This window comes from Sesamum indicum, linkage group LG2 (assembly GCF_000512975.1).
Source record: "Sesamum indicum cultivar Zhongzhi No. 13 linkage group LG2, S_indicum_v1.0, whole genome shotgun sequence".
Lineage (NCBI taxonomy): Eukaryota > Viridiplantae > Streptophyta > Magnoliopsida > Lamiales > Pedaliaceae > Sesamum > Sesamum indicum.
This window is the reverse complement of record NC_026146.1, coordinates 12,186,751-12,258,839: the sequence shown is the minus strand read 5'-3', so window position 1 is coordinate 12,258,839 and position 72,089 is coordinate 12,186,751. Positions and strand designations below refer to the sequence as shown.

The window sequence follows — 72,089 nt, the reverse complement described above, 5'->3', positions numbered from 1 at the left end:
TGCACGGATCAACCAACCCCTCCACCAGTTGAATTTCGCAAGATGCACTAAGCAGCCCCAAATATAATAGAAACAGGCAGTTTTTTATATGTGAAAGAACTCAGATGTTCATCGCCAACAGACAGTTTTTTGTTGATTCGATTTTTTATTTTCACATTTTACATCATGAAAATTCAGATAATTCCAAAGCTGATGGCAGTTGGGCCCCACGCGAGATGGCTGACCTTAGCGCTGACTGAAGTGTCTGGGCCTCAATTGATGAAAAATAAATAGAGCGTTAAGATTATGTAAGAGAGAGAGAGAGAGAGCCGCGTGAGATTGTGACACGTGAGCGTCCAGAAATTCAACACACAAACAAAAGGTTGTACGGAGAATACTTTTGCACTGGGAAAACTTAATAATAATCTCAAGTATATTATGTTTATGTTCTCCATATTAGATTAAAATATATAAATACTTTTTATTTTAGAATTAGTTATACTTTTATTCTTCTAGATTTGATATAATTACATTAAATTTTCTATAATTTGAAAAATTACATCTGACACTTCTAAAGTTTGCTTTTGTCTAACAAATAAATTTTTATGTTAGTCCAAATTCAATAAATTTGCTGATATTAACAAAAAATTAGAAAAAAAAAATCTATTTTTATTCTTATTGACTTACTACCGTTACACCAGCTTTTTGTGAAATCCATTTTTATTCTTAATTGACTTACTACCTTTGCACTAGCTTTTTGTGATATCAAAAATACCATTCATGATAAAATAACTAATTTACTCAACTTTTTCAAATTTAAATTAATTGATAATTTTTCCTTTTCTTTCTTTTTATCAATGTAATGTATTGCTATATATATATATATATATTATATTCTTATTTTTAATATGTTTTAAAACATGAAATATTATTTATTATATGTACGTAGGAACAACATGCCATAAAAGCTAGTAATATAAAAAGAAAAACCCCACACTCATAGAAAAGTTAATGACACCAATGCACCAATTTTTGTGAAATAAAAAATGCCCGTTATATAAATAACTAACTTATTCAACTTTTTAAAATTTACGTTAATTGATAAATCATTTTTTCTTGTTATTAATATAATGTACTGGTTTATATATTTTACTTTTATTTATAATATATTTTAAAGCGTAAGAGATTATTTAATATATGCAAGCAGGAATAGTCTGCCACAACGACTTGTATATAAAATAATAAGTTAATATTAAATTTACAAAAAATAGTGACCAAAAAAATAAATGAAAATCAGAGAAAAAGGAATAACTATTGAAAGATAATGGGGAGTGGGAAGTTAGATGCGCGGGTGGATTAATAAATAAATTAAATATTAAAATTGACATACCAAAGACATCGATTCACCCTTTTTCAATTATATACAGTATAAATTTCTACTTGCATATAATTAGAGAATACCAAATTTTGTGTCTCTGGTACAGCAAAACTACCTCCAAGTAGTACTAATAAAAAAAGAAAGGTGGTTTATACTTGCGAATGATAATTAATAACACTGCCCTACTAAATTTTCTGATCTAGGAAAAATTAAGATAACTAACTTAATCAACTTCTTAAGTTTTAATAAGTTAATTTCTTTTCTCTTTTTCTCTTTTTTTTTAAATATAATATATATTTATAATATAAAAATTTATTATTATATACGTACAAAAATAACGTACTACAATAACGAATAAAATAAATTAAATGGGCGTAAAAGCTGAGTCCCGAAACGTTTAACTTAAATCCTAGGAATTGACCAAGAAAATATGGTGTGAATTGGTCGTCTCGTCTGTGTTGTACGTCTTGGCAGTTAGGCATCTTTATCTTTGAATTAAGTCTTCACTTCTTTCCTTTTCATACGCAATTTTTTAGTGTTAGTACGCTCTTCATTAATTCCACACCCTCATCCCTCTCACATGGTCTATGCACCAACTTAGCCTCCCTGCGCTTCGTAAATTAATTAGGGATTTAATACAATTTATATATTTATAATATTGTAAATGAATAAATTATTTTTTTATAAAAAAATTAAATTTTATCCTTCTTATATTTTTGTTAAAATGAAGCAATTTACGTCCTTGTTTAGAGAGGTAAATTGCTTCATTTTTAAAAAATACAAAGGGTAAATTGCTGCATTTTAGAAAATACAGGGGGCAAATTGCTATTTTTTTTAGAGTAGGATGATTTGCTTATTTGCAATATCACCGGGAATTGTTTGTATTTTTTTTTCAATTAATTAGGTTAATTATATTTTGATGTTCAAACTATGATTATTCTATACTTTGACATCTAAATCCTTTTTTTTTTTTTTTTTTTTTTTTTTTGTGTTTCCTTTTTTTTTTTTTTTTTTTTTTGTATGTGTGTCTACTTACCATCTCAACTTTACGAATTTTTGCACTTAGCCATTTATAAATATTTTTCAATCAAGATTTTTATCGAAAAAACATCATATGCAGTGTCATGTGATAATTTGGTTTTGTAATGTGATATTTTTCACATATGTGCAACATGCAATGTTCTTCCGGTAGAAAGACCAACAAAAAAAGGGTCATATATGGTGAAGTGCAAAGTTGTTTTTTTGCAAAGTTGAGATAGTGAGTTGATACAAAAAAAAAAAGTTTTGATGACAAAGTGTAAAAATAGACATAGTTCAGATTACAAAATATAATTTACGCAATTACTTATAAAGGTAAATTAAGACAGGCTCCCCTAAATTTTTTATAATTATAAATACTTTCTTATTGCTTAAAAAATTATAAATACACCCTTAAAGTTACAAAAATCCTAACAAATACCCAATTGTGACAGCTCATTCCGGGGTGTTTGTTAGGATGTTTATAATTTCAGGGGGATATTTATAATTTTTTAAATAATAAAGAGGTATTTGTAATAAAGGTAAAATTCAAGGAAATCCCTTGTAATTTACCTTAATTTAAATTATAACTAATATTCAGAATCCTCACATCTACACCTCTTGATATATGATTTATCTACACAGATCATTAATGTTTTTCAGAAAATTACACGTACAACCACAAAAAGCGTTGACATTACTTACACAAACATTATATTAAATTAATAATATGAAATTATATTTTTTTCCCAACATTTATGAAGAAATGTACGTTAAATAAAAATATTTTATTTCATGTAAATTAAAGCTCAACCATTGTTATTATCTGAAAAAAGTTGCCTGAACAATTGAATTATGAGTTCGGTAACAAATTAATATATTATATCGTACATTTGTCCCAGATTTATTCTCCTCGATTTTTATTGAACTTCCAACATTAAATTTCATTTTTGAAATATTGTTTTTTCACAAACACCTAATTATTTGAGAATATAAGGCGGTGATGTAGAAATATGAAAAAATACAAGAAATTTTTTTGTAATATTGCAAATGAGCAAATTAATTCCATATGATAAAAAGATAACAATTTAACTCCCTGTGCTTTTTAGAATAAAGCAACCTACCTTCCTGTTATAAGAGTTAAATTGCTTCATTTTGAAAAATATAGGGTAGAGAAGGGTAGGAGTTAAATTTCAAGGGGATTAATTTGCTCATTTATAATATTATAAGGGATAATTTGCATTAAGCCCTGTAAAAATATCATGTGGATTTGGAGCCAAATAATATAATAAAAATAAAATACATTGAGTTTAGTATACTTCATGATATATTTATGTATAATTGAGATATATATATATGTATTATTTTGAAATTATAATTTAATTTAATTATACATTTTTTTTATGTTTAAGATAAACATATATAAAAATGGTGTGATAACAAAAATGTGGCGACGGGATATGTCCATCGTTCTGTCTCCTGTGTGCGTACTCGTCTGCCCAATTTCCATATCTCAGACGTAAACACACAGTCCCACACGCATTCTAATTTTCCTTGGCTTTCACGTCTGTTTCTTTTGTGATTTTCCATGCCAGCTTGATTCTTGATTGCTTTCCTCCATTCCCACTTGAGTTTTGCTCTGCCTGCAGTCAATCCCAGCACCCCATCTCGTCTGCCCTGCCATCATTCTATCTATATAATATACCCTTCTTTCCCTCGAGATTTTGCCTTTATTTGGACATAGTTTTTGCTTTTTGTGGGGTTTTCAGCCCTTCTTGAGTTGGCTTTTTTTCCTGCCTAATGCAACACCGCTGATCTGTGAGAAAAACGACAAAAGAAATGATGCAGTTTCCTTGCCAATGATCAAGTGTTTGAACACAAGTCATAGACGTGAATCTTGAATTTGCTGTTCCGGAAGTCTTTGTTGGCGTTTCATCACTGCTTCTGCGTCATCCCTGTTTGATTTTTTGTTTTCTGGGACTCTTTTGTTGATTGGGTTTTCGCTGCTGGTTGTGTTGTAAAGGTGAAAAAGTTCTAGCCTGGAGAAATTATTCTTGAAAATGATGAAGTGTTTTTACATATTCAAAGACAAGGACAAGGACAAGTCCAAGTCCAAGTCCAAGTGCGGGGCTGCGAAATCAGCGCCTGAATTGAGTGAGAGAAGTAAAGCAGATGATTCACAGCGCAATCGTGCAGCTAAATCCACTGGTTCTATGTCATCCCCTCGAAGCATACCGGAAATGTACAAGGAAAAAGAGCAAAATTTGAAGGTGTTTTCTCTGTCGGAGCTCCAAGAAGCAACCAACAATTTCAACAGGTTGCTCAAGATCGGGGAAGGTGGTTTTGGGAGTGTTTATAAAGGCTCAATTAAACCTGCAGATGGGAAGGGTCATCCCACCATTGTTGCCATTAAGAAACTCAACGCACATGGATTGCAGGTATGTGTTAGATACTAGCTTCAAGCCCTTTTATTTATTCTTTTAGATCAATAATTCCCGGATGCTTGTTACATTATTTGTGTGTGTGTGTGTTTGGATGGATCTATTTTCTCCTCAGTGTGCTGCTGAATGTAACACTAGCTTGAAATGCTGTAGAAGTTTGAATGATAAGAGCAAAAGGGTATCTGGATATTGGCTTAGATAATCTCTGAGTTATATATTACAATGAAAATGGGATATCAATGATATATAGTGCATATTCTTGAGATAGCCATAATCAGCAGAGCAATTAGAAAGAAGTGATGATTCAGAAAATAACTGTTGCAGAATCATCATCTTTTTGCTTATTGCTTGCCGAATTCGTGATCTTGTAAGAGTTTGTTAACTGCCTAACCTACAATGTGATTGTGGTGGAAGCAGTCAATTCTCTGAAGAGAAGTAGATACTTAAGCCAAATCTATAGTGGCGGCTGAAAGAATGTTTACTAGAAATTGCTCATCCTAAAAGGATCATGCACAAAGATGGAGCTGTTTTTTTCTGATATCAGAGATACAGCATTTTCTTTTCTGAACTAGTGAACCGTCAGGAACTACTGAATATTGTATTCATACTTGAAGGGTTACTACACTATTTACATAATGTAAAAGCATTAAAGGGCTTATCCTCATACTGCTCATCTCCAACTGGCCTGTCTAATTACAAGTAGACTATATGGGTGTAGGGGAACAAGATCCAACTAGAACTGCTTGATTGACCCCTTTATAGCTCATTCATTAGGCTTGGGATGAATGAGATCAATACCTATTGCTTGAAACAAGACTCGTGTTGGAGGAGTTTTGAGCATGAGCTACCGCTGTGGAGGTGGCTGAGACCTGGATCCCTCAAACCACCCATATCACTGCTGCAAATAGTAATACATAACACATTGCCTAGTTCTGATTTCAAGAATTTAGCATTTAATAGTCTGTATATCAGTTCATAAACCGCTATGGTTTCTCCCTTCTTATAATTCACCTTTAACTGTTCGTTAATCATGTAGGGCCACAAGCAATGGGTTGCTGAAGTCCAGTTTCTTGGAGTGCTAGATCACCCCAATCTTGTAAAGCTTTTAGGATACTGTTCTGTGGATGGAGAAAGAGGCATCCAACGGCTGTTGGTTTATGAGTACATGCCTAATAAAAGTTTGGAGGATCATCTTTTCAACAGGGCTAAGCCAACAGTACCTTGGATTACCAGATTAAACATTATCCTTGGGGCCGCTCAAGGAATGGCTTATCTGCACGAAGGTTTGGAAGTCCAGGTACAATTTTCTCTTTTTTTTTTGTTCTCTAGTGAAGTTAGTTGATCAGTCAGAACTGCTGCCTACAACTGAGTTTCAGAGTTCAACGAACTCTGCATGTTTGAGGTTTTCATTGGCTAGACAGGATCTGCGTCCGTGAAAAACCAATATAGCCAAACTAGTATATGACCTATAAAACCTAAATTTATCATCTTTAAATCCTACTGAAGTGATGGATCATCAACTGAGATTTATTTGGGAGTTCCCTGTCGAGCAAAGTCAACCATATACACTGTTCTCTCAATCTCTCTCGGTATAACAATTTTCCAGTGTTTATACAAGATGCTAGCGCAGTACATGAATCATAAATCACATATCTGTAGATTTTCTTTCATAGTCTCCCTGTGGGAGTCAGATATCCCAAAACAAGATGATCTAAAAGTCCTAGACAAAATTCCTTCCTGGGGCAGTAATAAGGAGCCAGGCGGCAGAAACCTTGCCTCTGATTCTCATTGTAGATGCAGCAGAACTATTTGATACTCATAAACAAGCTAAAAATTCCGTATATACTATTTCCGGAAAGAATCCATTATCAGATTCTCTCATATTTTCTTATTTTATATTGAAAGGTGATATATCGAGATTTCAAATCCTCAAATGTGCTACTAGACAAGGATTTCAATCCCAAGCTTTCTGACTTTGGGCTTGCAAGGGAAGGTCCTACTGGTGAACGAACTCATGTCTCTACAGCGGTAAGCTGGAATTCTTTATTATGTTGAATGATAAATTGAGACTAAAAAAATACTTCACTTACTCAAGGTTGGTCCAATTTTAATTTCATTCTGAAGCACTTGTGCCGTAGTCTGTTGGACATGCAAAAGTACTATCTTAGCAAGAATCTGGAGAATGCCAAATTACAATAGGATATAAAGTTTGATGTCATTTTACCTTGTATAAAGTCTTAATCTGATTGCTTCTTATATGCAGTATGAGTAACACTGTTGGAGCGTTAATTGCAGAATCACGTCCTAGACCTTAACTGGTGTCTTTACCAGAACACACTTTTTTCTGATATTTTGAACTTCTTTTCTCATATTAGCCTGTAGGGACACGTGGATATGCTGCCCCGGAATATGTCGAGACCGGCCATTTGACAGTGAAGAGTGATATCTGGAGCTTTGGAGTTGTCGTTTATGAGATTCTTACAGGAAGGCGGACATTGGAGAGAAACCTCCCAGCGGCAGAGCGAAAGCTACTAGAATGGGTGAGACAGTTCCCAGCTGATAGCAAGAAATTTACCATGATCATCGATCCACGTCTCCAAAACCAATACTCACTAGACGCTGCTCGAAGAATTGCAAAACTGGCAGATAGCTGCTTGAACAAAAATGCAAAAGATAGGCCAAGCATGAGTCAAGTTGTGGAGATCTTGAAGCTAGCAATCGACGAATCAAAAGGAACTTCTTTTGATCCAAGAAGTGCTCCTTCATTGAGAACTATCCCCCCAACTAAACCTTTCAGAAGTTTGGAAGCTGCCAGCACTTCCAGACACACACCCCACATGGCTCAGGCAAGTATTTCTCAACTTCATTCACTTCTGCAACCCATAGTAACTTTACTTGACAGCTGCAATTCATGTCTACCTTTCCTTTCCCGATTCTTACAGGCTTGAAACTGAAGGAAATGTAGTCTGCTTGTTAAAACTTACGCACCAACAAAATTCAAAATGCAAATACTCCGAACCTTTTGTTCTGCAATTCACATGGAGTTGGACTTCAGCGGCTTCACTTGTAGATAAATGAGAATCTGTCAGATATGTTCGGCTGCACGGTTGGTCTGGTTCAGAGATATTGTTCTTTGTACTCTTATGATAGCCAGCAATTAGGATTGTAGTTTAGCATGTTTCAGTACACAAAACTTCGAGGCAAGTATTTGTGCATTTAGTAATCGGCCTTTTAATAATCATATTATTTTAAAGGCTCAATCCTGATTTATTTAATCTTATTAAATCCAATTTAATTAATTAATATGTCTAAATTAATCATATTAAATTAATTTGACACGACACGAAATTTAATTACTCTTATTAGTTAATATTTGGACTTTGCATCGCATGGGCTCTTCATTAAATGGTCACATTATTTAACACTCTAGAATTAATTCGAACATTTTAAATTTATTTATTTCCTCCATAATTAATTCATTAAATAGTTCTATTATATTTATAGTAATTTGCGTGTGACTCTATAAGTCCACCTTCAATTGGTCTTGGGTTCGTGTTAGTATATTATTTAATAGACAAATATATTGTACTAGATTAGTTAGGTCACATTTAATTAATCACTCTTGATTAATGTTTAATCCAATAGTACCCGTTACTATGGGTGGCTGTGTAGCAACAGTTCACGACATCAGAGAACATGTGAAGATGGTGTGAACCTGTTGGTTCTCGAGTGTATACGAATACGGTCCTTTCATCAGTCATCTTCCCATCTTAGTCTAGGACATGGAATTATATATTGATTCCCATCCGAAACCAAGTATATGTGTAACAATTTTTATTTGTGTTACTCCTTAAATCAACATAGGAAACACCTTTCTATTTAGTCGATAGCTGTGGTCACAAACTTAACAGAACTAGACACGACTAGGAGAACACAAGAGATTACTATCATCTCATGATAGACAATAGGAGTAGAGTCTAGAAGGGGTGGGAGCAGTCATTGGGATGGCAGATTTTTGTACACTGCGTTCGGCATTCGACAAACAATAAGACTGAAATTTGGGTAATATATAGCGTGGCATCGACTACGACAAGTTTAGATGGTTGACTTAATTTTATTTTAAATACAGTCTTAATTTCACAATAATATTTTTTGATAATGTCGATCTCTCTGGGATCTTCATATAACTACGCCTTATTTAAGTTATTATAGATATTTTAAACAAAAAAAAGATCTCAAATAAAAATTAAAAAACGAAAAATAAAGTAAAAGTGAAAAAATTCTAGTGTACTTTCTCAAGAATAGTTGAACTAAAAAAACACTTATTGCAATTTCGAGTATATTAGTAAGATAATTTCTATTTGGGATTCAATTATTCAAATGCATGATTAGTTATGCCTTTGCTGATAGCATAATCGATTAGATATTTTAAAAGATTAGAACTATATTTCTCAATAATTGCATTAAAATAATTAACTTAGGAATGCGAAAACAAACACTAATACAAAAGAAAGAAATTGAGAAATAGAATCAACAAATCCACATATATTAAAGTTATACTATATATTCATTAAGGATATTTCATTACAAAATCTTAATAAATTGCAATTATTTTACACAATATCATAATTATTAGAATAGATGATCAGAAAGCCAAGCATGAGGCCATACCGATTCTTTCAATAATTACTATACTAACTTGAACAAAAAATTATTACTAATTATATCTTCATTACAATTCAAAGTTTATATTATGTTTATAATTTCTATAGCTATCTTTTAACAATTAATAAAAAGGATAGATGTTAGTTATTTTCGCATGATGCACGTGCACCTTAATAGTTCTCTAAGGCCTCGTTTACTTGTCTGTATTAGTTTGTATAAGCAAAATAGTATATTTTGAGAAATAGGTTTATCCGCGGTTGTTGAAAGTAGGTTTACATGTTTATAGTTTGTTGACCAAAATTTTTAATTTGTTGTTGAAGAATGTGTTTTTTTTGGCTGCCTTATGTTGTTTTATTTTTTAGATTATTGTGTTTGTTATAAATATTTATTTTTTTATTTTCGGGCATTATGCATTTCATTATGCGTATTTATGTAAAATACTACATTCATAACTGGCGGCTTTCTTATTTTTGAAAATACATTGTTTGTGTTAGGATGCGATTCGAAGAGAAATTAGAGGTTTATGTTGCCGTTCAAGATATTTTGGCTGATACATTCCAGAAATTAATGTTGTTTTATCAGTTATATCATTTTCGAAGGTTGAAATTAGAATGTATCCATGCAAGAAGAACCTTAAGATATAGCCTACAAAACGGAGTACCCACCCAAGTCCATCTTATGAGGAGGCTTGCTAAATTTAGTGATGCGGCTTGCATTGATAACTTAAGAATGAGTAGAAATGCATTTCGAAGGTTGTGTCTTATATTGCAAAACCAAGGAGGATTCCGGACTCTAAATACATTTCAGTATGTTCACAAGTAGCTATATTTTTAAATATTTTAGCTCATCATAAGAAAAATCGTACTGTCAAATACAACTTCATACGCTTCGGATGAACTGTAAATATGCACTTTCATCGTGTGTTTAACGTTGTTTTGAGACTCCATCCGTTATTGTTGGAAAGCCTATTCCATTGCAATTGGACAACCCCTGTGCAAGATGGAAATGGTTTGAGGTAATTTATTTTCACTTTTTTGGTTTGTGTACAAACAGTTACTTGGTGCTGAGTTGTAATTCCAATTTCGTTAAAAAGTTGTTAAGGGCTGTTTGGGAGCTTTGGACGGAACGTACATTGATCTACGTGTTCGTGTGGAAGAAAAAGCCAGATACAGAACACGTAAAGGATCAATTTCTGTGAATTTTCTTGGTGTGTGTGAGAGAGAGATGTGCTTCATATATGTGCTAGCTGGACGACAAGAAAATGTCGCTGATGGTAGAGTTCTGTATTTAGAGCTATGCAATTACCCTTCCAACTGGCCTTAATATACCTAGAGCTACTAATCTCTTAACCCATTGTAACAGTTTAAAGTGACACAATCTGAAGAGTACTAACCTTGACAATAATATTAAATGTGTTTTTAGGCAATTACTATTTGGTTGATAGTGGATAAAACAACGATGAAGGGTTATTATCACCATACAGAGGGGTTCATTATCATTTGAAAGAATGAGAGTCAGGAAATAACACGACACAAAATCACGAGTAGTTTTTCAATATGAAGCAGGTATATGCTCGTATGTGATTGAACATACATTTGATTAATTGAAGCTCATTGCCGATCTTGAGATCCCCATCATTCTATTCTGTCGATGACCAGAATTGCATAATTATTGCTTGTTGTCTTTTACACAATTTCATACATCACGGAACGTCTGTTGATCTGATAGAAACAACGTTCAATGAGTCTATGACTGTCGGTGGCGATAAAAACACTGAATGCTTTGGCACTGTGGAGACAAACCTAGTGTGGAACTCGTGGAGGGATGGAATTGCTGAGTCAATGTATAGTTACTGCCTTGGACAGTCATGATGTTTTATTTGTTGCTTTGACATTACATGAGTTAGACTATAAGATGGCTGGTCATTTCTGTGTTTTCTTGTTTGATGGTGTATGCTTTTATTTGACTCTAAAATGTATTGTTCAGTTTTGATTAATGATCGAATTGTACATATGAACCTTAAACTATATGACCATGTACATAATGTATTTATATGTTGCTAGTTCGTTAGTTACTTATGGAGGACGATGAAAGCAAAGGACTTGGTCGACGAGGGGATTAAAGTCTCAATCATTTGGGAATGTTTTCTAATACATAGTTGGAAATGAAACACATTAAATAGACAAAATGATCCATTTAAAATACATCTCACTATGATTCACCAACAAGAATGAAATCTAGAAAGGCTGATCCATTTATATGTCTTGTCAACTCGTAAGAAACATTCCCATGGAAATACAAAGCCAAAACACAAAATGCCAGATACCATTGAAAAAACAATGCATATAGGAAAGGAATGAATTACATCAAAATAATGTCTACGCTACACCCAACACATAACTGCGAGTTGAACCCAGACATTTTCTAGCTACACCTATCTTCAATTTTTTTATTTTTTTTTATTTTTTTTGTGGCCCAAATGACTTGGATTTTCATAAATTTTGGAGTCAACGGAACGAATGGTTCATTGCAAATTCTAGATTGAAATGTGATAGGAGTGTATTTTGATATAATTTCAAATAGTGATTGACTATATTCTGATATTATAAAACTCTTAATTAAGTAATATATTGCAGATTTAGTTTATAAGGTTGATGGAACGAAAAAGAAAGAAGTTATAATTAACCACTTGACAGCTTTGCACATCCAGTTAGGCATGCCCGAGCCTAATCCTATGAGAAATCAACAAAAGAAGGAAACCCAAATGCATTTTTGGAAGATTTGTGGCTGCTATAGAGATTTTAAAGTTCCAAGGATTTGGGAATAAAACTGAGGTGTAGATTTTCAAAATTATGGAGGAAAAGATTACAACACCTAATGCTTGAGTAATTTGCAATAAACAAGTTGTTAATCAGCCAAAGTAAACAATGGATAATGATTTGGCCATAAAAAATATTACACCCAAGTAAATAAATACCTTGTAATTAGTCTCAAATTTTTTTATCATTAATATATATACAGATTTATCTTATCAGCTCATCAATACAATACTCAAAATAAACAACGTCTAAATAAAAAAATAGGATAATTCGTGAGAGATAATATTTAATGATCAATACGATAATCTTATAAAATCTTCGTAACGAAGAGTATAAGTCTAAGAAAAACTCAATATTTTTAGCAAAATGTATCAAAATCAAGAAAAAATCATTAAAAAATCTAAATAAATGTGAAAGTGGCCATTTGGTCGTTATAAAATTCTGCATGAAACCCCTTTTGTAGAAATTAACGGAAAGTGTGTATCAGGCATTTTGAGTATGAATTAACCTTATTCTTTTACTGCACTTAAATGGACAATTATGCCTTTTTTGTAAGTATAATGAGCCCCTTTCGTTTTTCCATTTTTATGGTGTTTTTAGTTTTTTTTTTTCGATTCTCCCCAATTACAATATTAATTTACTAAAATAAATCTTTATTAATTAAAAAATTGAAAAATTTATATCTAATGTAACATATATTGAAAAATTAAATTAAAAAGCATACAATATTAACATACTAAAATTCAATTCTCAAATTTAGATATAAACATATGAATATAAATTTTATTCAATTATAACAATTATATATTATTAACTGATTTAAATTATTATTTAATTTAAATGATTTAAATAAATTGTATTATTTAATATAAATAATATTTAAATTTAAAATTTTCTAAATTTTTTTTATTTTTTATATAAATATTCAATGTTTAATTAAAATCCAGTTTTAATTGTTTTAAAAATATAATCATTTTTTTAATTTATTAAAAACTTTAAATAGAATTAAATAATTTGGGCGACGGCAACACGATGATATCTGTTGCCCAAAGCTTACTCATTGGCGACATCGACTATCGCATTACCATCCCTAGGCGACTACCGTGTATTGCAGTCGCCCGGATCATCCCTAGGCGACTACCGTGTATTGCAGTCGCCAAAATTTCCTCTAAGGGATGGCAGTCATCCACCTAGGTTAGGGGACGACGACCACGTCACCGTAGCCCTCCTTTGGGTTGGGCGGTGCGAAGGGGATTTGGGTTAAATTTTATTATTTGTTTTTGTAATAATAATTTTATATTTACAAATAGAATTTATATCAGAAGTGGTTAAATTTAGATCTTTAATAATTTAATATCGAAGGATGGAGATGAATTGATTAAATTCTATAATTATTATGCAATAAAAAACAACCCAACGATCATAAAAATAAAAAATAGGATAAATTACAAACCTCTCCTGAAGTTTAGCATATTTACGAATACTCTCATTGCTTAAAATACAGGAAGTAATATGCAATTTGGCCTATATAGAACCAACTAGCATCATATAGGTGGGAAAAAAGAGTCAATTTCCCTCTAAATTTGCCTCATGTGAAACCGTAACTTGGACGACAAACTAATCAACGGACCAATTTTATCAAAAAATGAAAACTTTAGAGACCAAAATCAGGGATGTGGAACTTGAGGAGTCAAAATAGAAAATGCAGTTAACCCTTGTGAAAACTAAACATAACTATTGCAAGGATATTCTAGTCAAACAAATAATTGTAAGAAACTTTCAAACTTAAAAGGAGATATTGATGGAGATGGAGATAGAATATAGAAATAATAGATTAGTTATTATCACATGTTGAGTAACTCTAACTTATGGAAACAATCATTTTGAGTAAAACAAAATTTCAAGCTACCGATAGTATTTGTATTTTCCATTCAAGTTTAGTATGATGAAAAGAGTGAACACTTGACTCTTGTGACTTTTGGTATCAATAAATAGAGTTACACTTATGTCACAGGCTGCCAAGGCGGCCTGTGAATAGAGTTGCACCCAGCCAAAAATGCTTGTGTTTTCACAGGCTGCCAGACATTTTAGAATTTCTAGTGTTTTCCGAGAGGAAACCCAATTCTTGGGGACATTTCTACACGAGGGAAAATGGAGAGACACCTAATTCTCAACAGTATTGTGACGTTTGGTTGCAACACTAAAATGTCTCGTATCTCATTGTTTTCTTACTCCCTCAGTAGGCTTCAAGCAGGACGAGCAAGCTCAAGTATGATCACTGGCAAACAAACGTGCAACTATTGATGTAAAAGTACCATTTATGTTGATATTTCACGACCATATGTGAACGGCCTCCTCCAACATCAGGGCTTCATTTAGAATTTATTGTGACCTTTGTTGCCTAGTATACTCCCAGAGGGCAATGGCACCACTGACATGAACATTTAGAGACCTAACTACTCCAAGCTGTGGAATTTCGATGCAAGTATCCAACATGTGGATTATCTCCACTGGTATTCCTTCCTTCTCACGACCAAGAACTAATACCTGCGGGAGAAGGACAAACGGAGATTTCAAAGTTGTGTGGTTATCATGAATGCATTAAGAAGTGGCGTGTTTAGCATAATCTTGAACGAACAAACAGCCTCAGTCATTAACCTATTCTTGCATTACTTTCCTCTGGTCTGTTCCCGATTACCCCAAAACCCAGGGGGGAAAGAAAAAGAACTTCAAATTAAGATAGTTAGGGCGATAATGCTCCCAATCTGTTCCTATTGTACCATTGCACCTATAAGAAAGAAAGTGTAGTTCTTCATTCTCAGTTTGGGAAGGCACCCAAATCACGATCCAGTAACCAAAGCAAGGGAATCTTAAACCAGCTTTTACTTTTGCAGGAATAGGTTTCGTAGCAAGTTGCAATTTTATTTAACAGACAATGACAATACCACACTGTTGAAAGCAGTGTATTTTCCAAATAGAAGTTGTACAAAAGGCGAGCTCAACAGCTTAGCAAGAAAGTGAATCCTAAACCAGCTTTTACTTTTGCATAATTAGGTATTGTAGCAATTTGCAAATTTTGTTTAACAGACAATGACAATACGACGCTATCCAAAGCGGTGGGTTAAGCTAGTCAAGCCTGTCTGACAAGAACTTACTGTCTTTGTAGGGAAGTTGTACTGGTCCAGTGCTACACTGTTTGCAGTTTGCTCCAAACCTAGGATAGCAAAACCCTCCTGTTTCTTTTTGTCCAAGAATGCTTTCATACTTCCCACTGGGACTTCCAGAACAGGAACCCATTTCTCTGCTGTGACACTGATAAACAAAAACAGTTTAGTAGCAAATGTCTACCATATTGCAGATCAAAATTCATCCTAAATGAAATGAAAACTTGTCCATGTAGAATTATAGAAGGTTAATTTCTTCACTTAATTATAAAAATTCAAATTACATACCAATCAATTACACAGTAGATTTTAATATGTGAATGCAATACAATTTTAATTTCGGGCTGCGCTACATATCTCCAGAACAAATCAAACCAACATCATAGACACATATAATTCTTAATCAGTCTGTGATGTACTCAATAATGATTTTTACACATTTAAATCAATTTTCATCTATAGAATCCGTCCACATCCTCTCCTAATAATAAAGGTAAATAATATGAAAATAAAAATAAAATGCTCGGTGTCAATGGGGGGAGAGATTGTGAATAATATGATAATATTGAAAGGTTACCGTGCACTGATGGTTGACACATAGAGGTGAGATAGCCGAGGTGCAAGTGGCAAACATACATGACTAGGACTATAATTTAGCAATCATTCTTTGCAATTTTTTTCTCTTGCTGAAGATCATGTGCCCATTTATGAATATGAATATGTACCTTCCCAGACATCAGTGAAACACCAAGGATGATTAGAAGTCAAAAAGAATTCAGACATTATACAATTGGATGTGAGCAGGCAGTCAAAAGAAAGGCAACAAATGTAATTAAATGGTTCTATGTTCTGGAAGATGCAAACAATCAAATCTTGATGTTAAGGATGGCAAAAGCATGTAATTAGATGGATCTATGTTCTGGAAAATTCATACAATATTTGGACCTAAGGGCATAAAATCTTGATGTTAAGGATGGCAAAAAGCTATTCCTTTCAAAACCTTATGTATCTAAGCTATTCCACAAATGAGGAGTTTTGGCTCCACCATTGTCGTCGTGGTCATCCACCATTTACTTTGCTCAGAACTATGTATCTGTTGTTATTGAAAAATGTTGAAATGAGTAGTGTGCACCTGCTAAAGACAAACATGTTTATTATCCAATGAGATACTAGGCGTACTTCTCTTTTTCAATTCCATTTTGATACATGTGGTCCTTCCTGAACTTTCGAATACAGGGACAAGGTGGTCTGTTACATTTATAGAGAATTGTATAAGGCTAGCCTGGGTCTATTTGATGAAAAACAAGTCTGAAATTGGGGAAAATTTTCCGAGATTTTTCCATATGATCCAAACCCAAATTGGAATGAGAACAAAGAACCTATGGAATGATAATGCAAGAGATTACTTCAAACAAGATGTTTAATCTTTTCAGAAAGAAGGATTTGGTCATTAATCATATTGTGTTAACACACTGCAACGAAACGGGTTTTGTATATTAGTGAGGAATGTGGGTGAATTTATTTGGAGGGGACTGGGGAGGGGTGTGGGGGTGGGTCAGGAGCATGTTTGGCTGCTAACTGAATCTAATATATTGATTTACTAAAAGTTAGTAACTTTAAATCAATATGTAAATTAGTATTTCAGTGTCGCATTCAATATAATTGTATCCAGGTTAGGGTATGGTGTTCTACAAATTGGGTAAGACCTAGTTTTGGCATGAGAATTATTTCTTGGGCAGCCTAACCATTGACAGGCGAGGTGCTAGAGAAGAGAATTGCTAAAACAAAAATGTTGGGAAAGCCATCAGACACATTAATTCAGGATACTGTTTCCAGATGCATGAATAAGACTATCTATGGATAGACATATCATGGAGACATTTTCACTCAGAGTTTGGAAGTCATAGATTGGCGAGCAGGAGCAACTTTACCAAAGAGGAGGCAAAGTTACAAGTATACCGAGTAATAATTGTGTAAAATAAGAACAATCCGAATAACATCAACCTGCATTATAAAGAATGGCCAAAAACACATGGGAATTGGAGCACCAGATTATTAACAGTCTCGTCCTCTCAAATAATATTCATGAGAGGACAGACACAGAACCAACTAGCGAAACTTGAAAAAGTGAAGATCATCATAACCGCAAAAAGATTATACAGGTAGGAAAAAATATGCAGCAAAAACCTCCATTCACATAAAAAAATATGAAAAGGCTGCAAAGGCTCAGTCATGAATTTATATAAGCTAGTTTTTTGTTAATAAACATAAAAACGACAAAAGGATTAGTAATAAATACCTTATAAGTTGAAACTGCTTGTCATTTAATATACTTTTGTCTGCAACTGCTAGTGCAGCGGCCCTAAAAACCTGTAGAAGTCAAGATTGTTATATGAATTGAACCTAAAAAGAAACATGCTGAACAATGCTAAGGAGATTGCAAAAAGAGTCAAAAGCAAATGTGACACTCATATGGATGCAGGCACAAGCATATCAGGAAAATATGCAGAATATCCATATAACACACCTCACATGTCCGTGCCAATCCAGCAAGATTGGGTATCCGATCTATTAGTGATGCCAGAAGGATAATTTGTTGTCTTCTTGCTTTTAACTTCTCTACAATCAGTCCTCTTGAATGTAGCAGCTGATCAAGAAGCTGATCCTCATGGGCCATAGCTGCAATTGGAGAGAGGAAGTCATGTTATACCATTTTTAAGATCAGCTGAGAAGAGAAAACTAAGTAGACCCATATTTTTACTGGCAAAACTTTTGGGTTGAGATTGCTGAGATGAACTGGTTGTGGGGAAGGTTGTACGTCCAAAATTTCCTTAGTAGGTTGCATTGCGGGTCTTCAGAGCCGTCAATCTACGAACATGGTCCAATCTTGCCCAAAACCAAATACTAGTTTTCTTTCTCAAGGCTTGAGTTTTTAAGATATTTTCCTTAAAGCTCAGCTTGGTATGAAAAGTAAACAAAACCATGAAGCCACAGCAACTAGAAAGCAATTTTCATAATTAGTATGTTTTTGTATGAAATCCAAGAATACCAATAGCCAAACAGAGAAACAAGTAATATGAAATATAAGGTTGATTGTTGTTTAGTTTTTCCTTCTTTTTAACATAGTCTCCTACTAATGGCCATGTAATTCAAGCATCAGAATTTATTTTCTGTTTTAGATTAAACTGATTAATAATATAGTCTATCAGATATTATTTTCATTTTATTTAATCCAAACAAGCCTTATCAGCCAACACAACCATGGTCGCGCTTGTGTTAAATTTCATTATGCCCGACACTTAGCACATAATTGGTCCCATTAGAAACTAATATTAAGCTTGGTTTAGAGTTTTTAACTGACCTTTCTAGCTTTGAGCCGCCTTGAGCCCATTGAAAATCCAACTAATATTCCAGATTGCTACAACAATAATCTAGTGCAGATAGGCAAGGCTAGGATTCATTTTTGCTAATAGGAAAAGATTGTGCGGCTCATTCAGCTAGGCTGTGCATGTTCTATATGACTGCTACAATAATCGTGCTGTATATAGGACCGAATACACCAGGTACTGGGCTGACAAACGATGGGAATCCATATATGTACATTGATTTCCTTTTTGTTCCTGTATCTCTAAATTTTGCCAGCTATAGATCTACACTAAATATTATTCTATCACTTGTTCAATGTGTTGTAATTCCCACAATTTCTTCGTGTTCTTGGTTTTTACACATTTCATGTTTGTGTATTTGGCATCCAATTTTTGCATCTAATTGTAGTAGATACAAGAGACAAGGGTTTGCTGCGACTTCAGAGTCCTCCCATGATGGAGGTGGTATTCACAGTAACACAGAACTACAGATGTAAGCAGAATTGGCGTAAAAGAGAATGTCAAACCCCAGGATGAGAACAGAAAGAGTGCTTTCTACACTCCTAGTCCAACCACTATGAAAAAAGACTTTTCCCACTCCAACTCCAAAAACAAATCTTTAATCAATACAAAATTATTTTTACAAGAGATCCATTTTCAGCCATTAGGAGAACGTATGCTAGCCCCAAGATTCAAGCACCGAGTAACTAGCCAAATCTCCAGCAGCTGGTCACCAGAAAGATTCTCTTTAATCTCCATCAGTAAAAGGAAAACCCGAACTTCAATTTTATTAAATGAAAATCCGAATGATTCTTGTAACCCACAATAAATTAAACTCATCCAACAGAAATAATCGTATACGGATAAATACACTCTGAACCTAATACAGTTTGCACCATACAGAACCCCCTGACATCCTGGTAATTACAATAACATCAACAAATATCAATGGTAGGTTACCCATTTTTTTTGCTCCTGTAATAAAATCTTCTGATATTGGAAAAAAAGAAAAGAAAAAAAACATGGAATGCAGTACTTCAACGCATTGACTACATGTACTTTCTTGAGTTTATGGGCCAAATAATCCTTTGCTCATCATGTATAGCATGTAAAAGCATATTGAATATGCTATAGATGTGAGGGGCTTTGTGTCAAGAGAATGTCATCCTATGTGTATATGCATGTGTGTTTGTATGATCACATCGGTGTCAAGAAAATGAATAGGCGTAGGATTTACATAGATCTGCATGTACGAGCATAGAGGACATCAATCATGATGCATATATCTGCATCTAGGGATGATGGCAACCTTCGATTGGGCCTGTTTGGTTTGTACTTCATCCACACACCACATCCCCTGTCACAGAACCTACACCATTCAATGTCAACCATCCCCAAACTAACCTACTAAAACTACCTTCTAGCCCCAGCCACCCACCCCCACACCATGCCAGCACGCTCAACTCCATCTAGTAGCCCACACAATCGCCCAGCATCCTTTCTCTCCCCAGTCTAAAATGTCAATCAATCTGCATCCTAGGCCCCTGCCCAACCCCTATTTCTTCCACTTCAGCCATCAGCATCATTGGTGCTTCCACCAGTTTCAAAGTTGATGCAAGGGGCTAGGGTTGGGTTTGCAGAGACTTGGGGTAGAGTGGGCTTGAAATGCAATCAAGCATCTGGTATCTCAGATAGGTAGTTTGTACTGCAATCAAGTTATTGCCTAACACTTTATACCTCCTAATGAACAACGTAGAGGATGCTATAAATAAATTAACAGTCAAGCACAAGCCAAAAGCAACAAGGTCATCAAACGTCAATTTTTCCTCTATGCTCAATTATCATTGTAAGCCACCCAAAGAGTGCCAGCTTATTTATCCTTCTAAAATTACTCCTTTGTTAATTTTATAACTCATATTCCTTTCCGGGACACCAAAAATAAGACTCCACTTCCGTAAAAGGAATTTGAATTTCCATATCTACCCTCTCATTTGAAGAAGTGATTTGGCATCACTAACTTTCAACCATTATTTTTAAGGGCAATAGTGTTAAGTTTTACAAAAAACTTAATTCTCAACTCTCATTGAAACTGCCGTGCACTGTAAAGTAGGATCTTTCATTTGAAACAGAGGAATATTTAAAACTGGCATCGGTCTGGAAGATTAATTTAACTTGAACCATAAAATTTAGCACAAATGTCATTCACATACTGAGTAGTTCTAAATGGGTCTAGACATGCAAGAGCAGGACATAAAGAGCACTAAAATTCACATACCCAAAAGTGATCCATATGATGTTGTTTTGTCCAAGAAAGCTGTGGGGGCTGAGTCTGGCACGTCATTATTGGAGAAAGTAATTTTTCTTTGGAAGTCATATAATAGTTCTTCCTGTGGTTGGATCACTGATTGTCTTCCATTTGACTTTAATATTTCACTACATTTGGGACCTTCGTCAATTAGGATGCTCTCGATCTTGATAGAAGCTGCATCTTTAGCCATTGAGGATCTAAGGTCTTCCCTTGTATCCTGCAAGAATTAATTATGAGCAAAAACTACAATAAAAAAAAGGTAAAACAAGTAGCTAAGTGCTTACGTTCAGAAAATCAATCACTCGATCCATGAGTGTTGGTGGGACGCATTCAAATTCAAGATCCTGCTTAGAAATAAGAAACCAAAAGCAGGGATTATTCTTCTGCATGACAACAACAATCAATCATATAACACCAGGAAGGAACAACTCAACTGCAGAAGCATCTCTAATTTTGAATATGAAGTTAGAATACATGCAAAAAGTAGCTATTGACATAATATATGAAAAAATAATAATAATAATGATTCTAGCTAACGCCTCTCAAATAGATGACACCGCCCTAAGAGAAGTGGGACTCACCTTTAAACATAATTTATCTTTACATTCTCTTCTATATTCCTGCGTAGTTAAACTTTTCATTGGTAAAGGACAAATCACTCAACCCAAAGATAGAGAACATACCCAGAACTCTAGTTTACTACCAGTCATGTCGCTGGCATCTGATATACTAATTGAAACATGAAATAGAAGAGTATGCCTATTGGTCTCATTGATTGTAGAACAGTTTACATCCAAAACTCATACCTAATCTACAAAAGCAAACGAGCTCAAGATCAAAAAGAAATTCCTATACTTTCTCCTAAGTAATAACTCATATATGGTTTCCTACTAAATCCCTATAAAAAATTTACCAACTAATGAAAGATATTTTGTTTCCTAATAAATCTGATTAAGATTACCAACTAAAATAAATTATCTACAAAGAACTCCAATACCCGCCTCAAGCTCATCACTCCCAGAGCTTGCTGAGGATGATTTCTAATCCAAGTCCCAGCACAATCTTCATGTGGCTGAATGGGTTTAGTACAAATTAGTAGTGAAGCTTTCATCGGCCCTAATTTGATTCGTGTAATCATGTTGGACTTGGACAGTTGGACAGGCCTGTTGACAATGCTGATAGCAGGCTTGTAATCTTTGTATAACTTCATCCATAAGGAGATAGCAATCTGCTGCCTTCCCAGCCAGATACCTACTCTTCCTTCTGCCATAGCTGATCTTGTCTTCAAGACATGTAGCCCAATATTTGGACAGGTAAGAGACAAATTAATAAGTCTCCCAATTAACTATTTGTGTCTACACATGGCCAAAGGAGGATCATCCTTCCCTTTCCAACTTCTTCTCTAATGGTATTTCCATGCGTTTGCAACTTAATATTCCAGTGGCTTCAACAAATCGAGAGTCTAGGCTCACTGCAAGAGGAAAATATCTTCATAACTGAAATCTCCAGTCCAAGAGAATACTTGACTGCAGACGATCTTTTACTTAAACTTCTTCTTTCAACCTCTTCTTGAGTTGAGAAATCTATCCATTATCATCTCTTATATTCTGATGTCATTCACATTTACAATTAAAATAGGCTTCATTCTTTCTCCATATATTATGAAGAGAGTGTGATAGGCCTGTTCCTACCTATCCAGTCTTTCGAGGATGTTGCTAATCCCTATGAACCAGACTCAATAACTGGGGCCATAATCCAAATTTTTACCAACTATTCATTAACTCTGAATATCACCATTTGCCTTATGTTCCACGGTTTGCTTCCAACTCCCTTTTGTTGAATATACAAGGAACAATTTCCATCTCATAGGCACTATTATCTCCGAAGGACTGTGACATGTTTAGCTTAGAAATTTACATTCAGAATAGCACTACAAGAAATTAGACAAGATGGAAAATTATCAATGAGAAACAACAGTGTTGGAAGATATATATTAGTAGGTATGATATTATTTGTATATATCTAGTAGAATAGTTATCTTTGATAGGGTGTTTGTTCCATCTCTATATATTAATATTAAGATGGTTTCTTTCTATTTCACATATATACACCTCTTTTTCCCTTCTCTACTTTTCACATGGTATCAGAGCGGGTGAATGAACAAATATATATTAATATATATTTGCTTATTATTTATTTAAATAGACAAATGAAGTGAGAGGAAAGAAAAGAATTGAGAGCAGCCAAACCCTAATCTAGTCGAGCTCTTGATGACCGCCCGCCCACCCTGGCCGCTCTGTCCGCCGGTACCGTCCTACCCCCCGCCATCAGCAACTCTCTAGCGCGCAGACCTCCTCTCCAAAGTGCGGTGAGCCTCTGCTCTCGCCGAGCGCGGCAGTCGCGCTGCCGCATGCAGCCCTCTCCTGGCCGGTCGCAACCCATTGTGCTTGTTCTTGGGCTCTTGTTCCATGGACTAAGTTCTTCTCACTTTAATATGTTGTGCCATGGTTGCCCATACTCATGATTGCGGTTCTTCTAGAAATCACTAAAGTCCTCATGCTCGGGGCGCTCGCACTCCTATCGGGCCTCATTACTGCACTTATTGTGGTTGAACCAACCACGTATCAGAAAGTGTTGGATTAAGTTTGGTAAGCTGGAGTTACTACACTTAATGCAAACGGAAAACCTTCTTCATTAAGTTCCGATGCAGTCACCCTTAGTCGTGCAAAATATGAAATGCTCCTCTATCGTCACATAGCTAACTCTGTTGATCATGTTGTCTCTTCTTCTCCTCGTGCTTTTATTGCGTCTCAAAATGTTTTGCATGTTAGATTCAGGGGCCACTACCCATATTATTGGTATCAAATCCAACTTCTCTTCTTTGTCTATGTCTTACACCTCGTCATGTGTGCGTGTAGTTGATGGTTCTTCCTTTCCAATTTTGGCGTGGTATAGTTAATCCTAAACATCTTAGCCTTGCTATTGTTCTTTCGCCCATAATTTTCCTATTAGTGTGCTCTCTATTGGTCAACTCACTAAAGAACACAACTGTTGGGTAACATTCTTTCCATCCTAGAGTATCTTTCCGGATGTCACATGAGTGTGCCGGTTTCTACTATCTTGACATATACACATGTTGGGGTTCTCGCCCTCTCTGCGACTGCCTCATCCTTTCAGTGGCATTGTCCGCTTGGTCACCCATCCCTACCTAATTCAAAAAATGTTTTACCCTTTAACTCACCTATATATGTGAGTCGTGTGAGTTAGGGTGCTTCCTTTCCTCCTTGTGTCGAAAAACGTAGTTTATCTCCTTTTCTCTAGTCCATTCTGATATTTGGGGCCCTCATTGGGTCGAGTCTGTTGTTGGTTTTAGGTATTTTCTTACCTTTGTTTATGATTACTCTCGAATGATTTCGGTGTACTTACTCAAGGATAGATCTCAAGTTCCTAATATCATAAATTCTTTCTACGATGAAATAAAAACCCAATTCCCCACTAATATAAATGTTCTTGGCACTGGCAATGCAAATGCAGTAGAATTCATCCACAAAGAGGTCTCCCTATTTTGTATTTCACAGCATTATCCATCGAACTTCTTGCCCTTATACATCTTAATAGAATGTTGTGGCCTAACGTAAAAATTGCCACCTCCTTGATGTTGCTCACATCATGATGACCCAAATGAATGTTCTAAAGATTTCTTGGAGGATGCTGTTCTTACTGCTTGCTATCTCATTAATCGTATGTGTCAGGGGTTCTTAATGGGGATATTCCTTGTTCTTGCCTTTACCCTGATAGGCTGCTCTTTAGTGTCACTCCACGGGTCTTTGGTTATGTATGTTGTCCATATACTTCACATGGGCTTGATAAGCTGTGTCCTCGTTATATCAAGTGCATATTTCTTGGATATTCTCATGTACAAAAAGGGTACGTTGATATGATCCTACTCTCGTCGATCCTTCACGTCTGTTGATGTTATCTTTTTTTCAGTCCACCACATATTACTCAAAGGGCGGTCTACTCATTTGGGACTCCTCTTATACCCCTTCCCTTACCCGTACCATCCCCTTGCCCTCCTTGTCCCGTCAAATATACGTACACAGGTGTACCCGCGCTCACCAACGCCCTGCTTGGCCTCCTCGTGCAGCTCCTAAGCCTTCCACATCTCCTACATGTGATGATAATCTTCCTATCGCCCTTCCAAAGGTAAACGATCTTGAACCGCACATCCATTAGCTCCCTCGCTTTCCTTTACGTCACTTAGCCCGGTTGATGGCACTTTTGTTGTCTCTTTCCTCTGTGATAATTCCTAGATCCTATCATGAGGCGCTTCAACATCCTCAATGGCAGATGGCAATGGATGAAGAGATATCAACACTCATTTCTCGAGGGACTTGGGACCTTGTTGTGCTTCCACCTAATGCCCTGCTTGTCCTCCTCATGCAGCTCCTAAGCCTTCCACATCTCCTACATGTGATGATAATATTCCTATCGCCCTTCGCAAAGGTAAACGATCTTGAACCGCACATCCATTAGCTCACTCGCTTTCCTTTACGTCACTTAGCCCGATTGATGGCACTTTTGTTGTCTCTCTTTCCTATGTGATAATTCCTAGATCCTATCATGAGGCGCTTCAACACTCAATGGCAGATGGCAATGGATGAAGAGATATCAGCACTCGTTTCTCGAGGGACTTCGGACCTTGTTGTGCCTCCACCTAATGCTGATATGGTGACTTGTCAATGGGTATTTACTTTAAAATACTGGGCTCATGGCACAGTTGAGCTCGTTTGGTTGATAAAGGTTTCACCCAAACTTTTGGTGTCAACTATTTCAAATCATTCTCTCCTGTTGCTTGACTAAATATTCGTGTGCTTTTCTCCTTCGTAGTTAACCGGATGTAAAAAATGGCTTCCTATACGGTGACCTACATGAAACCATGCTTATGGAGCAACCTCCAGGGTATGTTGCTCAAGGGGAGAATACTAGCATGTGTGCAAATTGAAGAAAACAATTTACGGGCTTAAACAAAGCCCTAGAGCATGGTTTGATAAATTTAATTGAGTCGTTAGCGACTTTGGTTTTTCTCGTGCCAAGCAGATCACTCCGGTAGTGATGATCTATGTTATAAACAATCCAGAACAATCATTGTAATGGTCTATGTTGATGATATTTTGATTTCTGGTAGTGATGTTGGAGGTGTAGAAGATACTAAGTCACACTTATAAAAGCACTTTGTCATCAAGGACTTGGGACGACCATGGTATTTCTTGGGTATTGAAGTTGCTCATAGCAAATAGGGAATTTCCTTACCCCAAAGGAAATATGCTTGTGATCTCCTCGAAGAGACCACTTGGTACAAAACCACTGGATACTCGTGTGAACTTGGATCTTCATTTTTGGATGATGATGGTAATTATTTGGAGGACAAGACGAATTATAGACGGTTGTGGGGAAGTTGATTTATTTAACTGTGATTAGGCTTGATATCTCCTTTGCAGTTCGCCTAGTTAGTCATAATTAGTCAGTCAGTTCATGGGCAAACCACGACCTATTCATTTGGAGGCTGCTCTCCTGATTCTGAAATATATTAAGAGAGCTCCTGGTAAAGGATTGTTATTGAACAACATGGACATATTAAAGCCTATTAGTAGATATGACATGCTCTATATATAACAAGTAGAATAGTAATCTTTTGGTAGGGTGTTTGTTTCATCTCTATATCTTGAGGTGGTTTCTTTCTATTTCACATATACACACCTAATTTTCCCTTCTCCACTTTTAACAATAGCAGGAAAGAACTAGGGAAAATTGCAGTTTTGGTCTCACTGGATAGACGTTTCACTTTTAGTCCCACATGTTACTAGCTCAACACTATTGGTCCCACACGAAGAAAAAGTGTTGCACTTTTGACCTTAAATCCATTTTAATTTTTAAACGAGAGATGGAAAACCATTTTTCAAAGGTCAAATATTGCTGGAGTTTGTCGATGTTTGAGATATATATATTTTTTTATCTATCCCAAGTACCAGCTTTTTTCTTTGCAAAAATTTAGTATTGCTCTTTGCCATTTTACTGAGTAAAATTGCATAAATGCCAATGCCCGATTTTAATTCCCTTCAACGGCATGGTACCAAAAACCACCTTTGAAAAGTGTTTTTCCATCCCCTTTTTAACAGTTTTAAGTGGAATTGGGACCAAGAGTGCAACACTTTTTCTTCTTGTGGGACCAAAAGTGAAATAGCATCTATCTCGTGTGGGACCAAAAGTGCAATTTTCCCTAAAGAACCACCTTGTCTCATTGAAATATATACAATTAGTAGTGGAAAGTTCTAAAAGCATGGTTTGCTTCAAGTAAAATTTCTAAGTGAATGAACCCATAATGAAAGAAGATTTCACAATAAAATCTTCAGATGTTAAGACCAAAAAGGTTACTCTGGAAAGGATGTGTCATTATCTATTTTGGCGAAAACAAGAACCAAATTGTTTAAATATTGTGCTTTCCTTATTTAAACTCTAAAGCGAGTAATAAAAATTGTTAATGACTACTGACCTCAACCCGGTTAGTAAAAATCCCAGCCGGTGATATGGATTTCACTGGATCGAAGAAAGCGAGATAACTATCCATGGAAGCTCTCAACCTGCATAAAAAATTGATGAAGGACTACATAACAACAAATAACATAGAAACATGCCAGTTTACAAAAGCACCAGATATTGATATTAGCTTGCTCAATTTCAGGCTTAAAGAATCTTAAAAGAACCAGAACAGGGGTTTGCAAGATCTGTGTAGTCAATATTGGACCTTTCTAATAAAACAGATGAACCCCAAATCTTGTTCACTTGTCCACATAAGGAATTTACCATACCACAAGCAATAAGGAGTCAATCTCATGTTGATCTAATGGCACTTGCTGACAGATTCAATTGCTGGATTCCCTACTATTTCCCTTCACACCAATCTCAGAAGAATTCCTTTTCTCAGGGTTAGCATTGTACTACTGTCTCCTGGTGCTTGATTTGCTTTGCTTTGGAAAGTTTTGCCTGTCAGTACTGGGCATTTCTTTTTATCTTAAAATAAATTCTTATTTTCTTTTCAGCTTGTTTATACTCTAAAAGTGAAACATTAATACGAGGCAGTATGTACACATATGCATTCATTATACAATTTGTCAATCCCATCTTAATGATTCCTTGTGTATTCTTTTGCCAATGTTTATTTATAAATTGTTAGGTTACCTTCAAAATATTAAAACATATTGTAATAACACCGAATACTGAAAACTCAGGGGGGCCTCCCTGCCACCCCACAAAACAAAAAATGCCTCACCTTGGACCTTCCCCTCCAAAGAACTATCTGGGATGGACAAACTAACAACTTGTCAACTTATAGATTTTTAAAGCACACAGGTAGATAAAGTAAACGTTGCTACTAGAGAATAGAAAGAGAAAATTGATAGCTTGTTGCTGCCCGTAATGGGACAGAGACAAATTCACAAGTCATAACCATCAATTGATAGCTTGTTGCTGCTCATAGTGACACAGAGACACACTCAAAACGGTCAATTGGTAACTTGTTGCAATTCACAGGTACATGCAGCAAACTTTTGCGTAAGAATAGCAACAGAAAAGTAAAACCAATGGGTTAAGATATAAAGCAAGGTTTAGTAACTGGGACTAGAGAAACTAAATAACAAGACATGACTTCAATCAAAGAAGCTCCTAATATTGCATGTTAAACTAACCGTGCACAATCTGAGTTATGGGCCAAATAATCTCTCAAATCCACAAAGCACCTCTGCTCCAAAGACATGCTATCACATGCACTGGAATTTGAATCAGGCAACAACTTTTGAAGAACTTGATACAGCAATATCTGCCAGTTAATATATACGATACAGTAAGTATCATAATTAAAAACCAGCATGCAGCAAAAAGAGTATGTAAAACATTCTACAGTCGTGCAAAGATCCAGGTATGTTACTATCCCTTGTATGATAAGCAAAATTAGATTTGAGAATGCCGTGTTAGATGTAGGAGCTTCTATCAATGCCATGCCATCTTTTATATATGATGCTTCTTTGAAACTTGGACTGTCCGAATAAAAATGATGTTGTGATTCAATTGGCCGATAGATGGAACACTTACCTGTGTAAATCCACGTAAAGTGTGATGATGAGAGGTCAGCAATGGAACAATAGGAGGAAGTAATTCATCCAGATGTCCAAATTGAGTCACTTTTTTTCCATGGAGAATGACATTAGCTGCTATGAATACATACGATGACAAAGCCTGCATCCATCAAATTTATGTCACATATCTCCAGAAGAAAAATAAGCTGAAACACCCACCATCTCTGAATAGATGCAATATCATGCACTAAAAAAATAATTTGCCTTATATCATAGAATAAAGACAACAAGTTTCCTGTGAGAATGATTCGTGCAGAAACCTAAACATATTTGAACTGTGCAAGGATAGAAGGCTGAGTTCATAGTCTTATTAAAGAACTCAACGTCATATGTATAGTAGGTGAAATAGAAATAAATTATTATTAAAAAAAAGATTGATTTACATATGGAAAATAAACAGAATAATACAGGGAACTATGTATTCTAACAATATTCTAAGACTCTACCTTCACCAAAAATGTCTCACTTTGGACATAACATTATTTTCCAAGTATGCAATCTATATAGCATTACTCCACCAAACTGTTTTCTCCAGGAAGGAATTGCTTCTACAACTTTCTGCCAACTTATGCTATTGAAAAATCATAAGACAGCGGATACTCCAACAGAGGCACTATTGGTAATCCAATAATTACTAGAGATGGGAGCTTCCCCACAATGTGTTGGTTGTATAATCTGATTGAATGTTACATGCCCTATGAAGAAGCTCATTATTCGGAGACGTGGGGGCAAGTGCACCACCCAAGTGCATGACTTGTTTTACTAGGGTTAAATTTAGCCTTTTTGACTATTATAATTCCAAAAATGAAAAAGCATGTCGGTATTAAAACCAAAGTACAAAAACCCAGATATCTAGCATTTGTGCCATAATGATCCTGTCATGGTGTATCAAAAGAAAAACATTAAATTCAAACAACATAACTAAAACACATAATGCTTCTCTACCTGAGGCCGCAAATCATAATTCCTTAGCAAAGGAACCAATTGTTGGCTAACCTGCAATGTGAACAAAAGGTAAAGGCCTTAAAGAAAAAGGTGTAATAAAGAGGTGAAAGACAGAAAACTGAAAAAACTTTAACATACAATTTTCTGAGCTACAAAGAGGTTTAAGATGTTAGAATATATTGTAAACTTATTTCTTATTTTATCTTTGTTACTGTTAGTATCTAGATTAGATATATTTCCCTAATTAGCTCTAATCCCAACTCAATATATTTGGGGTTAGAATTCTTCAATGGTACTGTTAGAGAAGGAGAGTGAAAAAAAGTTATCTACATTGAAGGACCCAACCCCGATATATATCGGAAGGGATGGTAGAGATAACTACGAAATAAAATCAACCAATTTATCACTAAGACATAGAAGAAGAAATACATAAAACAACATAAATTGTAACTCCCCTCAAGGTGGAGCATATATATCAATCATGCCCAGCTTGTCAACAAGGTTTGAAACTGCTTTGCTCCAAGCTTTAGTGAAAATATCTACTCTGTGCCCCGAAGGAGTGTATCAAGTGCAAATTTTCTTACTCATAACTTCCTCACAAATAAAGTGGCAATCGACTTCAATGTGCTTCGTTCTCTCATGAAAAAAGGGATTACTAGCAATGTGAATCGATCTTTGATTGTCACAATACATAGGTACTGGTTCATTATTTGTGAAACCCAACTCTCCCAACAAATTCTTCAACCATAAAAGTTGACTAACAGTTTAAGCCACCCTGTACTTAGTTTGTGCACTCGACCTAGCTAGTCTACTCTGTGCCAACATAGGTACCATACGCAAAAGTAGATTTCCTATCATATTTAAAACCCAGCATAGTGTGCCTCCTAGTAGGCTTCTATTGTAAGATGTCCACGTCATTCTAACAACAAACCTTTACTAGATCTGCCTTTATGTACTTCAAAATCCTACGAGCCGCTTCCCAATGAATAAGTCGTGGCTTATCTATAAAATGACTAACCAGACTAACGGCAAAAGAAATGCCAGCTCTAGTCTGTCTCAATCAAATAGATCAACTTCCCTGCAAGTCGTCTATATTTCGTCATGTCTTCAAGATAGTCACTATCATCCTTCCACAAATCACGACTGCACTCCATACGTACCACCACTGATATCACTACTGTAAAATCTCATTTCTCTACTTTATCTTTCTCCACTAATTTATCACTAATTTGGCTTGCTAATGGTTCTTATTCTCCCCTCTTTTAGAAGCATTAATCCAATTTAACACTCTTGCTCTTGATAATGTTCCCACTTTGTATTTTAGGATCTGCAAACAAGGAGGACAAACACTAAACTGGTGGCACCGATGCTGGTGAACTATATTATATGGACACTACTAATACACTTGAGGATGTTCGTATTCACTCTGCTTCTCTTTCTCCATTTCAATGACACTATCATCTAGGTCATACCTCATTATCTAAATTAAAGCAAATATGACCTCCTAAGTCTTTCGTTTCTATCTTAGAGTGCAGGTTGGTCAAGCATCACCGTGCCTGTTTTTCGTCTAGAGCAGAAAAATGTAGTATATTTCCTTTTCAGACTTGTCATTCCAATATTCGGGGTTGATCTTGTGTTGAGCCTGCTAGACTGCTGTAGGACGACTTGTGTCTACTTACTTAAGGATCAGATCCCCAATTCCTAATATAATCACCTCCTTCTATAATGAAATAAAGATCCAATTTTCTATTAATATCCGGATGAATAATGCATTAGAATTTGTTCAAAGCAAGGTTTCCACATTGTGTGGCTCATGGAATTTTACATCAGACTTCTTGTCCACAAACCTCCCAACAAAACAATAGGTTAGCTGAAACATAGACATAATCTGGATGTTGGTCACACCCATGAGACACAAACAAATATTCCTAAGTCCTTTTGGGGAAATGTTGTCCTCACTGCATGTTTTCTCATTAAACATATGCTCTCAAGTGTCTATGGCCACATTCTATACTCCTACCTTTTCCCCATCAAACCTCTACTTCATATACACCTTATGTCTTGTACGCAATCATTCCATTGGCCTAGACAAATTATCTTGTGGGTTAGTCAAACTCAAATGTATCTTCCTCAGTATTTCCACACAGAAAAAGAGGTACAGTTGCTCTAATCCACTCTCCCGTGGTTCTTTTCCTTCAACTGTCATAACCTTTGGACTGTCGAGTATAGTTGTTTTGATTGAATATGTTGTTGATATTGTAATTTCAGGAAGTGATGTTGGCAGGCAGCAGAAACTTAGTAGCAGCAGTAGGAACATTGTTTCGAATGATGATTTGGGCATCCCAAGTATTTCTGGAGTTAAAAGATATTGAAATTGAAATTTCATTTTATACAAGAAGCTATAATGAGTTAAAAGATATATACACCTGTTTTATTCATTTGGAGCAAACAACAAACATCTTCACCATGCCAAGGAATTTGTGAACAAGCTGGCATGATTGTCATATATCCTCCAGCTTTAGCTGGGAAGTATTACAATATTTGGGTGATCTTGTTTCTTATTTTATCAGGTGCATATTTTCCTAATTTGTACTGATCCAAACTGTATAAATGTGGGGGTTAGAATTATAGACACAAATTTTCCAGCCTTCTCAATTTCAACACAAGAAAATCAAGTTTAGAGCAGCAAATGACGTTATTCATAACACTTCCCATTTCAAGAACTGCTTCAATCACAATTATCTCAAGTTTTAATTCATCTCACTTTAATAAAATTAACTTTTCCATGTACAAGAAGTGATAAATCCATTTACAATTAACATGAGAATAACAAAGGGAAGAAACAAGAGAAACAAGCATAAAATTACTTCTTACCAGTGAGGGGAAATTCAAATATATATAGATAGCAAAAGTTTCCAAGTACTGCCGAACTGATGGCAAATTGTTCCTCTACAATCACACGAGAGAGAATGTCAATAGATCAATGATTCAAAAATGTAGAAAATGAAACAACATGAAAATCGTGCTATAGGAGTAGGCAAAAAAAGTCAAGAAGACTTCTTTTGATATTGAATCACATAATATATATTATTACATATTATTGCATCCCTATGATGCATCACAATATAGCATAGGAAATCTCTTAATGCATACAACAATGTAGGAAAGTGACAGAACCAATCCATTGTCTGCTCCCACTAGACAAGAATATGAACTGGATAATTTCATATGTTGGCAACAGGAAATCAATAGAAGCTATTCCTTTTGCTTTGATGCTTGCTTTTAAAGTTGCTATCGATCTTGGAACATGTACAAAAATTCTGTTTCTTAACATAATTTCAAGAAGTAGCGGGGATAACAAATTAAAAAAGGGATAATTGCACTTCCTTTCTCTGAAGTTTAGTGTAATTACACGTAGACCTTTTGTTAGTAAAAATTTAATGAATTTGTGGTTATTAACAAAAAGGCGGAATAAAAATTGATATTTACGTTTTCACATGACATTCTGATTTTGTTAAAGGCAAGTAAATATTATGTGTTTATTTAGTTTTAAGTTGATAAATAGTTAGATTTATTTATTTTTGTAAAATAATTTAATTTATGTTAATAGAACTATATATTTAGTTTTGGCAACATGTTTATTCAGGAAATAATTTGGTCTTGTAACATGTTTATAAACTCTTTTCTTTCATAAAATATTTTTCCAAGACTACCCTTTAACTTAATAAAAAAAAAATATTTTATTTAGTGAATCACGTCACAAAAATATATTTTGTAACATGTTTTTTCATAACCAACCTTAAAAAAAATGATTGTTTGCACAACTTACATCTTGGACTTGAGGGCTCATAAAAAATGTTAAATAAACATATTAATAAGTTAAATAATTTGTTAACTTAAAAATAAATAATTACATATTTGACTGATATTTTTTGTACATAATACTTCTTACATAATGAGATCTAAACATACTTGATAAATTAAATTATTTATCAACTAAAACGTAATAAACACACATTCTTTAGTTACCTTAAAAAAATACCAATAGTTTTCTCATGTATAAAATATAATTTTTGGATTTGGAGAATCCCACATATAAAATAAAGTATACCTAATAACTGTAATAATTTATTAACTTAAAATTAAATAAGCATATGTATTTACTAATCCCCAAAATAAAATACTATTTTTATCATGCAAATTCATGCGTAAGTGACTAACTTGCAATAGAAATTAAACTGCGATGAACCAAAATAATTGAAGGCAAAACTTTTAGAAGGATAATTTAGGAGAACCATATAAATCGATTTGGAATTAATGTTGAAAATTTGTTAGATGGAATCATTTGAAACTTATTGAAAAGATAAGGACGATTCTCAAATGGTGAAATGTTAGGGTCAAAAATGAATTTTACCCGTCAAATAGAGAAAGCACACAGTTGGAGTTCAAGTGAATCAGGAGTTTCTAGGTAAAATAACTCACACAAATTGATGTGTGCAAGCTAGAAGTTACTTGCTCAACAATATCTAGGTCAACAAATCGCGACAACACACATATCATCTGCCATGCACGAACTTTCCGCCTATGAATCTGCAAAGAGCGAAAGAATGCAATGGAAAAAATGTCAAGAAAAATTATTTTGACAAGAACTCTAGTCACCATCAAGCAAGAACTTCGAAGGGTGAACCGTGATTTGAAATCTAAAAAGCTCCATGTGTTCTGTTCAATGCATCATAAGAAAATCAATATCATATTTGTCTCTGGGCATGTCTGCTGTACAAAGAGATGGGTGAGGAGAAAACAATCATTTGTGGTGGATATCTGAGAAAGTGATACATTAGAAAGGACAAGATAAAAGTTTCAGGACAATTGAGGCAGTGAAGAAAATTAAAAAGGTTCATGATCCCTCAACCGAACATAGAATTTAGCTTTGTTGAAATGTCCACTAGGAACTCACCGCACTGTACTTTTTATACAACTCCTTAGACAGGTCTTTGTCATTTACCTGCCAACAAATATAGATTCAGCTGTCAACAAATATTTTCCTTTCACATGTCAGGGAAGGTGTGAATAACTGCGCTCTAACACATAAGAATTAATTGACATTGATGCAGTTAAAAGTCAAAGTAACTAGAAGTGAACCACTATAGAGGAAAATGTGGAGGTATGCCTAAAATCCTTCATGATTAGAAGCAAAATAAGATCACGGTTGCAGGTCACCTTCTACAGAAGGGAAACTATACAAATTGGAACAATCTACCACGGAATCCGTTCTTTAAGGAGATTTCAAAGTTATATATGCCAGAGAGTCATGCAGATCAGAATATGCTGGTTGATGAGATACTCATTCTTATTGCAAATGGTGACTGCTAAGTGTCACAGAGGAATGCAGATGAAACATCACACTTAACTTATTTGGAAAGGAACTAAATATTAGATATCTTTGTAGGTTTGGTTATCTCCTTGTGCTAAGAAGTTGCTCCACAAAGCATCTCCATTAACCAAAAGGAAATATATCATAGATCTTTTGGAAGAAACTGGAATAGGAGTTGTCAACAGGCACATTCTCTAATTGTAGTGAATTGCCACCTTTATTAGGCCTTATGAAGTCTACTGATAAAGAGACATATTAGTAAGGTGTGATAAGTCTGTTCAAGACTTATTAGAAAGTTGCTTCATATCTGTCATACTCAGCAATTCATTGCTTATGCCTGTCAACCAATTTATGCATCATGGGCATGACTCACTTGGAAGCAGTCCATTGCATTTTAATCTCTATCGATTTTTATCCAAGAAAAGGCATCTTATTCTTTATCCAGAGTAATTTGAGGCTGTACTATTTCCCAGGATGCAGGAATGAAATGAAATAGAGAAATGACCACAATAACCTTTATGAAATAGACGAAATAGCCACAGTACCCTTTACGTAAATTAAACACAACAGTGCATTTAAGGATTTCGTACAAATAAAAGCAGCAGGATTCGTACCAGAGCACATACACATTCTGGTACTCATACACAGTAAATCTACCCACTCCTAACAATAACATTGATCAAGGCAGTAACACGGATGCGAAGGGAAAAGGTTTTCTAGAGCAAACACAGATTTCTGATGAAGAGCCACTACACGCATGCATTCACTGAAAAGAAAACAAAAAACTGGTATGTGTTGGCTTGAAAAGATTAAAAGTCACATATAAAAGATCAACTAGAACTAAAGATGCTAAAGAGAGGAGTATCACCAGAAACCAAAATAATCTCAATCAAATGATATTAAACCATGCATAATTTCTTCTAGCTGATGGTGTTCTCCATCAGGTAGGATGCTAAGAAGGTTGGTTAATAGACAGAAAGGACCATCAGAGGAAGAGCCAGAGATGAAAATTTTAAATCCAAAAAGAAAGGATATATTACCACAGAATTGAGAAGTTCAAGCAAAAACATTTTGCCAGATCCAATAACAGCAAGGTATTCTTCGTCTCTAGCCGTAGACTTGACCAAATTAGCCACATCCGCAAGTCTAGAGAACAAAACAGCAACAGATACTCGTGCATACAACTCCGTATTGATGAACACCTGATCACATGTTGTGCATATGTGAAAAATATCACATCATATAATCCTTAAATATCACATGTGTATTGCATGTGATGTTTTTTAATAAAAAACTTGATGAAAAAATAGTTATAAATGGCAAAGTGCAAAATTTCGTCAAGTTGAAATGGTAAGTTGACACAAAAAAGTTTATATGCCAAAGTGTAAAAACAACCATAGTTTGGATGGCAAAATATAATTAACCATGTTTCGAGTTAACAGATAGTTACAACTATTTCCATTGCCATCCAGCATTAATGCTACCATCAACAACCCTCATTAACATCATCATGCTCATTCCTCTTGCCATCACTCATCCAAACCAGCATGCAATCCCAATTCTTTAAACCACGATTGTCATTATCATCATTTGTAAAGTTTTAGCTCAGCACACACACGAAGAACCCTCTCCACTGCCGGCTGCTTGTTGTGACTCACGGACTCAAATATTTCATTTGGGGTACAAAATATAATTTCTTATTACCATTGTATTCTCGGTCAAATACTATCATCGACCATCAGCAAGTCCTTTGTTATCTTTAGAACCGATGGTTTTTGTTGCAGCTCTTCTCTCCAAGGACATTTTTATTTGGCATGAGGTGAGTGCTGGAATGGTGTCCTGGTATGCAATATCTAGATCCCTGTAATGTGGGGTGATATCATAATTTCACCTGCAGTGATTCAGGCAGAATTATTACCTAAAAGGGAAAGCAGGTCTACCGACATCCCTAGTCAACCCACTTGTAATCCAGCTAAAACAGGTCTCTTATGCCAGTGTCTAGTTGATGAGCCATATTACATGGGCCAGTCCAATCTGTAACTGAAATCTATTATGACCAGGCCATCTATGACCGCAATCCATTTTAGCTAAACCCAGACTGTGTTTCAGGCTCAAGACCGAGGCAAACCCAAAAAACAGGCATTTCTAGTTCAGTTTTTCTTGCTGTCCATTCATTGCATTAGGCTGATGGTGCTCCTACTCCTATCCTACAAGTTCTTATGTAGTCCGTATATTCCATGAGTATGACATTTCCTATCACTTACATGCTTGAAAACAGCATTACCTCATTGACGATTGTTCAACAAGCCTGAAATCTGAAACCAAGAAAATCATTACTTGGTTCCAAGAACATGCTGAACTTAGAAATGCCCTATGGAATTCTTATTCTTTGTATCCGGGTGTGCTTCACAAGTTCTCCTGCCCCACCACCCACCCCCACCCCCACCCCAAAAGGAAGGATCACATTAATAAACATCTGCTGGAGTTGCAAGGCCTATTCCACGTCATGCAGAAGTACCTAAACATCTATGGAGTGAGCTTGATTGTTGTTGGTTGGTTATTCTATGTCATTTAACACCTAGGGGTTGATAGATCACTTAACACCACAGTGCACATTTCAGGTGTATGTATGTTTTCTTGATGAGTTGCTGACTAAAGTTAGCAAATGAGATTTTGAAGCTATCCAGTTTGTTTTATGGGTTATTTCATTTCATAAAGGTTACTGTTATAACCCTGTGTCCAAAAGGTCTTTGACCACGGAAAGCGCCACTTTTCTTATATTACCATTGGCAGACTCTGATATAGAAAAAGAAAATTAACAATAAGAAAAATGATAGAGCTCCAAGTCACAATTCTCTACAACTAGATGAGTTGTGTTCTAGCAGAATGCTCAATCAAGTTCCATCTTCGAAGTTAAACCATGAAACCTCATAAACTGCCTTAATCCCATGTGCAATGTGGTCGTTTTTGTTCCACTAGGCTTTTCATTAGAAACCAAATATAGCAATTTTCATAAAGAGCATCTAGGATCTTGAATGTGCTCAACCATCTTAATTTATTTTTCCAATCCAGCTGTTTATACTTGTTAGCAAAACAACAGAAACGTTAAAGCAGCAAACAGCATGAAATTTTTAAGATCACACTCTACTATCAACCAGCAACTTACATCAGTTAACTCAGGATCTAGACGTTTTGAAAGCATGGACACTTCAGTCCTTGCATCATGATTTTCAGCCAGTTCAGCTTCAAAATCCTCATCAAAAGCAACTATACAAAACGAACCAATTAGAAAGAAGTAAGAAACAAAAGATATGAACCTGTCCTAAAGAGATCAAGCTGTCACGTAAAACTGACTCGGCAATATGAATCAAGCTAGTCTACTAAGAGAAAGTTTCCTCCACTTCAACCACAGAACACTGAACAACTTCAAAGAATACCTGAACCATAAAAGGTGAGCAGCTTCAGCTCTTTAATATAGTATTTTAAGGTATTTGGGTAGGCCAGCCAAAGCCCACATAAATGTAATGCAGCAAGACGAATGGTACGCGGACTTTTTGTGCCTTCCTCGACAATTTTCTCAACAAACTGCAGAAGATTGTTATAGTTTACATGAACATGACATAAAAGCTATATATTTGAAGAAAAAGAGTGAGGATACCACATACCCACTTCAAAGGGCCAGGGCCATTGTCAAATTCGTGCATGTGGCCATCCCCAAAAACTGAATAATGCAAGACAGAGGATAAAAGTGCAGCAATAGGAGCCACCCTCCTTTTGTTGCAGCTGACATGCAATATCCATGAAGAATGAACCAAAAGCCACATCATCTAAGAAGAGAAAAGTCTTTATTAGTAGTTATCCGGGAATACAGCTTTACAGTACAGGAGGAAAAAATATGGTTCACAAGGAAACACAAAAGCTAAGCTTGATACATTGTTCGCATTTCATTATTCTATTCATCAACCATTAATTGTCCATTCCAAAAAGTGGACTTCTTGGCCCTCTACAAATTTGCTCATCTCCCTTTGGTTTTCTATCTTTTCATTCAGATCTGTTCTAGTCAACGCAGTATTGATGCCTTTGTCATTATAGCTTTAATAAAGCTGTTCCTAAGATTACATATAAGTGCTCAGTTCAACTAGGTATTACAGAGATATTCAGACCACGCACAGCGGCTTGTCACAACTACATAGCAGCCTCAAGGTGCTTTAACAACAACTCGAAGGCATACACTGTGTTCAACTTTAAGTGTCAGCACTAAGCCTTCCACAATCTGTTGAAGAAGCCATACTGCTCGCATAGTTTCGGCCCATGTAGTTTGCTGGAAAATGGCATGTCATTTTGTCAATCATCTTTGAGGAATTTCAATAATAATTAATGTTATTTCTACTGCTCCTAATGTCAACACTACTTACACCAATGCCTCCAATGTCAAGGGCACAGACCCCTTTAAAGGGTGAACATTAGTCGATAGCTATAGTATATGTAAAAGTTTATGGACCCTTATTGGACTTCACATTTAGATGTCAATAATTATCCCATAAATTAGTTTATACATTTTTCGGAGGAGCATCAGGATATCTTCCAATTTGCTTTTTTCATTAAAATTCCAGAAACCTTAGCACATTTATTGGAACGTTGATCCTAAAGTTCAAAAATAAAAATACATTATGAGATCAGAAATTTGCAAAAATTTTACCTTATGTTTGGATTTGTGTTTTGAGTGTTTTGTTTTGTGTTTCGGAGATAGAGAGAGAAAAATAGACATAAGTAAGTATGTGTTGGAAATAGATAGTATGTTTGGATTTGTGTTTTGAGGTAATTTAAAATATTTTAAAATAAGTGGTGTAGGTTTAATGTTGGGTTTTGAAGACAAAAATTATTGTTCATTGTCAAATCATATCTCTTTTATTTATATTTTTATATATAATAATTGTATGTTTAATGTTGTATTTTCGGGAGACAAAAATCACTGTTTATTGTCAAATCATGTCTTTTTTATATTATATATATAAGTATATATATATTATATATAGAAAGTTGAAAGACAAAAAAACACACACATAAGGTGTAAAAACACAAAAACAAATATTGGGTGTGTTTTATCTTATTTGAGAAAATGCAAAAACATGAACCCAAACATAGTGTTATAATCTTCATTCTTATGTATATGCCTGACAGCTGAACTTAGCAACCGTAGAAGTCAACAAACAATTAATCATATGTCGGTCATTCTTAAGAATTTAAGACAACTTTTCACAATATCTGAGGAACACAGTCACCTCAAACATTAAAGTTTGTAAAAATCATATGCCTCCCAGTATCTTGAAGTCTAAAGTGCCTCCATCTAAAGCATTTCAACTCAGTCTATAAAGAGCAACTTTGCCTTCCAATTGAACTTGAGTCAACAATGCTGCTTATAGCAATTTTAACGGAGTCTTATAAAAGGCAATTTTCCTTTCCAATTCAACACTAGTGTTGCTTATTGTCAAAACTTTAACCATTAAAACCATTAATGCTTGAGAGATATGAATAGACTGTCTTTATAAAAGAAAACAGGTCATTGTTGAATCTTAAAGGAAAAATTTTCAACATCTTTAATTCAATATTGATTAAATCATCATTGAATCAGACACTAATATTTGACAACTCATTACTTAAGAAAAACAACTTCAAATGTGCTCCTATTACTGAGGATACAAGAACCTTTTCTGTATTAAAAGGAATCTAATGAAAAGAGATTACCACGAAAAGGACAAGAAGTCCACAGAAAACACATGAAAGTGTTCATAAAAACCACTGACCAATCTACAACTAGACCCCTAAAGAGACCGAAGCCTTGCACCGAAGAGAGGCAAGGTGGGTTAACTTTCTGTCAGTGTAACTATTAAAATCGAGCAATCTGCTGAAGGTACATGTAATTCCTTCCGAACAAGATAAACCAAGTCATAGCAAGATAACTGATCTCGAAAACAGTTAGTTTACATCAGGAAAAATCTCATCCATCAGAGATGGAACCTCAACCATGTTTTTGATAAACTTAAAAGGTCTCTCCAAAAGAAACTTCGCTCCTGAGATATGCACAAAAAGATGACCGAGATTCTCCTTGTGATTTTTGCACATGACACACCCCTATGAGCTAAGTATATCATTAGAGAATTATCCGTATTTAGCCTCTCGTGAACTAAGGAGTAAGGTCCAAGTAAAAGTTCAAAGGCACTTTTTCTTTCAAATGGGTCAATATAAAGGAAGAGATCGAGGCGGACAGACCTAGCATGACAATGAAAGAAATAGTTAGAGGAAAAATTCCTGAAGGATCAATAGTCCGGAGTTTATAATCTACTGAAACAGAAAGATAAACTTATCAAGAGCTTGTGGGAGTTATAATGTCACTAGTTTCTTTATCATTGAGCTCCCTGGCGAAATGAAAATTCAAAGAACAAGGAGAGCCTGTACAAATGGAAGAGATGGGGGCTTTGTGGAAAAGAGAAAGAAAATAGAGTTGTGCAAAGAATGAGTATCTTAACAACAGATTAGCTTGAAAAAACATATGAACCAAAAACAGTACTTAAGAAATAAAAATCAACATGTCTCACCATTCTTGAATCTTGAGAATATGAGATGCCAATCAAAAGAATCAATAAATGAAAGAACCATAACCCTTGAATTTTCAAGAACTCTGGAAACTGGAACCAGATACTAAATGGTTAAGTTCAACATGAGTCTAAACATATTTTCTTCTTAAGATATCATAGTTCCTTCAGTTTTTCCTTATTATGTGAACTCCTATTTCATATCACGACCTTAGAAGATGTCATTCCTCTCAGATTTGTTTACACAAAACGACAAAAAGGGAGAAAAGTGAAAAGGCGATAAACTATGCTTCTATAAAGAATCAAAGTCCGAACTAAAAGCAAAACCAAAAACTGAACGTGCTGGGAGCATTTTTGAAAAGGCACATAATTAATGGAATATTAGCACATCTGGGAAGCATTGCATCATACCTCAATAGTTATTCCACCACAGCAGGAAATATCTAGATCTGTTCTCTTTAAATTCAACAGTTCCATGCTTAACCTAACTGATCTAAGTATAGGTAAGACAGAAACTTCCCCAGCATGTTCAAGGCTGCAAATTCAATCAGAAGGACAATAATGAGCATATAACAACAAAAGAAAGAAGGTCGAATCATAGTCAAATTGATCTTATATAGGTCTACAGATAGGACAAATGACAAAAAGAAACTAGATAATCTCTGACACCAATTTATGCAATAAATTAGAGGTGGTGTAGGAATTCAAGATCATTGATTTGTTTTCAGAAAACAATATATGTGAGGTTCCCTTCTATAAGCAGAAATACATAGTATAGGCATGAACGATGAAAAAACAACAAAAATTAAAGCAGAAGGACTACATTTCTTACTTCAACCTTGTGAAGAATAAAAAGGATACTCCATGTGAAGGATTTAAAAGGGACATTCATTTTTTGCAATCCCAAATAATCAAGCTATTATACACAACTCAAACACAGGGACTCAGATATGACATGAGGGACCAAATGGGACACCGTAATTCTTGAAAAATATTAGGGCAGCGGGAGAGTCAAAATACTGCCTGCTCTTATATACATACAATGTCTGGATGAGCACTTCATATAAAATAACAAGGATAGAGCAAACAAACTAGGGACACAAACTTAATAATAACACAGGTCCTCATTATATATATCATGCCCATGAATATACTACATATATTTAACAAGAATACACAAAATAATGCCTAACATTGACCAAGATAACTTACATAAAGTTCTCGCTATATCTCCAAGGACTGTCTAATTTTCAAAGGACATTGAAAACTCATGACAAGTCTCTGCAGCATATACAAAAACAAGCATACCACAAAAAAGAAAATAAAGAAAAGATGAAGAAGAGAAGGAGAGAGGAAGTGAAAGTGAAAGAGACGCAGACATACTTTATATATATGCAAACAAGCATACATATAAGGACGAATCCAAGATTGAAGCTTACTGGGGCCCTAGAATTACTACGTGTTCCATGTATTTATATAAAACTATAACAAATCTAAATTATTTCCAAAGTCTATTAAAGTTGAAAAAGTACTTCATTTATTCCAAAATACTTCTTTATAGTAGCAAGAAGGCAAACCTTTTAGTCGTTGATTAACTTATTATATCGATTATTTGATACTTTCATGTAACTAAACTTCTTCAACTTCATACATTATCTATCTTCAATATCACTCACTTAATATTTTCAACAAATTCACTAAAGCATTCACCACTAAAACATAGTCAAATTGATTAATCAACTATCACAATTGAACATTTTTAATGGAAGGAGTAAAATAAAAAATTAACTTTCGTTAGCATTTACAATTACATATATACATATATATCTATATCTTACTCGTCCCCAATTGCAAGGGTTATTTTACAGTGACAGTCACAGTCACATATCTTACCTTCCGACAAGATCTTGAAAAATCTGCGTTACAATTGTGTCCGAAAAGAAAAATTTAAACCTCTTCAAATGAACTCCACAGCGATGTGCATAATTTGGTAGCGATAGTAATGATTCTAGACAGCTCCACTGAAAGAGAAATATATCCCTTAGTATTATGATTTCATCAATGCATATAGTCACCATTTTACAGGTGCAAAAAGGTGAAAAATGAATGCAAATGAAGACACAGAAATATAACCTTAATAACCGAAAAGTGAACATGAATATTTATCAAATTGATCAAGACGGGGGCATAAGAAAATAGAAAAATGCTGAGTCAATATCATATCCAAACACAAGAAAAAATGTTCATATTCAAAATAGCAGTTCCAGTTCCCACTTCAAGCTCCAATGCCGTTTCAAAATCAAATCAGAGTATGAGCTTAGGCAAATAAACTTCTTAGATTAGGTCTCTCCAGCTAAGCTGGGCCAGCTGCAGGAACTCAAAAGAATTGTTCCTGCTATTCTGATAATGGAAAAGGCCTTAGAAATCTTTTCCTTTCCCCAGTGGTTCAGCAACTAATTAAAAGTACTAGAGCTTGACACCTGTCCTTAAGCCTTTTTCACAACCTAAGCCTCAGTCTAATAGACTAGACCTGAACCAGAGCCCGAAGCATTAAAGGAATGGCCACACAGGAAAGAGGCATCTGTCTTCACCAACTTGTAACATGTTCTGTTAAGCCAATTGCAATCCTGTCTGAGAGAGCCAAGCAAGAGGTCTAATTAATCTACCTCCTTAAGTATTGAAAAGCTTCTGCCATCTCTTGCATTTCTAGGAGAAGATAACTTCACAACAGTAAGGTGGACATTGGAAACACGAAAAAAAATTGTTTACTTAAGGGCTCAAAGAATACTGATCTTATCACATGAAATAAGCTATTGGCACACAGTCTACATAAGTGAATTCTTTTTCTCAACTTTGTATATAAAGGAATGGAACACCCATAGTTACACTAGAAGCATTCCTTTGTTTGCACCTAATAGAATTTCAGCTTTCTACTTGCTCTAACCAAAGGAATGCAGGCTTCTAGGCCATCCATAAAATACCAGCTAAAAGGTTACAAAATGTTCATGACTTGTTTTTCTCAAGTAAGACATGAGAGACATCAAAGAAAAGTAAAACAACCTCAAAACGTAAAAAATTAACTTAAACAAAAACTAAAAGAAATATTCTTGCTCCAGGCATCTAATTTTGTGCTGCTAAAGGCTTTTCGCAGAACAAAAATAATGATATCCACTCGAAGGTGCTCCACTCAGGAACTTTGGCCTTCTTAACTTCACAAATGCTCATCATACCATCTGCCTCATCTTGGAGACAAACCATCTAGTTACATAGGTGCCAATATCAAAGAGAAAACTCGTATGACGTATATAGGAGAGCAACAACTCAGAAGATCAGAAGTATGACAGGAGGATGAAGCCCTACCAAATTGAGAACATCTCCAAGAGGGGAGAGTTGAAGACACAAAAAAAAAAGGTCAAATTTTAGGACATTCCGTTCCAGGTGTTTAACAGTTTGGGTATAAGTCTTGAGAGAAGAAACTCCATGAATATTTACTCCTCCAAACTATCACAAATCAGCTGTCTGACATGTTTGAAAAATACCCAAATGCAAGTAACAAATTAACCATTGATCATTATTATATAGGCTTGTTGACTATTTGGTTTGCTTGTCACTGATATATGTCTCACGAATACAGACAGACATATCACAGAAAGTTTGTCTGGAAAAAGGAAAATATATTACACAAACTGCAAGAACCAAATTGAAACAGAAGAAGAGAAGTTATCGATGTTACCTTCCAACTTATCAAAACTGCCCTTCGTGAGCGTGTCAATTTTCCCCCATCAATAATGTTATTGATGTTATGGATAAAAGTGGTAACAAATGCATCTAACAGAGCTTTGCCTTCTGCTTCAGATGGAAATGACTTATAATTGTTTGCGAGAAGATCCAATGATGAAGGAGAGAAGACAGATACTAAATCATTCAAAGCATATGCACATGCTTCGTAAGCAGCTAGACATATTTCTGCCTCAACCTGCTTCAGACAATGACCCAGACAACAAACCAACAGCTCAAAGTAAAAATAGTTTAAGATGGAAAAGGTTTTAACACAGTCATTCACTAATTATCCAGAATCTAGCATACCTCTGATTTAGGTGCTGGAGTTGTGATAATCTTCCAGCAGAAGTTCCATAGAAATGTTTGTGCAGAATTGGTCACAACATCAGTTCTAAACTTTGCACAACACCTCAAAGTAGAAGCAAGAGTCTTTGTGGCTGATATCTGATCATCCAAAAGTATATTAATGGTAATCATTAAGAACCGGTATGGGATCTACGGAAAGTCTTTAGAAAGTAATCAATACTAGTTAGAAAAACACACGATAAACTAGTGCATTTTACTGTCAGGAAATTCGGAACAGCACACAAGAGTTGAGAAAATGAATGAAAGGGTTTAAAAAACAGGAAACACAAATTTTGTTAGATATCAAGTATATGGAAAACAATTTCTTAAAGAAACCAGACAGCATAACATAAAATGTTTTACACCCATGCAGATAGAAGACAGACAATATGCCTTTCCTTCCTTTTATACTTATAAACTGGATAATCCAAAGAAAAGAAGGTTAAATCAAAAGCACAACAAACATCTAAGCCTGCAATATAATAATAGATTTTTTACTGTGCATATGTTACTTTGGCATCAATGAAGGAATATTCTTTTTGTAGGATTCTCATTATTGATGGACCTCAATCATCAATAGAACACATGAGTTTGCTACAATATTACATGTCCATTTCACTTTTGGACATTTAGCGTTTTATATCTCAGGTACAAACAATTATAAATGCCATTTCAGTTATCATTTTCACCACTCTCCATCACTCCATTGAACAACAGAAACATGTCTTAGTTTATCTATTCATCTATAGCGAGAAGATTACAAAGCTTGTTCAGGGTAAAAGCCCAATATGATTCTTTCTAGTCATATGGCTGATGTGCAAGCAACATGACACCAGAGAACAAGGAAAAAGAAATATGCATCAAGAATGTATTTTTTATGCCTCCATTATTGTACAAATAAGAAATATTTTTCTACTTTCAAGTTCAAGGAGACACATTACATTCCCTTGCTCTTGCAACAAGACAACATGTTCAGTATGGGGATCTGGAAGATGCACAGACATGAAAGGGGGAACATCTGTACATAATTTTCTTTATGCCTTGAACGTTTCCCCATTGCTGCCAAGAAGATATTATCTTCTCAATTTTAAGTGAAAATAGAAGGCAGGATCACTAAAACTTTAGTATAGCAAATACAAAACTTGGAACAATGCCCGTGGACCTAAACAAGGAGGATCACTAAAACTTTTAGTGCACACTAAGCCTCAGAAGACATTCTTGTGTTCCATATAGCACTCAGATTCCAGAATCCAGATTAAGCACATTTCACATCAAACTCTCAACTTGCTATGAGCATCAGATACAGTCTTGCTCAGCTTGTTAGTGCCGGTATTCATCAACCACTTAAGTTTGACAAATTCATTAATTATTACTTGAAGTTAAACAAGTAGCAAGTTATAAAGATCAGAACATGTGAAGACAACTATAATCAGTCAAAAGAAAATGTTAAAGTAATCAGAAATGCAAGGGGACTCTGAATTATCGTACAGCTTCCAAGACAGAAGTACAAAGAGATGATGGCAATCGCCGCTGACTTGGGCCCCCCAGCTTCCCTCTAATAGAACCTGGCAAACTCATGTCCTCTGTCACTACAGCCGACCAGAAAATGGAACATGATAGTTTGGTAAATGCAACCAGTTCTTCCTGTCAATCAAGCAGGAATAAACAAGATGAAGCTGTTATCTAAGCGATAAAGCTGCAAACCTTCAGGTCCGATTCATACCAGAAATGATAATAATACTACAACAAACTTGTCAATAATGATTGGTTCTTCTGTAAAACTTAGATTGTCTATCCTCCCAGGAAAGTAAGTCTCTCGCTTCATTCCTCCACTCAGACAATGTTTAGCTGCACTCTCTTGGATTAATTGAACTTCCTCAACCAATCTGGAAACAAGAATGAAAAATTTCACGGGCGCCCACTCTGAATAATTCTTCTTTTTGCAGACATCACCACCATGATCCTCTATGAACTGCATAAAAGGGCTCACAGTGGTCAAGATGTAGAGACATCATAAGAAGATGTAAATACATCTAACTGCAAACTAAATTGATCAACGAAATGTTATGTGAACTAAATTCAAATAATGAAAATTGCTCAGATGCTTCTTTGTGGTGAAAAGAATTATTTTAAAATTTTCAGGGATTATGGGGGACGTATACAAAAATATGAACATACATGTAAAACTCCAAGTAGACTACTATCCCTGCACGTCCAATACAGATCAAATCAATGTACCTCATTATACTGTTAGCACGTCCACCAACCAATAACAAGCATCAATTTGTTCATTTATAGTATCATTTGAAGCCAAACTGTCTAAATGGGTACAGCCATTTCATTGAGGTTTCTGATTTTCACTGGCTTCATTTTGTGCTTCTTTGACTTTCAGCTTTTTAATTGTAGCATGCACATATAGGGTGTTAAACAAAACTGTCGGAACAAACCGCCCCAACTAACCGGCCAAACTCAAACCACACCGCTATTTGCAGTGGTTGGATTGGTCTCAGGCTAATTTCTAAAAGACCACAATTTGGCATTTGGGATCAGTTTTACGTTTATAGACTGTGTTCGACCTCACAACAACGTAATAAAGACTCCTTGCCTGGGGCGTCCTACATTTTGTCTCTGTGGGCCGAGGAGAAAAGGGGCTCGGCGTGTACATGAGAGAAGCAAGGAGGTCAACCTCTTTCAAATATAGAACATGAATTCTGGCAATGCAATTACAATTTTTTATAAATTTGAGCGAAGGTTGTAAATAAACAAATTAATATTAAAGACAAAAATAATTATGAAACTAATTGATATTGTTTACCTGTATTGTATACTACAAATGTATAAATATGTAATGGATATCAACTAATCAACCAATTCTTGATTATTTTTATATGTTCAACATTTTTTATATAGTTGATCATTGTAAGAATTTATTGATGATATCATAATATTGTTGTAATATGTTTTCAAAATCATCTTTTTCTATTTTTAAACAATGTCCTTTGAGTATTTAGATATATGATTTCTTCAAACTATAGATTTTCTAACTTCTGCAAGACCTTATTCATAAGAATAAAATTGCCATACCTTCAAATATACTAACTTTTTAAATATTTTTGCGTATTATTTATTAAATAAATATATAACTATACAAAAATGTGTATAAACAGGTAAGCAATTCAATCAATATTTTATACATCTTTCATTACAGTGTTCAATACATCGAAGGATGTTTCATGAGACTTAAGAGACTTATCGAATTAATATTGTTAATTTATTTTGTATGCAAACTTTCACTCATGACTTTAGAATATGTATTTGAAATTATATATTTCATGCATTTGGAACAGTTTAAGTTTAAAATTTACTTGATTGTACAATTGAGATAACTTTATGAACTATAACAATATCACTATACTAAAGACGGCAAAAACCACCTAACCCACTCCAACCCAATTATACCACAAAGTGCGGGTTTGATGATTGTGGGATAGCTTGGGCTAAGAAATTTAAAAATTACAAATATTGGGTTGGGCCAAAAACATTACTTAAATTGGCCCCACCGCACTACGTCCAGTCCTATGCACGTAGGAGTCTAGCATCGGAAGAAAATCAAGTAAATTGGTTCTACATCCATCAATATATGAGCATTTTCCAAACATATAGATATTACATCAGAATTGAGTTCATACATTACAAAAGTAAACTAGGGGACATATTATAGGAAGCTCGGATCAAGACTCAATCGTGTTAACAGAAAGTGCAATAACTTTTATCCAGATTTCTGTTAGCCACATATGGGATTGTAGTCATCAGAATACATAAGACAGCATTGAAGAGTGAAAGAGAAAACATATGCTAGCAGTTAGATATATATATACAAATACATACATACATATAATACAGCTATATAAACATAACATATTGAACCTTAAGGATTGGGTCAAAGTGTTCCCTGTCCTCGACAGCAAGAAAAAGAATTCGAGCCCAACGTTTTGCTTCAGATCCCCATGCATCCAACTGTTCATCGTCAAAAGTAAAAGGAGAATCTAGTGGATGTTGACAACTGATAAAGTTCCAAGGAAATTTCTGAATAGCCTTAAGAAGCTGCAAATTAGGACCACGGAGCCACTTTTGAACTACATGTCTTAATGAACCTAGAATACAATAAAAGAGCAAGGAATATGTAAGGGCAGACAATAAATATCATGATGAATGGTCAACATCAAATGCAGGTAAATCAGCAAACACAGCTTTACCCATACCACGATAATTAGTATATTCAGGAGGCACACTAGAAATGAAATGCAAAAGGATCTCCAGAGGAACATCAGTTGCAGCCATCACTGAATCGACAGCAGCTAAAATCTTTTCACAAACTAAGAGAAATAACAGAGGCAGAGTTAGGTTATTTAGCATAATCATCATTCATGAGTTGAAGTACATGACAAGATGAATCTAGTACCTTGATGACGGTATTTCGTATTAAAATGTTGTTTACTACACTCAACAACAAATCGCAAAACATCCAATAAATCAGCTCTATCATTTTTCCAAGAGTTCGGTGCAGATTCGACTACGATCAGATCAGTGTTAGCATCAATAAGTTGCTCAACTTCAGGATTATTATGTTGCCGAATTCCACAAGCAGCCGAAGCAATGCAATCGACGAGGCACATCAGCCCAGCTCGGCCAAAAGAATGTGTTTTGGGAACAGATGACAAATCAACCAAGAATGAAACATGCTGCCTGTAGATAGACGAGATGCTTCAAATCCACATACCCAGTTCTTTACTCTTAAGTTTTAACTAGATGTAGTACAATCTAAAGAACGACAAGGACTACACAGTTCAACATATTCCAGAGAATTAAACCAGTTAAAGTAAAAACCTTGCTGCAACTGATATTGTTATTCATGTCATCCAACCCAAAGAACAACTTTCCAGGTAGAAGGTAATTGTAAAAAAGCATTTTGTTACGTTCAACTACTGATCAACATGATCCTGATTCAAAATAATACTGGTACCAAGAATCCTTAAATTTGATAGAGGAGTGTACTAATATATCAACTGCATCATCTTACATGAGCTTGTATCACGACAAATTATTAGCTAAATGTCAATAAAATGCAGATAATGCAGCCGCACAAAGTCAGGACTCTTTGCTTTCAAATATTCCTTCTCAGTCACCACTTTTAGAGGAAGAGTATAATATTCAGAACCTCCTAAACCCTCATCCAAACTGGGTCAGACTAGAACTATTCTTATGGGACAGAAACAAAGGGTGTCTTTCTCAAAAGGCTGAATACTATCCATTATAGCTGGTTAGCTTCTCAAAATGGTAAACATAAACAATTGGTTGCCAGAATTCATTATTGTCTGTGCTTATTCATTACAATAGAATTAGAATCTTGAAGAAGACAATTTTCAGTTTTAAATACTGCCGTACCTAATCCATTGAAGGAGGGTAGATCTGGTTTAGTGTTTGAATGTAGGCTTTTAAGAAGATCCAATATTTGATGGGTACCATCTTTCAACTTCACATCTTGCTTCATTTCATAAAAAGAAAAAAAGATCTTGAGGAAACATTATGTGAAACTTGTTTTCTTAATTGGTTATAGGGTTTGGAAATACAGTTTAATTAAGAAATAAATTCAGAAACTGCACAATACGAACAAGTTCTCAGGCTAAAAAAACAAAACTGTTTCCACAGAAGACTCTCCTATATTAGGTTTAATCCTATTCACATTTCATTCTACCATAGTACATCTAGCCTTACTGCATGGAAAGGTATAGGACACTTTTCCTTGAATTCTTGAATGGTTTTGAATCCTAGACAATATTATTTTCTTCTTGATTGATTTAGTGTCTGCATTCCAGCATTAAGAGGACATCTTTTCTTCTTCTATACTCTTCACCTGTCTAAAATTCTTGTCTTTAACCGAAAATGGAAAAGAAAACCCAAATGTTGCATGTCAGAACTACCAAACTTATTTTACATAAATTCAGGGGGGGGAGGTAATATAAGACCCAAGACGGCTCACAATCCTAAAGTACCAAAAGAAACCATTTTGACAACTGAAGTAATCATATCAGAATTATAAATGGATCAAGGTTCGATTTATTTGCTCAAGGACAAATCCATAGGTCTTCCATACCAATTACAATGACTGTGTAATCAATACCGATCATCATACTGTAGCTTAAAGTTATTATTACCTAGGAAAATTTAGCTCAGCTTGACTCCATCACACATATAACTTTGTTACAAGTCAACCATAATAATCTTCATCTGCAATTTAGTTTTAAGAAATAGAAGTGTGCTCCTTCATACTATAGCATACCTCCTTTCCATATAGCTGGCATATTTGCACATAAATCTAGCGGCAGCATCAATTCTCCATGAAGAATAGATCTCTTTCACACCTACGACAGAAAAAGCATGATGAGCTATGCAAGAATACCAATGGAGACCTGATTCTACTCCAAGCTTCGTGATTCATTAGATGAATGAACCAACCAAATTCTTTGTGGTGAACAGGATCATTTAACCCTCGTATGAGTGGACCAAGAATGAAATCCTTCGGCACAAGTTTTGCACAGCAGCCATAGTTCTCCCACTCGATTTCCAAAAATGACTGCATGATAAGGCATCGTACTGCAGTATACAATTAAGGTATTAATATTTCACCTAGAAGAATAAGCCATACATACCAAGGTACACAACTAATATATGCAGCTTCAGATATCAAAAGATCACCTAAGATATGAGAAAATATAGTACCTTGTGGATTATCATGGCAAAAGCCACGTTCCCATAAAACTGCCAACCACTCAAATATTTGCTCGGCAGTTGCCATCCGATTATAATACTGCTCTTCACTAACAGAGGGTACAGAATTCTCTAATGGAATCGAAGACCGGAGCCAAAGCATAATCTATTAAAGCGAAAAGGAACAGGAAAGGATGTTAAACAAGACAATAGTTCCCATCTTTTTTCAAGATAGAGATTGTCCCAGAGCTAAGAAACAGTATTTGTAACAAATAATATGTCAGACAAAGGACCAAAAAAGAAAATTAGACATCCAAAATATTGTACATAAGTAAACAGCACCTTAAAGGAAAAAGCATTAAGACAACAACCAAAAGCATGTTGAAAAGAAACGAAAAGAATGACACCATCACAGATCTATGATAATGCAAACAGAAAGCAATCTGATTGTCATGATTCCAGGACGAAACATAAGTCATGGATTCATACAGAAAATCAATGAAATCAATCTCGCTCGGCACATTGTTGGTTTGACTTTGTATAGGATTTTTCCAGTTCATTAAGTGACCCCATATTTAAGGGGTGAACTGCATGCCAGGTGCTGCAGAAAACCTCATAAACATGCACATGAAAGAAAGCAAGAAAAACATCAGAATATTATATGCAACACTTGTAAACTTGAAAGAAGATATTAAAAAGAATAGATAGAGGCTCAGTAATTTTCTACACCAAATACGGGGAAACCTTTGAAGATAGCAAATGTGTATGTGCAAGTCCACTTCTCAGAAAGGTACAGGCCTAACATCCCCATATAAGCATGGAAAATGAATTAATTCCAGAACCTAAATACATTGATAACAACTACCTGGTGATTCCACGCTGCTTCAACCAAATGGGTACCATATTCTTCAAGCATTTCATACAGAAAAACAAATGCCTCCCACCTATTCTTGCCAGTGAAACTCGATTCATTTTGATTACATACTCTCCCAACACCCAGTGACTTGGCCTCTTCTTGTGCCCACCTCCGTCTTTTGCTGATCATGTGAGAATCAGAACCTTTCTCATCTGATACTTCCTCAGCAATGTGAGAGTAACATTTCCTTTCTTTGCTCAAGTTTAATGTTGTCTTCAATATATGTAATGACTGCTTCCTCACTAGGCTCTCCTTATCAAGCTTAAAAGATTGAGGTACATATATGACATTATTGGAGAAGAATATATCAGTGAGTTCTATTAATAAGACTAAACAAATTCAACAAAAAGGCGCATTTACCAAGCCTCTCTTTATTTCATTCCAAAAGTCCTCATCAGCTCTTAAATCAAAAGTCTCTGCTCTTCCACCCACAGTTGAATCTTCATATTGCTCAGTTGGCAATGAAATGGACAGATACAAAGAAAGTATATCATAAGCATCTCTTCTCTCCAAAGACCCAAGAGAGAACAGTAACTTACAACTCTTCCATATTTTCATAAAATAATTCTTCCTGTAAAACGAAGAAACATTTGAAAAAGAAACACAATAATAGGTAATTTGTAAAGCTGATCTTACTGTGTACCATGGAAGCTATGTTGTATACCTGGTTAATACTTCATTCATCCCAGGAACTGCAACGTTGAAGGTAGAATCGCGTGCAAATGCTTTAAATATGAATGGAAGAAGAAATCTGATTGCAGAAGACCTATGCACTGAACTTTGTGAAAGCATATGAAGAGTCAAATTAGAGAGGTCCCAGAGCATATTTCCAGCAAATTGTTTTGCCTGGGACCCACTCGCTAAAGTTGATGCAGGAAAAACTCCTCCATCTTTGTTTAGAAGAGCAGCATCCAGCGTCAAAGTTAATATATGACAAGACATAGAGAATGGAAGATCATAAGAGTGAGATTCCAGAAAATCTCCACATGTATACTTATCAACCATTGTGTCATGAGAATCATCAAAAGATGTTGGGCTCACTTTCTTGTCTATGGAACCCTTAAAAGTTGAATTTTCACTCCATTTATATATTGCCAATTCTTCACTTTGAAACATTCCCATTGATAGGCCAATCGATCTTAACAGGAGAGGGACCATGGTTGCTTCAAGCACCTCCCAGCTGTTTGTTTCCGTTACAACATCAAGAAACAAACTTGCAGCCTAACTCACAAAATGAATTGAAAATCCGTAACCAGAAGATGAAGATGCTCTAGACAAATTTTCGCATGTTTGGCACAAAGAGTAAGCTGAATGCTTTACCTCATTAAATAGCTCAAGATTGGATGTATGCACCAACTTCAACAAAGGAATCAACATTTTCCAAATAAACATATGCATGTCATGAGCACCTGCAGAAAGATATATCTGAACAACAATTAAACAAAAGCATTCAACCATAGCTATCTACCCTCAACTTATGAACTACCAAAAGGAATTTTCACTGCTCAAAACCATTAGAGCTTTCCTTCACCCTCCCCACCTCTTGGCCTGAGCAGCAAGGCCTTGAGGAAATGATAACTAATCACAAAGTAAACTTTAATTGCACCAATTTTTGCAATTCCAGATCCATGCTAGAACCACAATTACAATATGTCCATTAAGATTATTAAACTTTAGAGATCAATCTATTTCCAAACAAATTCGGTTGAGCTTACAGTATTTCTACTTAGAAAAGCAAAATGAAGAAAATACAAATGACACAAAGTGGAGGAGAAATGGCAAGTGTTCTAGATAACAGTATAAACTCACCAGACTTCTTTAGGAAGTGAGAGAGGGCGGCCACGTAGGAAACAACACAGTTATGCCACTCACTCACTGTTGTTTCACTGTTTTGTACAATCCCCTGCATAGATAGAACACCCTGGTTATCCAAAATGGCAAAGCACCGGCCATTTTAAGATTCCACCAAAATCAATCTGTGTCAGGCCCTCATATCACCAAAAAGACTTCACAATGTGTCATTCCAGTCCATCATTTAACTACAATTACAATTAATCATCTCCCCAATTTCAAGCATTAGTCAGAGGAACACTGAAATTTTAACCACGTAACAGCCAGATGCCCATAGCAATTCTGACCAGGAAAATGTACTTAACTACCCCTAAACATGTCCGATTAATAGAACTCTAAACATGTACTTAACTACCCCTAAACATGTCCGATTAAACAAAAACATGACAAGGATTTACATTAGTTTCTCCATTCCGATTGGGTTTGTGCTTATGCAACCATGATAAGGAACATTACTTTCTCTATTCCAATTGGCTTTGTGCTTATGTGTAGGGCTGTGCACGGTTCTTCGTATCATACATGACTACCAAAAGAAAACCTAACAGTCATTAATCTAGTTATCCCTTTTATCATCTACTGATTGTTATTCTGTCCAAGATTTTATGGACTCTATGCTAATAGCCTCTCTTAAAACAAGAGAAAAGAAAGAAACAATTTTGAATATCAATTATCACACACAGAAGTTTTGTTAAAGGCACAAATGACAGGAAGATAGAGAGCAGTATTCCTGGGTAAGCATTCAAGAGGTCTAACTCAAAATCACTTCCTCAGTTGTACCACCTTTGGCGAATGGAAACTGAATTTCACCAGTATCAGTTCCATATGATTAGATTGTACAAAGTGGAAGGACAAGGTAGTCTATATGTTTTTCAGGTAAAAACAATTAGAACAATGAGTTTTTAGGTGTGAGGATTTTCTTTCAAGGAGTTTCTAAATAAGCCCAAAAAGTTGTGAAAATAGGGTTAACTGAAGACATCCTAACCTCCCAACCTATAGGAGGTAGTGCACTTTGTCCCCCAAGCTATAGGCTATGTTCTCCAAACACCCTAATATTCCACCGCAGATTCTGAAATGTTTATGTTACGTGCACTTTGTCACTCAAGTACTAACATAGGTGAGTTTAACCACCTATGCTAGGTTAAATATTACATTTTACCATAAATTCCTTATTTTGAATGAATAAAATGGAATATTCTACCAAAATATTGTCCTCAACTATCCATTTACTTATATGTGGAAAATAAAACCAAATGAACTCACCTGTAATTATAAAATACTTTATTTTATTCCTAATTTTTGTATGTGAGATAAATAAAAGTTAATTTCTGTAATTATTCCTCTAATTATTGTTACGATAACATAGGTAATGCACGTACATTAAATATTTGTTGTTCACACAAGGAATGAATGAGAGATAAAACATCAAAACATATTACCTTTCTTATCCATACCAAATTGAAGTCCTATGTACTACACAAATAAACATGTACTCATATATCATGATAATTATTGGAGCCAAACTTTAAAAACCATTGTTTATTATCTAATAATACCTAAAATTTTAAAAAAAAATAGAAGATAATAACTATATTTATCACTATAAATAAGTAAAATAACTATATATTGATATTAACTAATAAAGTAGCATATGACAATAGTTTGGTAAAATATTCCACTATTTTCAACCAAAATAAAGATTTCAAACAATTTAAGTGGTTAAATGCATATATTCTTAAAATTTAGGGGCAAAATGCACATTACTAAACTACCTCGAATTCAACAGAACATTCCATCTTAAATGAAATCAGGGGTTCTGGAAACATTTCACAAAGGCGTCGTCCACACAAATGAATAGCTTGGGGCAATGTGCACTGTCCCTATAGGTTGCATATAACGCAAGAAAATAAGATGTAAAAAATAGCTGAGATGATTTGGCTGAAGATACAGGACGCGGACAAACTTTTTAGCTAGTACTAAGTTCCATCAAGTTCTCGTAGCAATTTCGGCCTCAAAAAGAACAAAAATGTGCAGTTGACGCGTGAATAGATTACCTTAGTAAGATTGGGAAATTCATTGAGAAGAGCAGAGAAAAGAGATGATGGAGATGCAGCGGTGGAAGCCAATATACAGTCCAACATTGCCGGAATGGCCACCGGAGGGACCCGCCGGAAACTGCTCCAGAGTGAAGCTACAATTGGCTCCATCTAATGCTACGGCTGTCCGACGTACGCTGTGATGCTTGAAGCTTAAACCCTACCCGGAAGACAGGGCAAAGGGGTTTTAGAAGAAACTGTTATAACAAAAACGGAAAACAATTGTACAATTATAAAAAAATTCTTATTCAGGTTAAATCAAATCAATTGCATTTATTATATGATCGATTTTTTTAAATTATATATCAATTATAAATTTAATTTATTATACTTATTATATAAATCTAATCGAATCAAGTACGAATTAAAATTTCGCTCATACTATGTCTTGGAGTCATTAGATGAGGCAACGATTTTATTTTTTTATTTTCCTATATTGACAATCTTTTTATGATTTTGTTAATTCATGAAAATTTTTAACCATTTGTGTTTGATAAAATAAAATTTGTAATTACTTTTTTAAAAGATTTCTTTTTTTAGTTTTCATTAATCGGGATTTATCTTAATTTTGTCATTTTTGTAATTTTTATTAATTATTGATATTTCTTTAACAGTTCTGTTGGTTCAGGAAATTCTTAATTATTTGTGTTCAAAAAATAAAAGTTTATTTATTTTAAAAATAAAATATTTTAAACTTTTTTAATGAGAGACCAATTTTATTAATTACAGTGTATTGTGATATTATATGGTTTTTACTTTATAAGCTTTTTGAAAAAATGATGTAAAGTTCATTAATTTAATTTTTTTTATCAATTTATATATTAAGTTTTTAATTTACTTTGTAGCTAATATTTACAAGGTAAGATTATTTAAAATTTTAACATTTTGTACTTGAATGCTAAAATTGGAGACCATCAATATGGCAATCATTCTAAACAACTTTCTTTAATAAAATATTAATTAATGAGAACTATTATTTGATCATATTTCATCTTATGTCTTGTATTTTATTATATGCATTTGGTTGAAATCTTTAGGTCATAAATGCCACGTGGTTGGATCTTGATGATGGTATCAAATCAACCTCTGTAGTCGATCTATAATGTTTCAAGTTATAGAATCGGTTGAGACAAAGTATCGACAACGATTCACCTAAAACTTATACTAAGTTATACGTTCATGTGATGATTGTCACGTTTCAATAGATAATGGTATGTGACGTATGCGTACTTTAGCGAGCGTTGATGAGAGGTTATCAAATTAATTCAACGAACAACCTATAAGAGGTGTCATATGGAAGCCTATAAGGCATGGTATGGCTTGATTCTCCTTTATTACAATAGTGCATTAACTAGGTTTTAGACTTAAGTTTCTACAGTATCCTTGTGCATAGAATGACTATGACTTGGTTCATGGTTGGCGCAACTATTTTATCCATAGTTGTTAAAAATATATGTTTTAAACATAGTCAGAGCATGCATGAGGTTAATTATATATATATATAAAAGAAATTCATCGCTCTTCATGATATAATGATGAATCTCTTATGTTCTCTACAATGTGAGTTCTCAAAATCCATGATCATGGCAGTTGATCAAATAGGAACCAATATGACACCTAGAGTTCCATACCAATATGGCAGTTGGACTTCAATAACTATAGGAGGTGTCATAAATGTGAGGGGGTGGATATATAGTTATTGAAGTCCAATATGAGAACCAATTCAATTCTACGCCCTAAACTTCAATTGGGAGATTAATGAATGGAAGGACCATTTTTGCATAAAACTTGTAACTCATAGTAGAGTAGAGTAGATTTGAGAAGGGATAAGGTCTGTGTGCTGTTAGTGAAGACGAGTTTGGGGATGGGGAGAAGGTCGTGCTTGAAGGGTTTGCGGTGGGAGTGGAGATGGTAGGCAGCGGTGGGGGTGGATGGAGGTGGTGGCTCTGGTGGTTGCTCGGCGGCCAGGAACTCTGTCATTGCGACGGCGCGTGGATCTGGCGGTCGGAAAAGGTATATTTAGAGAGAGAGAGAGAGAGAGAGAGAGAGAGCTAAGTTGAGGGTAACAAAGTCAAACCAGCAGAGCATGAAAGATCAGATAGCTGGTCTAGATTCGAATCCCACCCCTCTCGCCCGAATCCATATATCGTGTTTAATCCAGCTATGAACCGAGCTTCAGACGTCAGTATCGGGCCGCACATTTTGCAAGTAAACAGACTGATGATCCCGATTAGCCCGGATGTATTGTGTATTCCCATCAGGTAAACATGGCCTAAATGAACAAATTATCTCCTTATGATGAAAATATAGCAATTTATCCTTCTATACTTTTTAAAATACAACAATTTACCTCCCTCTATAAGGAGGTAAATTGATTCATTTAAAAAACACAGAGGGGGCAAATTGTTGCATTACAAAAAATATAGGGAGAAAAACTACTATTTTTTTTCGTAAGGGATAATTTGCTCATTTGCAATATCACAGGAAACTGCTTGCGTTTTTTCCTTTATCAAAAAATATATCGTAATTGTTTCTCATCGTATATATAACCGCAAACACCAGCTATTAAAATGCAATTCCTTGGTACATATTTAGCGTCATTAACTTCACTAAACAACTCTATAGCCAGTACAAATAATTAAGTATAAAGGGTCTTAATCAATTGGAAACAGTAAAACCCTGCGAAAAACTAAGAAAAGGGATGAATAGCAATTTATCCTTATGTAATACTGAAAATGAGTACATTATTCCCTTATGAAAAAAATATAACAATTTACCCCCCTATATGTTTTAAAATGAAGCAATTTACTTCCTTATACAGGGAGGTAAATTGTTTCATTTTAAAAATCATATGAAAGTAAATTATTATATTTCAAAAATTATAGGGAGGTAAATCGCTATTTATTTTTTCATAAATGAGTAATTTACTCATTTGCAATATCACAATGAGGTTTGCTTGCATTTTTTCCTTAAGAAAAGTAAACCCTCTAATCCCAACCATAACACCAACAAATACAAAATTATTACAATTCCTGATTAAATGGATCAGTGCATCCACATTGCAGCCGACGAGTCACTCGTGACTGAGCATCTGTGCATGTTCGAGAAGCCCAATTGCCTGTTCCTTTCATGGCTACTCCACCATTGTTCAGAAGTTGGGGCAAAGAGACATCTGGAAAGGTGAGAAGTTAGACGAAGTTCCCTTTTTTGTGTTAAGTCCTTTTTGGATAGTTGTTGCTGGCTGAATTGATAGCATGAACCCTACTCATTTATTGGTCTGACTGTCCTTATTTTTAAATTCCCAACCACTGCACTTTGCCCTCATGCACATATGATCATTTTGATCCACAGGTGTAGCAACGAGATGCCTGAAAAGGAAATAATGGTATGATGTAAACATGCATATCTTTTAATTATTTGTAGATGATTCTTGGTCACTTGCTAGAGTCAACAGTGTTCATCATTTTGTTTCTGATGGAATTGAGGTCGATCCAATTTCGGGATGGATCGAAATATGCTCAAAGTTTGGCATCATGCAGAAATATCATATTTTTGTATTTTTATCTCATGTATGTACGCACACACACACACATATATATATAAATACATATAAATACGGGTTCAATACAAACTACCCACTGTTATATACGAAATGAGCAAACTCACGTGATTTTTATCATAAAGCAAATATGCCCCTCACGTGATTTCGTGTCACTCATTGGCAATTTTTAGATATTTTAATTTTTTCTTATTTTTAGTTATAAAATTACGTTACATTATTAATAGCCATTGGATTTGATTGAATCTAAGGCTCAAATTTAATAAATAAGATCGATGGTTTAGACTTTACTAAATTTAATCAACGGTCTAAATTAAAAGCATATATATATAAAATATTACATAAAATTTAATTAAAAATATATGTATAATAAAAAATCCATTGCGAAAGGTAACCATTCTAAAATTTTGTTGCGAATTACGATGAGTTTTAGAATGATTTTGCAACGCCATTTACTCTTCCAACTAATTTGCACCTAATTCGTCGTGAATTGGTCGTAATTTCGTCTAAATTTGTGACAACCATCCTTTGCAAATTTTGTTGCAAAATCACCGCATTTGCAATATCTTTGCAGCGACAGATTCTCTTTGCGCCATTTTTTGCAACGAATTTTTACAAATTACACACAAATTCTTCAAAACTCTTTCTGTGGATTCAACGATTATTTTGTGCACCCAATAATTATCGGTAGCAAATTTGTCACAAATTCCGTCACAAATAGCAACCTACGATTTCCAATATAATTGTAGCACTCCCTAACGGCATTATAATTATCTCTCTCATAAACATCATACTTAAAGTAAACCCCATTCATACGTGTTATTGCACACAATTCAATCCTTGCTAAATATGCATAACAAGCAACATACAGTAAATTATTATAATTAATTCACAGTTTATTCACAATCTTAATTCGTATTTAAAAATTTTCAAATGTAACTTCTATTGTACTAACGGGTGAAGAGAAAAACTATATATTGGCCCGACTTGACTGAAATACAAGATTTTGAACTAGGCTTCCATGGGTAGAGATATATATCTCAAAAATATTAGCAGAGGAGTGAGCCTGCAACTTAGTAAGCAAATAACCAGTGCTATCTATACATGTACATCAAATATAGTTCAGACAAACTAAAATGAGCATCATATGTAGAATATAATCAATTTAATTTCTTAATATCACTAACTTTATTACATGACACAACCAACTCATAACAAGATAATAAATTAAACTCCTTTTTTCTAGTCTACTTACCAGAAGGTGATATGGTGATTATCTCTACCAACTCAATGTCACCATTTATTATATAACGTTCAAATGAATCTCCTTAATACGCCGACTCATCAATTTCATTTCGCATCATAGCTCTTTCTATTCACATCATAGTTCTTTTTATCAAATGTGACAATAGTTTAAACAACCAAATTCATAAAATATTCTGATTAAATAGTACATTGATATAAACAACATTTAATAAACAAACTAATAAATAATATAATTATATAAATTAATATAAATTAAAGTAAAAATTCTTACATGTGTTGCGCGCCTTCTAAAAGAGAAAAAGAAATTGCAATGGTTTTGTATGTGTACAATATGATGTGTAATTGTGATTTGTATATACATACATACATATATATATATATCATGGAGGTTGGGAGGTGGGTGATGGCCCACCTCCCAATTCCATTCAAAGTACTCGTTACGTCCTTTTTAATTTTCTTAATTTATATAATTTGCTCCTAAATATTATAATAAGCTCCAATTTATTCCGTTCAAGTTTTAATATATTTCAATTTTCATCTATAATTTATTTATTAATTTACTAAATTTTGTAAATATTTATCGATTAATTCCACAATTATATATTAAAAATTTGTGGATGTTACAATTCTCCCCTCCTAATAAAAATTTCATCCTCGATATTTAATAGTTTATGTGCTCGAGGAACAAATATAGCTACTTCTCTTTCGTATTTTCTGAACCTCTCAATTGGTTTTATTTGTACAGTGATAACTCGATTTTACTCTCATCATCGTTATTTCTTTATTTCTTAATTTTTTAGCATTTCTATTCGGATCTCTATTAGCTCTTCCACAAACATTAGTTCTTCTTTAATTATGCGAAGTAGAACGATAATTTGCTTATTTTGTAGGGGCTATAAGGTAATTATCCCATAAATTTATAATTCTCAAATGTCATCTCTATGGAACAGCGCAGTGATCCTCCTACCTCCTTCCTCCCCAGTTTATGTTGCAATGCCTAATAGATAAATTGAACTCCAACACGACTAAAATTGACTCCTCTATAATTATGGGATCGAAATTGCAATTTTTTCCCATATTTACGTACTGAATAGCTATCAAAATAAGTGTAAAAGAGAGCATTAATATTCTGTATTAAAGCGTCCCACAGTACCATAACTCCATATTAGAGATAATGATCGACATGCGCGCTTCCGTGACGCAGAAACAGCTAAGAATCCGTGTGTAGTAGTGCAGAAGGTAGGCCTAAAACCAATAACCTCAAAAAGCAGCAGCCCAACGACAGTTCTTGCAAGAACTCAATTTGTTTTTTATTACATAACCATGATTAGCATATGCACTAACTGTCATCCCAAAGAAAATTTAAGGAGTCAAAATCGATGTCTCTAATAATATCTCCGGCCCACACTTCTCCTGAATCCCACCACTTGTAAAAAATTCGAAAAAACCACTGACAAAAGTTCCTGAGTGCCGCCAGCTGGTCCCAAATCTGAGCTATAAATATCAGATTCTTGGCAGGGATTTTACACACACCTTTCTCTCTGTATAATATTCTTGCTGATTTGTGTCTGATCAGAACAAGCTACCCTTAATTCATCACTACTGTTTATGTCAAGATATGGGTTCAACTGTTAAAAACCATTACAACCTTATTTTCTCACAACTCATTGTTGTTCTACTTGCAGCCTCATTGAGTTATGGCCAGGAGAGTTATGTCTGCTCTAGAGCAACCTATTATGGAAGCCCCGACTGCTATGGAAACCCTAGTATGTGCCTTCTACTTCCTTCTTCTCTATCCTTCTAATTAACTTTCCTGAAATGTATTCTTACTCGAGTGAGGTTTGATAAAATTTGGTCGATTATATTATATGTGTTACTACGTACACTTGCTATAATCGATCATCATTTTGTTAGATTATAAACCAATCATACAATAAGTATAATCTTTCACTCGTCACATGATCAGGCTGAGTTTAATGGGACTTGGTTCGAACTAAAATTTCTAGAAATTTAAGCATAATATACATACAGACTACAAGCGTATACAATTATATAAAGTAATATTAATTAATTAGTTATGTTAAATAATAATGCATGCTGTGGGTTTTTTTTGTTTTTAAATAATGCATGTTGTGTTTATAAGTGGATAGAGTGTCAGTGGGTTATTAATTTTTTTATTACAAAAAAAAGTTATATTAATATAAATTTTTTAAATATATTAATAATAATATAACGAATCGTGATTTAAAATAAAATAATAATATAATAAGTTATGGTAACTGATGAATAATTATTGCAGCTGGAGCATGTGGGTTTGGAGAATATGGGAGGACAGTGAACAACGGTGAGGTGAGCGGAGTCTCGAGGCTTTACAGGAATGGAACTGGCTGTGGAGCCTGCTACCAGGTAACTCCAATTCACTTAATTATAATATATTAACATCAAATAATTTTTCTTAATAATTTAAACTTTTAGATAATCTGATCATTGAACATAGTATAAAATCGAACCAGATTTAAATCTTATTATTATCCATATATGAAAAGAAAGGTTTTTATGTGCAAAAGTCGAACGGGGGAGGGTGTTACTTGACGTGCATGTGGTCATTTTAACACGGTATAAGAGTCGGACTAAACAAGAAGTATTAAGTTCGAATCTTCTCATCGTTCGTTAATAGAAAGTTAAATTTCACGATTTGCTGGTCAGAAAGCGTATTAAAGTTTTAATATTAAATAATTATTTAACAGTTTGAACTTTTAGATGTATAAGACGTGAAATTTAACACTAATTAATTACATTAAAAAATGCATGAAAAGGACAACCATGATCATATACAATCCAGTACAGTTCTGAATTCTCTTTCCAAATGTGCATGCACCACTCATGAATGGATGTTGTTAGGTAAGGTGCAAAATCCCATCACACTGCAGCGATGAGGGAACAAAGGTTGTGGTGACGGACTATGGGGAGGGAGACAACACAGACTTCATTCTGAACCTGCGCGCCTACGCCAATCTGGCTCGCCCCAACATGGCTGCCGATCTCTTTGCATACGGTGTAGTCGACGTCGAGTATCGACGCATTCCGTGTGGCTATTCCAACAACCTCATGTTCAAAGTTCATGAACACAGCAAGTTCCCTAATTACTTGGCCATTGTACCTATTTACCAAGCTGGAATCTACGACATCACTGCTGTTGAACTGTGGCAGGTACATATACGCCTACCTACATTTATTTACGCACCTTTTGTCTATTAGTTCTATACACACGCACAATATAGTCCGTGATGTATTGGGAAATTCTAGTCTGGACTCAATACGGCCGAACCTGAACAAATCATATGACAAGTGCAATACACTTGCCGTGTGATTGGTTTACACATACATGTTCTGTGATTGATTTGGTTCGACCAAATTTGATTCGGGTAAGAAATTTTCCATATACGTAATGACAATGAATAACAACCAACAGAATTGACACTATGAACGTGTCTCTATTTGTCCATCGACAAACTTTATGCAAAATCTGTTATTAATAATTATATTATAACAAGATAAAAATTATTATTTTTTAATATATGTATATATAAATATATTTCATGAAATCTTTTTAAAAAAATATCATTTGATATTATTTTTTTATTATATATAGTGTATTTTCTCAACTTCTTTCCAACCCTTATCTAAACTTTTATTTTGAAAAGGAACCAGGAGAAGCTATTTTCATGGGAAGAAATGTTAATAATATAATTAAAATAATTAATTATTTAAACGTTTAGATATTGTTGATATATATGCATGTGTGTATATATATAGGAGGATTGCAAGGAGTGGAGGGGAATGCGCAGGGCGTATGGTGCGGTGTGGGACATGGCAAACCCTCCAGTGGGTGCTCTAAGCATGAGGTTCCAAGTGTCCGGTGGCGCTTATGGTGAAGGGAAATGGGTGCAGATTGCAAGTGCCATTCCCAGTGAGTGGAAGGCCGGAGTTGCTTACGACACTTCATTTCAACTTAACTAATTTATACGTATGTGTGTGTGTAATGTTAGTACCACGTACTCATATTTGTATGTTTATAATCAGTTGGGCTTGCTGGCTAGCAGTGTACGTTTGTTTCCTTTTTAGTTTACTTTTTTAGAATGTCGTTTGTACACTTTTTTGTAGCAACAATCAGGTACTTGTGGTTTATGTATAAATAATAAATAAAAGCTTGCTATATATGTTGGTTTTAAAGCATCTACATATATATATATGTATTGGTTTAATTGTATTTTTTATCTTGTAAGTTTAAAGGATCTAGCAATTTTAGTTCTGTATCTTTTTAATGTTAACACTTTTGGTCTTTATGCCAATTAATGAACATTTTGCGCTTTTAATGATCAAAGTCTCGTAGTCCATCTACATACTCTTAATCAGACCCAACATACTTTTGGAAAAATAAAGCTTACATAAATTCATACCTTAGTTTAACTGCCTTTGCCACTGTGTATTTCGAACCATGGGTTTTATGGACTTCCCCCATTATACTACCACTGTAGATAGTTTGTAGATACTTAGCTTCTTCAACAATATACAACACAACTTTATTTGTGTCCTATCTTAGGGTGTAGAAGGTACTCGTGTACAGAAGCTTAATAAAATTTGGGATAAACAAGTTGAAGGGATTTTCTAAAATCATTAGTAGAGTAAACGCATCTCGAGTATGAAGCATAAATGCCTAGTCAAGGATGGGAACCGACGCCCAATTTCATGTTTTAGACTAAGATCGAGAGACTGTTGACAGTAGGAACGTACCCGTATGAAACTCAGAGCCTAAATGTTCACGCATAATTCACCTAGTCTCTAGTATCATGGACTGTTGCTATACGACCGCTCATGGTAACCTGCTATTTTTTGTTATTGGATAATGAAAAATAATTACTTAAACTTAATTTAATTAATTATATTGGTAACACACGCCCAAATCTAATTGAGTGTGAACCTAAAGAATCGTACTCCAATCACCAGATTATGATGAAATTAATTTCGAAAGGTAGAGAATAATTAAATAATTTCTTGGAGATAGAATAAATGATTGGATCATTTATTTATAAATCCCTAGGTTGGATTTTTTCAAAGATTGATTAATTGAATTAGTTAATTTTGGGTTTTAGGCATTTCAAAGTAATTGGATTAATTTAGATGGGCTTGAGTTATGTATGGATTGGGTTTATAAATTAAATGAGAGAGTGAATTTGGGTCTTTTAATTGGGTTAAAGGACTTAAAGTGATGGACTTAAAATTAAATTAGACTTAATTTAGATTCATCGGACATGGGCTTAATCTATGAGAGCCTAATCCACTTTTGACCAAACCACTGACCCGGTTTAATTTTGTCTAGGTCAAATAAACGGTTGGCTGATTTTGGAGGATGACATGGACGAAATTTTGCTCTTGGAATGCTGAAAATTTCGACAAGGGTTTGTGTATGGAGTGTTTCGATATATCTAGTAGTTTTGATTAGGTCAAAAACACTAACAAACAATCCTATCATAAGATAACTCACTCTCAAATTAGCCTTTCTCTCTCTCTCTCTCACACACACACACACACATGAATTTTCTCTTTCTCGCACTCCCTTCATCTTGTCCTTCTTTGTTCTTTTGAATTACATTTATCATATAATTAATTTAAATTTAAACGAGGTTTGAATTAATTTTTTTTATTTATTATACATAACTGATGACAACTTTGTAATTTTCGATCAATCTAATCGAAGTGGTCCTGATGGAATAACATAGAGGGGGCTTGTCATAATCCCTGTCCGAGCTGATTATAATAGGCCCAGGCAATTTGCATGTAAATGAAGGACCAGGTCCAGTATCTGGCCCAGTCCATCCAAGTAAATTGGGCCTAAAATAAGATCAATCTCTCAAGCCCTAAATCCAGTTCACTTCCTTTTCTTCAAGAACGGGCTCTCCTGAAATTTTTTATAATTATAAATATCTTTTTAATATTTAAAAAATTATAAATACTGTCTAAAATTATAAAAAATTAACAAATACCCCTTTATAACAGCTCAATATGAGGGGGGCAGGGAGTATTTGTTAGATAATTTTAGAACAATATTTATAATTTTTTAAATAATAAAAAATATTTATAATTAAGACTAATATTAAAAAAGCCCTTTATGTGTTTTTGAAAGAAGATTTAGAATTTAATTGAAGAAACTATGGGTGTGATGCTAGAAAAAAATAGTAAAAAAGAGAGAATTATTGCTTGTTTTTGTGTATAAAGGAGACATTGACATTGAAATTAAACTATAAATACGAAATAAAGTAATTAATTTCAGTTAAAGTTGTTGCATGAAGGTGAAAGTTGTAATATCAAAGCAGAATTTGTCTTCTCCCATTAGAGGAGCTCTCTATTCGTAGGCAACTATCAGCCGGTTGGAGAAGAATGAACCCCCCATGTATTCAATTAAGAATTCTTACGAATTCGGTGGAAGGTCATCTCCCAATAGTTGGGGGATCAGCAATCCTCGGGTGTAATCTCTGAAGATTTTAATACATAATTGTGGGATTAATGGGTAAGTATAAAAAAAAAATAAATTAATTACTGAAAAATTATAGGTTGAAATCTGGATATACTAAAATTTGAAGAGACTAAATTGAAATTTTACAAAATATTTGGGGTTAAAATTATATGAATTAAGAAGTGAAGGGGCAAATTATAATTTTTATGAACAAAAAAAAATAATATAAATATTACCCCACACACACACCACAAGCATTTGAAGTTGAAGTTTTCATAACCTGTTTCACTTCTGCTGTCTAAAACGGGTAAGCAATTAATACTTTAAATTATTTAGTAATTAATAAATTGATATTATTTAATTAGTAAAGTTGTTGAATCTAATTTTTATTATTCGATTTATTATTTAATCAGAAAATCTAATGAATTTGATTATTGATTAGTTAGATATTTGAATTAGGGATGTTACACCTAGTTCATTAAATTTCTAAATTTATTTAATGTAGTTATTGTTATAATTTATTATTTGACTTAATTAACTGGATTATCAAATTATATATGTAGATGTTTAATTAATTGCTGTAATAGTGAGTAATTGATGAAAAATTAATAAAAGTATTATAAAATTATATTTGAGATATATTAGGAAGTTATATTTGAAAAATTTTATATTTATTATAGGGGACATAAAATTTGTGAGATAATTTAATTCAAAAATGTTATCAAGAATGACAACTATAAGATATGAGAGGTTTAATAAAATAAAGGGAAAGTATTATTTTAGTCCGCTAAGTATGCCTAATTTTAATTTAAATCCGATAACTATGTCCATTTTTGTTTAGATCTAATAATTTACGAAATTGCTTACTTTTAGTCATTTGACAGATTTTCAGATAATTTTACCCCTATGAGTGCATATGGACTAAAACTGCCTTTCAAAAGTTGTATACGTTGTATACGAGTAAAATTGTCCGAAAATCTGCCAGAAGATTAAAAGTAAGCAATTCCGTAAGTTACTGGACCTAAACAAAAATGAATATAGTTATCGGACTAAAATTAAAATTATGCATACTTAACGGACTAAAATAATACTTTTCCCTAAAATAAATTCATATAAGTTAAGCATAGATTTATATATATGTTGCTATATATATAATTGATAAGTTTAGGTTGTCTAGTTATTTAGATAAACGGAAAGAAGATATAAGTTTCCATAAAAATGAAATATTGAGAGGTTGGTGGAAAGTTTACAAATTCTATTTAATATTTTATCTAGAAATTACAATATTCACTGTATATTGATTATATGTATTATAACTTATTATAGAATTTATGGATAAAATAGAGGTCTGAACAACTCCGGATCTTCTAATTAAATAATTGTAAGATCGAGGTAATTAAGTAAATAATTAGCATTATCTATATATTTTCTTTTTTCTTTGGATATTACTCTTATGTAAGCAATTTATATATTTATAGATGCATAAAGAAAACTTTCTAATATAAATTGTGTAAGACTTGTCTAATATGAAAATATAATAAAAAGAATCTAAGTTCGTAATTTTTTATTTCAAAAGTTAAAGATAAGACTAAAAAATTAAACCTTAAAAAATATTTATTAAATATTTAGATTTTTGAACAAAAAGTTGGTATATTTTATCTAGATTTTTTTTGTTGGATTTCATATATATATAATTCATTTTAAGAGGTTCCAAAAATATACTTTTATAAAAAAAATTCTATAAAATATATTTTTGGAACCTCTTAAGATGAATTTTATATATATATGAAATCCACCAAATTATAATCTAATTAAAAATACATGCTACCAATTTTGTTTCTTTAAACATTGTTAAAATTTAATTTTATTAGATTTAATTTTAATGAAAAAGTTTTTTTTTGTTTTAAAAAAGACTAATTTGATAATTTTATAAATTTAAAGGACTACAATGATAAAATCAAATTTAAATTGATCATTTTAACCTCGAACAAGTTAAGCTCCAGCCATATTTTTGTCAGAAAATAGTCAGAGGGACTAAACTAAGATAAAATTTAAAATTTAGGAATACTAAAGTTAAGAAATGAACTTGAGGGACTAAAACAATTCTAAATGAAAACTTAAAGAACCAAATATAGTAATTACCCTTCTATCTCGATATGACTTCATGTTTGAAGTGCATGAATGAATTACTGCGTATGGTATGTGTGATTTTATGCTTTACCCCTAATAATTGGAAACAAAATGAGAAAATTTACTTCTATGTTCCGTGAGTCGTATGATGCTATTATCATGTGCTTGTAAATGAGGGTGTGATAATATGGGGTTTCATATGATTAGTTGGTTACAAAACTATTGTGATGTATGGATTGACACGATACGATACGAACACAGCAATACAAAAGATTTAGAAAACTAAAGATACGATACAATACTGACAAGATTATATATAATATATCTTTTTAAAATATATATTCCATAAAAATTAAAGTATGTCATATGAAAAATATCGAGACAAAACATAAAATAAGTATGTCTTACATTTAAATTATTAATCAAATGTAGTTTAAAAAATATACGGGAAAAATATTTTTTTAGTCCGTTAAGTATGTCCAATTTTAGTTTTATCCTATAAGTATGCTCATTTTTTATTAATTCCAGTAACTTGCAAAATTGATTAGATTTAGTCCGTTTGAGGGTTTTCTACTTTGTTTTTGGCCAAAATTTTAAATTTACCTGAAATTTGTCAATGTGTAAATT

The 72,089-nt window shown here is 34.3% G+C and overlaps 3 protein-coding genes across 5 annotated transcripts; 2 read left to right on the top strand and 1 right to left on the bottom strand.

The window, feature by feature from the left end:
• LOC105155958 (probable serine/threonine-protein kinase PBL19) lies at positions 3,832–8,075 on the top strand. 2 transcript variants are annotated; one of them, XM_011071950.2, is made up of 5 exons: positions 3,832–4,812; positions 5,852–6,112; positions 6,721–6,843; positions 7,191–7,661; positions 7,758–8,075. In XM_011071950.2, exons 1-5 carry the CDS (start codon positions 4,435–4,437, stop codon positions 7,761–7,763), a joined length of 1,239 nt encoding a protein of 412 aa, XP_011070252.1. In that variant the 5' UTR covers positions 3,832–4,434; the 3' UTR covers positions 7,764–8,075. The 2 variants fall into 2 exon arrangements, with proteins under 2 accessions (XP_011070252.1, XP_011070251.1); XM_011071949.2 differs by having other exon boundaries at positions 7,191–8,075.
• Positions 14,198–58,189, bottom strand: LOC105155957. Of its 2 annotated transcripts, XM_011071948.2 has the most exons (35): positions 57,952–58,189; positions 55,859–55,952; positions 55,370–55,458; positions 54,714–55,270; positions 54,410–54,620; positions 53,999–54,310; positions 53,146–53,299; positions 52,882–53,019; positions 52,706–52,787; positions 50,828–51,111; positions 50,628–50,741; positions 50,293–50,519; positions 48,089–48,337; positions 47,854–48,009; positions 46,327–46,464; positions 45,974–46,216; positions 44,134–44,261; positions 42,652–42,775; positions 39,313–39,474; positions 39,085–39,232; positions 38,814–38,914; positions 36,688–36,849; positions 35,231–35,278; positions 34,756–34,863; positions 33,148–33,222; positions 30,274–30,324; positions 29,285–29,428; positions 28,882–29,012; positions 27,690–27,777; positions 21,421–21,480; positions 21,104–21,353; positions 17,991–18,142; positions 17,763–17,833; positions 15,455–15,611; positions 14,198–14,846 (listed from the first exon to the last, which is right to left on the bottom strand). In XM_011071948.2, the coding sequence occupies exons 1-35, from the start codon at positions 58,102–58,104 to the stop codon at positions 14,682–14,684; spliced, it is 5,526 nt and encodes a 1,841-aa protein (XP_011070250.1). In that variant the 5' UTR covers positions 58,105–58,189; the 3' UTR covers positions 14,198–14,681. The 2 variants fall into 2 exon arrangements, with proteins under 2 accessions (XP_011070250.1, XP_020547413.1); XM_020691754.1 differs by lacking the exon at positions 57,952–58,189 and having other exon boundaries at positions 55,370–55,474.
• LOC105155956 (expansin-like B1) lies at positions 64,338–67,051 on the top strand. Its single transcript, XM_011071946.2, has 4 exons — positions 64,338–64,584; positions 65,118–65,224; positions 65,720–66,028; positions 66,635–67,051. Exons 1-4 carry the CDS (start codon positions 64,437–64,439, stop codon positions 66,836–66,838), a joined length of 768 nt encoding a protein of 255 aa, XP_011070248.1. The 5' UTR covers positions 64,338–64,436; the 3' UTR covers positions 66,839–67,051.

Bases quoted from the DNA above. Each gene is read 5' to 3' on its own strand.
- LOC105155956 (XM_011071946.2), top strand. From the start codon at position 64,437: ATGGGTTCAACTGTTAAAAACCATTACAACCTTATTTTCTCACAACTC. The intron at 64,585-65,117 runs GTATGTGCCTTC...TAATTATTGCAG, and splicing joins CGACTGCTATGGAAACCCTA to CTGGAGCATGTGGGTTTGGA. The intron at 65,225-65,719 runs GTAACTCCAATT...GGATGTTGTTAG, and splicing joins GCTGTGGAGCCTGCTACCAG to GTAAGGTGCAAAATCCCATC.
- LOC105155958 (XM_011071949.2), top strand. From the start codon at position 4,435: ATGATGAAGTGTTTTTACATATTCAAAGACAAGGACAAGGACAAGTCC. The intron at 4,813-5,851 runs GTATGTGTTAGA...TTAATCATGTAG, and splicing joins TCAACGCACATGGATTGCAG to GGCCACAAGCAATGGGTTGC. The intron at 6,844-7,190 runs GTAAGCTGGAAT...TTCTCATATTAG, and splicing joins GAACTCATGTCTCTACAGCG to CCTGTAGGGACACGTGGATA.
- LOC105155957 (XM_011071948.2), bottom strand. From the start codon at position 58,104: ATGGAGCCAATTGTAGCTTCACTCTGGAGCAGTTTCCGGCGGGTCCCT. The intron at 44,262-45,973 runs GTAACATCGATA...TTTCTCTTTCAG, and splicing joins CAGTTTTGATAAGTTGGAAG to TGGAGCTGTCTAGAATCATT. The intron at 30,325-33,147 runs GTAAGAAGTAAT...TTCACATTGCAG, and splicing joins ATTTGAATTTCCCCTCACTG to GTTAGCCAACAATTGGTTCC.